The sequence below is a fragment of the Quercus robur genome, chromosome 2, assembly GCF_932294415.1.
Source record: "Quercus robur chromosome 2, dhQueRobu3.1, whole genome shotgun sequence".
NCBI lineage: Eukaryota > Viridiplantae > Streptophyta > Magnoliopsida > Fagales > Fagaceae > Quercus > Quercus robur.
Genome location: NC_065535.1, coordinates 33240241 through 33312329, shown reverse-complemented (window position 1 = coordinate 33312329; position 72089 = coordinate 33240241). Strand labels below are relative to the sequence as shown.

The 72089-nt window shown below is 35.5% G+C and overlaps 4 protein-coding genes and 1 long non-coding RNA gene across 7 annotated transcripts in view; 2 read left to right on the top strand and 3 right to left on the bottom strand.

Moving 5' to 3' along the window:
- Positions 1-20489: 20489 nt before the first annotated feature.
- On the bottom strand, positions 20490-22637 carry LOC126713417 (probable membrane-associated kinase regulator 2). 2 transcript variants are annotated; one of them, XM_050413170.1, is made up of 2 exons: positions 21012-22637; positions 20490-20922 (listed from the first exon to the last, which is right to left on the bottom strand). In XM_050413170.1, exons 1-2 carry the CDS (start codon positions 22318-22320, stop codon positions 20909-20911), a joined length of 1323 nt encoding a protein of 440 aa, XP_050269127.1. In that variant the 5' UTR covers positions 22321-22637; the 3' UTR covers positions 20490-20908. The 2 variants fall into 2 exon arrangements, with proteins under 2 accessions (XP_050269127.1, XP_050269126.1); XM_050413169.1 differs by having other exon boundaries at positions 20490-20905; positions 21012-22634.
- Positions 22638-40736: 18099 nt separating this feature from the next.
- On the top strand, positions 40737-48103 carry LOC126713416 (uncharacterized). Its single transcript, XR_007651341.1, has 2 exons — positions 40737-40998; positions 46651-48103. It is a non-coding gene; the product is annotated as an uncharacterized LOC126713416 (long non-coding RNA).
- A 1023-nt stretch (positions 48104-49126) lies between these two features.
- Positions 49127-51615, top strand: LOC126713415 (reticulon-like protein B1). Its single transcript, XM_050413168.1, has 5 exons — positions 49127-49714; positions 50323-50503; positions 50592-50733; positions 50964-51033; positions 51122-51615. The coding sequence occupies exons 1-5, from the start codon at positions 49402-49404 to the stop codon at positions 51289-51291; spliced, it is 876 nt and encodes a 291-aa protein (XP_050269125.1). The 5' UTR covers positions 49127-49401; the 3' UTR covers positions 51292-51615.
- A 593-nt stretch (positions 51616-52208) lies between these two features.
- LOC126697843 (uncharacterized) lies at positions 52209-52721 on the bottom strand. Its single transcript, XM_050394974.1, has one exon. It carries the CDS (start codon positions 52719-52721, stop codon positions 52209-52211), a length of 513 nt encoding a protein of 170 aa, XP_050250931.1.
- An 18826-nt stretch (positions 52722-71547) lies between these two features.
- Positions 71548-72089, bottom strand: part of LOC126713413 (uncharacterized) — an 8957-nt gene continuing 8415 nt past the window's right edge. For both annotated transcript variants that reach the window (XM_050413166.1, XM_050413167.1), the window contains exon 16: positions 71548-72089. This exon is cut by the window's right edge and continues 25 nt beyond it. In XM_050413166.1, coding sequence (XP_050269123.1) covers positions 72001-72089 — 89 coding nt within the window. In that variant the 3' untranslated portion in view covers positions 71548-72000.

The window sequence follows — 72089 nt, the reverse complement described above, 5'->3', positions numbered from 1 at the left end:
ATATACACCACTATAAGTTTTTTTTTAAAAACCTTCTCCCATTTCCCGTTTGTGTAAAAAAAATACTTAATATTCTCAATAAATAAATAAACTTAAGATTCCCTGATTTGATACCATAATAAATTATTGGTGGTCTAAAAAATTTAATTACCAATTCCTCCAAAAGATTAATTATAACACACATTACTTCTTATCTAAAAAACCTTATTAGATTAAGCAACTACTTAACCAATTGTGACGCACCACCTTTCTGAAACTTAATTGTATTTCAAGCAAACATCTATATCACCAACTGTGAGTCACAACAACCTTTTGATTTTTGTATGACACTAAAGTCATGTTTTAGGGCCAAAAAAACATTTCAAAATGCAGACTCAGGCCAAACCCATTAATTTGATTTTGTCTGCTACTTGGTAAAGTTTCCCATGAATAGTAAAAGTGTTAAATTTCTACGACCCTCAAATTTGAAATTTCAATTTTCAACAGCCCTCAAGTGGACACAAGACCTTGGCTATGATGAAATTTCATGGCATGTGTGCGAGAAAAAAAAAATTTAAATAAATAAGGGCTTAAGTTTCCCTTAGTGGAACTGACTTTGACTCCCATGTTTCACGCTGGAAATGTTGGTTTGCTCAATGTTTATAGTATCGGTCAGAAAAGGTAACTTGTGTTGTGAGTTCCTAAATGGCATGATTTGTGACAATAATATGAACTATAAGTTGACTTTTGTTACTAAGACTGCTAATTTTCTATCTTACTAATTGCTGAATTTTCTATGTTTCCAGAATTTCAGATCTTGTTAACTTATCATGAAAAAAATAACCAATAAGAAATCAATTGAATGATTAGAAAACAGGGAAGAAAGAATCTCGTTATGATAAAATTTTGAACAGAGAAACCACAAGTTATTTTTAACAGGTATAGTGAGATATGGAGATCTAAGAAAAGAGATATTCCATCTTTATTATGGAATCAAATGAGGTCATTTGATTTTAACAATTCATTTAGAAAAAGGATTTCTAGAATGATTGATAGTACCCAAGTCAAAAATTTTCGGCCTGGTAAGGATGGAGACGTTCCCTTTGAATCAAATGTGATAGTTGATAAACGTAAGAATTGAGCAATCGGCTTTTGGCTTTTGGCAAAAGGTTGAACCAACTGAATTGATGGTTGATTAGTTGATTATTACTTTTGATTATTTGTTCAAAGTTTTTAGTCATTAGGAGTTTAATGGACTTGTATCACCAAAAAAAAAAAAAGGAGTTTAATGGACCATTATCAGGATCCATGAAATACTGGCAAGGCTATTCACAGGCCGGGCTTTGTAGATTTTGGGTCACAATTATTGACATTACCCCCTCATGGGCTAACTTTAAGCTTTAGTAAGTCCCTCATGATCATCTAACAATTAGCCCATGACTGGGTATTATTTGTGATCCCATGGCCTGCTAAACCTTGTACTCTCAATAAGTCTGCAATTAATTCTTTAAAATATGAACATCTCATAACATCTATAAAAATAAATAAATAAATAAATAAAAATTAAAAACATTCTCATGCTTTTTTTTTTCTTTTTAGGTCCGGTTAAGAAATTCCCAATTAAAGATGATTTACCTAATGTACATTAAAAATTAGATTAAAACAAAAATGTCAGACTAATCAACTATCACACAAAACCCAGAATAACTTTCACCCACAATGCAAAGAATTAGCCTCTCAAATTATTTTTTAACTTAGAAGTCCATGCCAAATTCTCCATGCACCATCCTAAATCAAAGATGCAATCAAGTCATGTGGTCTGTACAAGAGTTTTTCTTGTATGTGTCTTACCTCTTCCCTCTAGCTTCTAGCAAGCATATATTTACAATCAATTTGAACAAGTATTTGCTCATCATTTAATTTAAAAATTACTTAGCTTGGATCCAATGCTCCAATGCACTGAACCTATCAGCATGATGATACATTACAAGCCCAATACTTTAGAGCATTGATACTTTAGAGCATTGAATCCAAGCTAAGGACTTGGCTTGGATCCAGTGCCAATACACTAGACCTATAAGGATGGTAATACATGACAGGTCCAATGCTTTAGAGCATTGAATTCAGGCTTTACCCATTTAAAAAATACCACGTAAGAATCTACCTTCAATATTCCTATAAACTTATTTTCAACATTTGCACATTTGTACGCATGGGAAAACAATTATCAATTTGCAGCAAATTATTGGGGGTTCCAATTAGGGAGGTGATACGAACTCTTAATGAGATGTAAATTCACGCGGCATATAGATGAAGCAAGATTGAAGGCTTTAATTGCTTGATGAGACATTAAAATTTGAGGTAGTCCAAAAGATTAAGATGAAATGAAAAGTCTCTGAAATCCTGCTTGAATTGATCATTGAAGTCAACAATTTGCAGTTTTATGTTAACCTGCTTGAATTGGATAAGGCATATCAACACCAATAATAGAGCCAATCAATTATCCTGAGACGAGAGAATGGATGTCAAGACAATCTTCCCTAGGTTTACAATTAGAAGGGTAGGATTTTTTTTTTTTTTTGCTAACCCCACTTCCCTTCTAACATTAGTATTGGATTAACCAACCAATTAGTACAATAAAACTTACCTAAAAAATACTAAACCAACCATATTGGAGTAGTAAGACACTAGTGGAAATGCATGTTAGCTACAGTGCTCATCCAAGCAAGTATGGTAGCATAGCCATGCATTGTTTTAAACTCTCTCTCTCTCTCTCTCTCTCTCTCTCTCTCTCTCTGTTGTTGATTTGAGCGTCAATGATTTGTGTGATGAGAACTACATTAGGGAAAGCCAAGCAGGTTGTGTGGGTGATAGTGCTGGAGACGACTTGGGCAAGAGAGAAATCGGTGGTAGTGTGGTGCTAACTAGTGTTGCAGTGCAGACTTGCCTTGTGCAATAAAGGAAGAGAGAAATATATTCAAAAGAAGAGTATTTTTTTATTTTAAAAAAAAAAAAAAACAATCAAGAAAATAATTATTGAGTTGGATATGGGATGTATTTGAAAATGAATAAAAGAATGTCTTTGAGTTAAGAGCTGCCCAAAAGTTTTCCTAGATCATTGTGATACTCTTATATGATTGATTAATGTATATTTATCATATAAGAAAGTTGAATACCATTTTCTCCACACACACACACACACACAAAAAAAAAGATGAATACCAAAAAGATAGCAGGATAAAATTTATCATATTCTACCAATTTAATTCTTGTTTTTAGTTTATCAATCCCAATTAGAAACTTCAAAATCAAACGCTTAGGTCTGGACAAAAGGAAAATACTTGGCTAAAAAAATATATATTTTTTGAGTTTAAAATGAATAAATTATAAATGTGATGAATCTTCATGTTGAAGTGTCAGATTGCATGTTTCCTCAAAAAAAAATGTAAGATTGCATGAAACCAAACTCTTCAAAAACCAGATTTTGTGCATAAGTATAAAAGTTATGCCAAGTGAAAATTCGAATTTAAATTAATAATTTTTTTCTCTCCCCATATGAATCCAAATGTTGAACATAAAGATTAATCCCTTTTGTAGTGGTACTTTGGTTATGTAATATAATATAAGCCTATTTTAAAAACTCTATATACTACTTTCGTGTTCGTGTGTTTTAATAAGTATTACTATTTTCTCAACAACAACAAAAAAAAAAAAAAAAAAATGTTGAATAGATACATTCCAATCTCTTCCTCCTCCCTCGAAAATGAATTCAGACTCTCTCTCAATTAAATGGGGGAAAAAATATTAAAGAGAATCTGGATCTTAAACACCCCATCCATAAAAATAAAGTAGAATCTATATGATCAACATTGGGAAGAACTTTTCATAAAAAGGTGGAAATTCAGTTTTTCAACATTCAAATTCACACTGGAATGAGAAAAACAATTAATTAATTTGAATCAAAATATTGAAAATTCCATATTCCACTTGTCACCACTTTTAGACGCACAGGTGGAGTCAAGGGGGAACAGGAGGCAATTGCCCCCAACCTCTCCCAAAATTCTTTTAGCGTCTGATTCTTATATTACTTTGTCCCGCCCTAGTAAATTTTTGGACAAATTTTCTATTACAACCAATTAGTAGTTTAGCAATCGGCACTTTTAAAACCCACAACTTCAATAACCACACAAATAATACAACTTTAATGCCAAAAATAAGAAAAGTATGTTAGGTTCTAAAAGTTTAGAATGATTGGCAAACCATGAGTACAAACTTGTCTAGGTATAGATCTTAGAGTCTATAGAGTTTATAAGACAATACTCAAGGTGTTACAATTCAGAACACAAGAATATACAAGCTGTAGAAAGAAGAATTCTAATTCAATGAAATCCGACCGATCGAAAATTAGATCCGACCAATCGAAAATTAGATCCGACCGATCGAAGATCGCAGACATGAGATTTCTACAGAATTCTATTTCAGCCTAGACTCTGCTTAAACATTTTGGGTTTCAAGTGAAACACTTCTAGTATATAAAAGAAAACCCAAGCTACGTTTTCAGAGCTTTTTGAGAGACTTTGGAGGTGCTCTTGTGAGATCTAAAAGGTATTGTACTTTCCTCTTTCAAAGTTACTACCAAAAATCATTCTCATATCATTAGATCCGGTAGATCTGAAGTTGATGCAACAAGATCAATAACTGCTGATGATCTAAACCTTCAAGGGTGGTCTTAGAGTCATAAACTGGAGAGTTTGTGTTGCTAAACTTTTGAGTAGGATCTCAAAATCACAAGCAAGGATGCTTGTGTTGCTGTAAATCTGAAAAGAAAAGGAGTTCATGAATTCGGAGCTTGCACGTGGTCATGTCAGTAAGTTACTATTGGAGGTAGCAATAGATTTAGGATTATATCTGATTGTATAAATTTCAATTCTCTTATAGTGGATTTACTTTACCTTAAGGATAGTTAGGTCAAATCCTCTCAAGGTTTTTACCTTGAAACAGTTCATTTCATCAATTTTCCTGGGTCATCATATCGTGGTGTTATTTACTTTCCATTATTTTGCATGATATGATTTATTTGTGTTTAACCTAGATCTGAATAATTAATCTAAGTAATCAGTTGGTTAATATATTAGGTTAAACAATCTGATTTAAGGGATCTAAACATAATAAAACAAGTGGTATCAGAGCTTTTGACTTTATCTAACCTAGCAAAATAAGCCTTTTCTTTATGGTTCCTCTTGAAATGAGAAATATAAACTTTTTTAGCTTTAGGCTTAAGAGAAACAGAAACAGATTTGTCAACAACAGTAGATTTGGTACTAGTCAAATTTTCAAGTTTAGCTTTAGACTCAACTAACTCTTGTTCCAAACTTTTCATATTCTCATCTTTAGAGGAAAGTTGATTTCTCAAAAATTCATTCTTTTTATTTGATTTATTCAATCTCACAATCAATCCCTCTTTTTCAAGATTAGCCAATTTTAACTCTTCCATGAATATCTTAGCAATTTTCACAGATTTAGTTAATTCCCTACGAAAAGTTTCACATGCATCAAAAAGATCAACAGAAACATTAGTGTCCTTTTTATTCAAATCATCACAATATGAGCAAACAAGCATCTAATACCACGTGTTTGTTCGTTTAGACCCCTAAAACCAAATTGTTTAACCTATTATATTAACCAAGTAATTACTTAGATTAATTATTCAGATCTAGGTTAAACACATAAATCATATTATGCAAAGCAGTGGAAAATAAATAACAACACGATATGATGACCCAGGAAAACCGATTAAACGAATCGTTTCAAGGTAAAAATCTAGAGAGGATTTGACCTAATTATCCTCAAGGTAAAACAAATCCACTATAAGAGAATTAAAGTTTTTACAATCACATTTAATCCTAAATCTATTGCTACCTCATGTAGTAACTTACTAACACAACCACGTGCAAGCTCCGAATCCAATGACTCCTTCTCTTCTTGGATTTACACCAACACAAGCTGCCTTACTTGTGACTTTGAGATCCAATTCAAAGGTTTCAGATCACCATCAGTAATGATCTTGATGCAGCAACTATGTTCTACCAATACTTGATTGTAGTTCTTGCTCCAATAAATTCTTGTATAGTTAGAAGGTACAAAACCTCTCAAATCTCACAAAGAGCAACACATAAGTCTTTTCAAAAGTTAGAAAAACGTAGTTAGGGTTTCCCTTTTATATGTAAAGAAGTTTAGATGAAACCCTAAAAAACGTTTTCGATAGCTTGGGCCTGTTTGAAAATTCTGCAGAAAAACTAGACCTACAATTTTTGATCGGTTAAGTCTAATTCTCGATCGGTTAAGTAAGGCAAAACCACACTTCCTTTTTCTGCAATCAACTGGACTTGAACCTTAAAACAACCACTTTTAAGCATTGCCTAATACATGAACTATACATGTTTTGTTCTCAGTTTGCCAACATAATAAAAACATGATTCTAAACATTTATATATATATATATATATATATATATATATATATATATATATATATATATTTTTTTTTTTTTTTTTTTTTGTGGGAGGGGTAAGATTCGAGTACGGAATAGAACTTGTGGGCCAAATCCTAACCCAACACACAAATGAGAATCCAAGGAGGAAGGACAAAGGGGTCGACTCCCTGAGGAGCCCGATGAACGAGCTTACCTCAGGAAGCGTTAAGCAGGCCACTTGCGCTAAAGGACAAGATACAAAGGAAGACGGTAGAGACATACAAGTAAAGAAGAAGGGAAATATCCAGGTAAAGTAGCCATCACCTCCACATTCAATGCACTGCACCAACTTAGCTAGCCGCTGTAGACACCACATTTTGTACCATTTACGACTCAAGCCCCCATTCCCCAATGATGCTGAATTCTAAGACCCAAGGTTGGTTTAGGGCCCAATCAGATATTAAATTGACTTGAGAAATGTTAAAATGAAAAATATAACTTTTATTGAGCAAATAAATCTATTTTTGGAAAAATAAAACCAAGGAAACCCTCGCTATGCGCATGCAAGAATCAGCCTACACACGCAGCTTTCTACATGCATATGTAGGCCCGATCTTGCGCACGCATAGCGAATTCCAAAAACTATACAAAGCAAGTTATCTGCATTAATTTTGAGGTTTGGAATGAATCCCACATCATCTGGGAGTCGTTCCAAACCCCTATTTTCACACTATAAGTAGCCTTACACAATACATTTTCAAAAGACACAGAAATCCTACGGGAAAACACTAAGATTCACTAGAAATAGTGAATCAAAAAGGGGGTTTTTCATAAAACATCTTCAAGTCAATTTTCTTTTGATTAAGGCATTTTTTGGCCTTGATCTTTGAATTTAAGATTATTAATCACTTTCTTATTGGTTTGTGAATAAATTTGATTGAGGGGAACAGTCAAAAATCAAGCTTGAAGAGCTTTTCTTTGAGGTATTAGTTTCAAACCTTTCTTTTTCTTTTCTTTTATTTTTGTCTCTTTAATCTTGTTGTTTATCCTGTTTTCTTGTTATGAAATGCTTTAACATGTTTATCTAGCTTAGGTTTATGTGTCATATGTTTTAAGTGCATTTAGATTGTTAGAACTTCCACTTTTAGGTTCTGCCCAATTTTTGTGTTTTTAGGGTCTTCTGGGCAAGAACTTGCATATGCATAATCTTGCCTATGGACGCAGGCTTGATCATGCGCATGCAGGTTTGTTCACGTGTGCGCATGAACTTGCCTAAAAACCCTAATTTTATTTTATTTATTTTGCTTCTGCTTTCACATGTTTATTTTGTTTAGCTTTTTTTTCCATGTTTTCACACTTTCAAAGTCTATGTTATGTTTAATTTCTTGGTTTGTCTCAAATGTTAGAATTAGGGTTTTATGGTTTCAATGCTATGAACATATATTCACATGCTCATGCTTAATGCCATAAGTACTGAGTTGCTGCAAGGTAAATAAAGGTAAGTCATGCATTTGTAATGTTCATGCATTTGTGGTTTGATCTTGCTTTGATGATAGAGATGAATATGCGTGTTTGGATGAGTTATGCTTAATCACATGTTTGCTTGGATCTTTTCTTATGTTTTTGTTTCTGCCTTGGTTTAATGTTACATGTTGTTGCCTTGAATATGATATGATACCATGCTAGATGAATGCTAGGATGATGTGATGAGATGTATGTTAGAGTATGCTATGATGTAATGTGATTTGTGGTGAAGCATGCTTAGATGTATGATTAGGGTTTCTAATGTGATGAATGCTAGATGATGCCATATTAGATGTATGGTAGGCTTTGTTTGTGAGCATGGTAGATGTATGGTTAGGGATGTTTGATGTCATGATTGATTGTTAGATGTATGTTAGTGTGTGTGTGTGTGTGTTAGATACAAATGTTGAGTGTGCCTTTACTAGGGTTAAGAAATATGACACAATGATGGGAAGTCAACCTTAGGGTTAGGCAGTTTTTGGTGCCTAACACCTTCCCAAAACCGTACCTTAACTCCGAACCCATATTTCTGGTAATAAGATCAAAAGGTCCTTCCTCGAGAGGACGCTATATATATAGTTCCTAGACCATTTCAAAAACTAGGTGGCAACTCCTTCAACCAACCCCCCCCCCCCCACTTGCGTCCATAGCCACATTAATGAAGAAATGACCCCTGAATAGTAACCTCATAGCACACTCTACCACCTCCAGCAAAGCCCTAATGGGACAAGCATCCAAAGGAAGCCCCTTTGCTGTACAAGTGGAGGGTTAGGATGCAATTCGATTAACTATATAAGGAAAGGAAACCCCTCCAAATAAGGGGATGAAAGATTGAAAGAGAACATATAAATTGTGTAGCACAATCCTATATTTGAGACTTGAACAATTCATGAACAACTGCTCTTCGGCCAAGCCTGAGGAAGGGTTAATTCTAAAAATTAGTTCTTCTTCTTTGAATTGTCTAAATTTTATCATACACCTAAACTTGAAATCATACTAGCACACTAAAGTTGGCCTCAGAAACCCATACTCTAACAAATTAATTGTTTTGGGCCTTCTAAACTTAACCCCACTATTCTAGGTAGGTCTAGCCTGTTTTGGCCCTTATATATATATATATATATATATATATATATATATATATATAGAGAGAGAGAGAGAGAGAGAGAGAGAGAGAGAGAGAGAGAGAGAGAGAGAGAGAGAGAGAGAGAGAGAGAGAGGTTCAAGTTACACCATTTGTAGACCGTGGATTTGTAATTGATCTAATGGTTAAAAAAACAATATTAAATGCTAATTGACTTACACCTCATTCACTTAATTAATAGAAATTTTGTTTCTCTCTCCTTATTTATTATTAAAAACCTTTTACATATATTCCTTTTATTGTCAATGACTTTACAAATATATTTGCAATACTTTTCTTTTCTTTTTCTTTTTTTGTTTCTTGTTGAGTTCATACTACTTTTTTTTTTCTTTCTTCTTTTAAGCCAGTTATACTCTTACGCTCTGTTTGTTTCAGCATTAACGTTTTCTAGAAAATGATTCATTTTTTAGAGAGCATTTTCTGGAAAACTATCTCATTTTTCGGTGTTTGGTAACAATCTTGAAAATGGGCTTGAGAATATTTTCTGTTGTTTGGTATCTACTGTTTTTATAACATTTCTTGTATAATTTAAAACATTTATAATATGTGTATTGTGTAAACCCACCTAATGTAATCACTTTAAATAAATAAATAAACAAACCAAGAATGAATTTGGTTTTCAAATTAAAATTTTGTCAACGAATACAATCTAAATAAGCTATCCAATTTTCATTATCTCAAATACTAATCTTGCTCATGTATATGAACAGTAACGTACATAATATATATAAACCATACTTCTCATAATTCAAAATAATCATTATAACCTTAAGTTCCATTTTAAATAGTTCAAAATGACACATAGGCCAAATAGTTTTACTGGTAAACTAATCCAGTACAAATAGATTGATAAATATACCAAAAATTGATATAGAACCGTTGACCAATCTGTGAGGAGAAAAAAAAAAAAACCTTATTAAATAACAGTGTTATAAAGGGGAGAAGAAATAGGGAGAAAAAAGAGAAGAGAGGCAGATACAGAGAGAAATCTATGGGAAGAGAAGAGGGGGTAATAGTGAGGGTGTGAGAAGAGAAAAAATAAAAGGAGGAGAAGAAGTGAGAGAGTTTATTGTGAGAAAGGCTAAATGAGCAAAAAAAAAAATTTTTTTTTTTAAGTCAGAAGAAGATAATATTTATAGGAGCTATATAGTGTGTGAGAGATAGATTGTTTTCCAAAAACAAATTTTGGAAAACAACTTATAGAAAATAAGCCTTATTTTTATAAGAGTTTTTCATTGACTAAAGATAGTTTTTCGTTGACCAATATTTTTTTATGCTACCAGACACTAAAAATGTGGAAAACTATCTTTATAGAAGGTTTTCCAACGAAACAAACAGAGCGTTATAGTCTTATCAATTGTGAATATATATCTTGTCTCCTTAAAAATAAATAAATGGCTAAGTGTTGTTTAATGACTAACCAAGCTTGTAATTTTTTTATCTAAGATAGAATTTAATCTTCACAGAGACAATGCGAGACCAAGGTACTCTGTACTTCCCTCAGCAGTTTTTAATCTAATGATTGACCAAGCTTGTAATTTATCCGATGCCACTAGTGCTAATCTAATTTCTGTTAGATTTTTTGTCCCTTCAAAAGATGTGTCTATCATAACTTTGTATTTTTCTCATTCACAGGCAGTAATACAATCTATGATGATAATCAATGTGTCCAATGTTGGTATTGTCCTAAACGATCGTTTGGTTCATCGAGCTTGGATCACCTACGATGGTCCACGTCGTTGGATGGACATTCGTTTAGGATCAAAAGATGAAGATTACCCAACAAAACCAATATTCTCTGAGCAACTTGATCTCTCACCGTTTCTCAATGAATACATGTTCATAGGATTTTCAGCTTCCACAGGCATTTTGACTCAAATCCACAACGTCTTGTCATGGAATTTGTAAGGTTGAATTTATTCAACCATCTAATTGGCTTTACTCCGTGTCAAATTTGCTTGTATTTCAGCATTTAGTAACTTTGTATTTAGGTGGGCTTGTTGTAAGGGTAGTGAGTGAGATAGAGTGAAGTTTGCTCAAGAGTGTGCAAGAAAACAGAGACTCGTGGTTGCAAGCCGCCAGACGCAGTACACGTGCCAAGCATGCCGGAAGGTGAACAGTCATGCTAGCTGGAGCACTACAGGACAAAACAGGACAACTGGCCATACGGTTATCTCGCGACTGGATCTCGCGACTTAGTCAAGTCACGAGGTCAAGCCGCGAGCCACCTCTGTTTTGTAAAACCTGACATTTCACATTCCTCTCTCTCTCCAGTATAAATACCCCTTTTACCCACGAATGTAAGAGAGCTTCCAGAGAGAATTTTGAGAGAGAAACCCTAAAGAAAAACAAGATTGATTCACCCACAATCTATACATTAGAGTCTCTTCAAATTCCTCAACTCTCTTCCTCTCCATTGTCAAATCCTTGAGAGGCATTTTATCAAACCTTGTTCTCACCATAATCATCACTATGAGAAAGTTGTTTGGATTTCTGGGAAGCAGTTAGGAAGGAACCAATCTTTATTGGTTGATGCTACGGTCTAGTAGCGGAATCCGAGAAGCTAGAAAAGAAAAAGGTTCGGCGCAACCTCGTTGGAGCAAGAAGCTTGGAGGGCTTAGGTGCACTGGGTAGATTAGGCTTGGAGGGTCCATGTATCCCAACTATATTTTCTAGTGGATTGTTTACCGCTTGGAGGGCGGCGGAGAGGTTTTACGCCGAGGGTTTCGGTTTCCTCTTCGATAACACATCGCGTGTTGTCTTTGTGTTTGCATCTTCCTTCCCTTTTATCTTTGTTGTTTATTAACTGCTGTGGGTTGTGTTTTTAATTTGGCTTAGATAATCTTTCCAATTCCATATTATAGCTTATGTTAAGTTTCTGCACACTAGTTGTTTGACATAATGCTTGAATTGGTTAAGTTGTAATTTGGGGGTCTAAACGTTCAAAAGTGTTTATACACATATTTGAACTTTCAGAATTTCACGTCCACAAGCCAAGCAATTCTTCATATTCCTTCAATAGAAACATGTGAGAGCAAGATCATTGTCGAGGATGGTTCTGGGACTAGGAAAGCTCATGCAGAACCACCAAGCAGCTTCTTGATTTTTGTGGCTGTGGTAGCATAGAGAGAGAGAGTCAGATGTAACACTTTTTTTGGGTTTAAAGATAGGTATAAAATATAATAAATGAGGGATAATTAATGATATCCTAATCAAAATATTAACATTAATGAAGGTCTTTTTTTATTGTTAGATCTATTTAAATCCAATGGTTTTAAAAAGGTGTAACTCTAAAGAATTACATCAGGTGTAACTTGAACCCATTTCATATATATATATATATATATATATATATATATATATATATATATATATATATATATATATAAATATATAAACAAAGACATAATATGAAATTTGACATAGACACTTTTTTTTTTTTTATGAGAGACACAATAATTACTTTATCTCTTATAACAATTAAAATTCAATTTTCGCATGTCACTGTAGTTTTTAAGTTCAAATCAAAATCATATACCAAACTTAGTTTAAAATTTCTCATAGCAACCCAACTCCAAGTAACATGTCCATATTTTAAAATTATGTCTTATCTTCTCATGAGATCTCAAAATCCCTAATGCATCCATCATTCCGTTAATCTTTTTCATCAATCTCTTGACCCTTTCACGATTTCAAACATTGGGAGATCAATCGATGATGGTTGCTTAGTTAAATACATAGAGAAAGAATTATTTAAGACTATCGAATATTTATTTTTTTAAAGTCATGAAATGACTTCAAAATATGAAAAATCGTTGAAGGCAACTGAGTAAATTGGATATGAAAAGTAAATTATAGTTTACGTTTTTATTACTTTTTTTAGCACACATCTATATTACATCTTATATAGCGATTACATCATATTGTATATATATATATATATATATATATATATATATATATATATGTAAGTACTGGGTTTGGAAGCCCAAGCCTACTTAGATTAGTAGTGCCTTGCACTTCAACCCAAGCCCAGACAATAAAATTATTTTAGCGTAGAGATGGGAAGGAAATTACAATAGAATGGTTAGCTAAGCTTAGAGCTAATGATGTGGTTCACAGTCAAGGAAGAATGAATCAAGCAATTGATGAAAAAAAGTGCTCCTTGGTCACTTCCGAGGAAAAGTTCTTATATATGTTTTACTTTAGTTTTGTCAGGCAATACACTATTCACTTTTCTATCTCTCTCCCTATTTGTTTTTTCGATCCCCTCTCATGTAGAGCTTCTTTCCCTTTATATATCCTCCTTCTTAGCATCCTGGCCCTCCACTTGTACACCCCAAACCTCTTCCCTGGATACTTGTCCCATCAAGGTTCTGCTAAAGGTGGTAGAAGGGGTTGCTAGCTGTGAAGACACTGTTCAAAGGTCAATTCTTCATTAATGCAGTTGATAAGGTTGTTGCAGAGCATTCAATGTGGAGGTGGAAGGTATACCCTTTCAGGAAGCTTCCTCCCACCATGCTGATCCTTTCCTAGAATGCTATTTCTCCCACTCGGGCACTCATCAGATTCTAGACACCTTCCCAATCTTTTTCTCAGGTAGACCAACTCCTCGGGTTAGATGCGCTTTACAAATGAGTGGGTGCAAGATATTCCACTCCTTATTCTCCTCAATCCTCGGACACCCCACAATATATATTATTAATATATGCTAATATTCTTTTAATTAAATTTTGCTTCCATGTTTGTCTCTTAATTTTGTCCATTCTAAATTAAAATCCTGATTCCGATATTGTTTAGACATATATATGTGATCTAATTCTTGAAGACCAAATTGTCATATAATCCGATTTTTAAACATTCAGATTCCTTGCATGTATAATTTGTCATCTTCAAATCCCAAAATCTTAACCCTTTTTCGTGTGTGTGTTTTTTTTTTTTTTTACCATGACCAATTATGTCTTAATCTTTCACGGAGATTTGACTGTCTATCCCATGGTAAAGAAATTATGCCGGTTTTTACCCCCAGCATGCAGTCTTTTGATGGGATATTTGTCTCTCAAGATAGTCACAATAGCCATGATTGTCTCAAACATGCTCCCTAACAAGATCCCTTGGAACTTTTAAACGGCAAAGATAGTCTTCGTTCATGAATTCAATTTAGGTACTTTGGTTAATGCTTATTGCTTAATGCATGGCTTTGAAGTAGAATATAAAATGCTATTTTTGGGTCCGACAATGACACTCATTAAAGCGATTTCAGGTTCTACATACAGGAAATTCAGCCGCTAGTTTCTACTCATCCAGCTAAAAATTTCACCAAAGCAATTGTGATTTGTGAATGCTCGTCCCCTAGGACTAAGCTGCAGAAGTAACTTATCGGTGAATACAAATTCTTTACACCAATTTGTGTGGTTTACTTTATACTTTATACTTCATCAATCAAAACCTGATATTTATTTCTTTACTTTTTATATAAATTAACTAATTTTTATACATGTAAAAAAAAAAAATACAAAGAATTTGTATTTTTGATTTATTGATGTGCCCTTATTGTTTTGGTAATGTCTTAATTTAATTTAGTGCAATATCAATTTCACATAAGTCTATTATTTATCCTTTTTATTTTTATAAACTATCACTAATTTTTTTTAAAGTATCATATGATTCTTAATATTAGTATCACCCTCTCCATCCAATATTATTTGACTATCCATAAATTAAACCTAACTTTTTTTTATGGGAACATCACTTATTGTTTATCTCTTGTATTAAATAAATAATTTAAAAGCACACACACAGAACTTTTCTAAAATTGATCTTAAATTTTTTTTTTTTTTTTTTTTTACATTTTAAAAATACAGCTTTTAAGTCTAATTTTAAAACTAGCGTTCACTCATTTTAGCAAGTAAATATCTTTCTTGAGACATTCACCAAAGGGAAGATGAACAGGTAATGTGGAAAAGAAAAATTATTACTCACGATGTCCCTGTCCTCATTATAACAATTTTATAGTATTTCCGAAAACATAAGGACAGACCTTTTCTGTTGATGTTTCCGATTAGTCACGAGTGCGATAGTGCCTTCTGCTAATTGGAATCATTAACAGGTTGAGTATATATATATGATCAAACAGAAGAAGGAAATTTACCCTAGTTTAATCACATGATGGAATCTGCAATGTGAAACTAAATAATGAACCAAGAAAAAAAAAATGTTCAACGAAAAAGTATCATCAATTACATTATGTAAGTGCACCTAGCTAACAGCCTACTCTCCCACAAAAGCCGGCTTCTTCAGTGAATCTCATACACAGAGTTCACTCTTATGTGTGACGGAGGCACGATAATCATCAATTATATTATTAATTAATTGCTGTGAACTCGTCGATCTTACGCCACATAAACGCAATGTGTAACACAGTAATACCACACGTGTACCACCTCAACCATGATAAAACTGTCATCTTAGACACGACACATTTATTGAAACCTTGACCAGAACCCCTGAACTAATTCATCACACGAAGAAATTAAACTAATTGACACGCGGTAGTTGCACATGCATGCATAGAACTGTATATATAATATATAGTTCTAAACAACCGCTTCACATGCCGGAAAAAATGGAGAACAGTTTGTGAAAGATGTCCTTATGTCCGTGATTACGAGACTGCCACAAAGACACATGGTGGTCCACAATAAATTAATATCCTTAAAGGCCGTGGGATGGATCATACCTTATCTTCTCTACAGTCAAATTATAAATTAGAACTTGAGGTCTAAATGCTATAGAGATGGGAGTGTTTAAGGGAGGTCACTAATTGAAATTCTTTCAATTTTATATATAAGTCATATTAATATGTGTTCTTAGGGCAATTATCAATAAACTATTTTAGGAAAATTTTGACACAACTTTTATGAGAAATAGAAAAACTTATCAAAAAAAATTAATTGTTTTTTTATTCATAAAAACTTTCTTAAAAAAAATCACTAATAAATGCCACATTCATTAACATTTTCTTTATATATATATATATATATATATATATATATTAATTACACACAAACTGTTTTTTTCTTTTTTTTTAATTATGTATTACACACAAATTGTTAATGCTGGAAAATTGAATTATTTCGATCATGGAGGAATCGCTAGTTTTTTATACCAATCATTATGAGCTCATTTTCCCAATTAATAAACAAGAAAAAAAAAAAAAAAATCAAGGGTGGACTTTAATCCACTTATTATTGTGTTGTGTGTTAACGAGAGAAATCAGTGTGATTGACTTTTGTAATTTGTTCATCTCGTATGCGTTTTTACCTAATTTCACTAATTGAAATCGAGTGGTTCCAAGAAATTAATGGCTTGCCAAACGTCCAAACCTTGCTTGGATTATGTTTCTTTCCTTAACTCTCTTTGGTTAAAATTTTCAACGAGCTTAATTAGTGCGCACCCCATTTGGAGTTAGCCTTTACTGACTTTACTGTTACAATGTCGGATGTAACGTCTCCAATGGCCTTACTAGAAACGACTATTTGTTACAACTTCTGAGCTTAATCGGCAAAACGTTTTTTTTTTTTTTTTTTTTTTCAAATGCTACTAAATAAATATCTCCCCCTCCCCTCTGCCTCAAACTGTGCCACCCAAAAGAAGGTACTATTCGACCAAACTCACCTGGTGATAAAAACCAAAAAGATTGTCCTACAATGCAATTCAGTAAAAAATAAAGAGACAATGGAGGGAAAACAAGGAGTAAAGAATTTATGTAGTTTCACACCGTGTTACATATGTAATTAAGTTTTACACCGTTTCTACATCCATAAGGTCACCACTAATATTTTTCATATTTAAAATATAATAATAATAAGGGTAAATTGTAAATTACATCCCTAAAGTTTAGAAGTGTTTGGATTTTACATCCTAAAATTTCAGAATTTAGATTTTACTCCTTGAACTTTGGGAGTGTTTAGATTTGTTGATACCCATTTTCACGACACATTTCGTACAAGCCCGATTTAAGCAAGCCCAACTTTCTTGTGAGCTCAATTCATGTATTATATTATATTTTATTCTTTTAAGCATGGCCCAAGCCCATGCAACTTATAGGGAAATTGAGGAAGTGTGGTTTGGAGAGTATGGGTCAGTTCCTTTCAAACCTTTTGCATGAGCCCAGCCCATGCGTGCTACCAAGTGGGCAAGGGACACTGGTAGCACCTCAAGCTCATGGAGGAGGTCTTGTATCCAAAATTTCCACCCCAAAACAGCTTTTATGCTCTAGATGACTGTGGTCCAAAGTTTTTATCTGAACCCTTTTTTTCCTTTAAAAATGGTTGGCTCTCATTGGCCAACTTTAGCTGCTAGCTCTCATCTAGTTGAGCCTCCCAATGGTCTGAAACAACTGAAAATGAGGAGCCAACGAGGGTTTAGTCAAGCATTTCCCTTAATGATGATAAAAGTAATCCTTCCTTTTATCCAAACAAAAGCAAACCTGAAAATTGCTACTTGCTTAACACCTTGGGGTCCAAAACCTTTTCTATTGACCAAAAACCAGTCACTAAGAGCACCCCAAACTCAATATAAATTCCACAATCAGATTCAAAACTAGGGGAGCAACACCCAAGCTTAAGACAAGAGTCTTTCTTCAACTAAAAAACAACCAAGCCACGTTCTACCAAAGGACCTGAAACTTCAGAGCAAAAACCCATTTAACTAGCCAACAATCTCACAATTCCGAAATTTGGGGGTGGAAATATGGGTACAGGAGAACCTTATCTCTCTTCCTCACGACCTCCCTCAATTTCCTCTTCTGTGTGACTATGGGTCGAAGTTTCAAACCTGTTAAACCACGTTTTCCCTATAGACCTGAAACTTCAGAGAAAAAACCCATTGAGCCAAGAGACATTCTCACAATTCTGAACCTTAGGGGTGGAAATATGGGTATAGGGAAACTTTTCCTCTCTTCCTCACGACCTTCCTCAATTTCTTCTTTTGTGTGACTGTGGGTCGAAGTTTCAGACCTGTTATGTTTTTATGTTTTTTTCTACACTTTCATTATTAGCATTTTGATTTTCTCTTGTCAAAGCACCATTAGCCTTTTGTTTATTATACATTTGGAATTTTGGGCTTGATTCTCCACAAATAAACACTTCTAAAGAACCCAAGGGGAGATTTAGGCCTTTCTCACATTTTCGGCCCTTGTCGCAAAAGCGTCCCTGACAAGATTTTACACCCTAACGCTTTAGAATTTGAATTTTATCACCTAAATTTTAGGAGTATTTAGATTTTACACCCCTAAAAGTTTTGGAGTGTTTGAATTTTACATTCTCAAGTTTCAGAATTTGGGATGTAAAATCCAAACACTCCAAACTTTAAAAGGATAAAATCAAAATTCTGAAACATTAAGGTGTAAAATCCAAACACCCCTAAACTTCAGGAGGTAAATTCCAAAATTTGAAACTTCAGAGTGTAAAATCCAAACACCTCCAAACTTTAAAAGGGTAAAATCAAAATTCTAAAACGTTAGGATGTAAAATCCAAACACCCCCAAACTTCAAGAGGTAAATTCCAAAATTTGAAACTTCAAAGTGTAAAATCCAAACACCTTCAAACTTTAAGAGTGCAATTTGCAATTTATCCTAATAATAATAAATTTACCATGTATATATACCACCCTCAATTAATATCCTAATCTCTTCCACTATGCTTTGTTGCACTATGAATCGTTCACTCTACTCATTTTATTCTAAGGAACATCATTTTTAACTTGTAGCTCAATTAATACATCTTGTAAACATCAGCAACTCTAATCCCCTTAACCCTATATACCCGTTTGGTTTCGGCGTTTACTGTATTTCAGCGTTTGCGTTTTGGGCATAGGACCACGCTACAGTTGCACGCAGTAAAGGTGTCTTTCTTCTTCTTCTTTTTTTCTTTTTTTTAGTCGTTAACGTTGACTTTTTCTGTGAACAGTGCACCCGTGTGCTGTTCATTTTCAGCAACTGTTTCATTAAAAATGGATCACATAGTACTATTTACACATTTAAATATTATTTTGCTACAGTGTTTTCATTTTCAACAAAAATAAGCTCAATCCAAACAGACCCTATATATTCTATTCTACCTATCAAATTTATTAAAATTAAAATTAAAAATAAAAACCATCTCTTAACACCTTACCATCCTTAATTTCAAAATGAATTATGCTTTCTTACTGAATATAAAAGGCTTTAATTTTAAAATGAATTACGTTGACATAAAGTTAATCAAACTAGGAAAGTTGATTAACAAATTATTGAGGACTCTATCAAAGGAGAGTGGAGCGGAATCTCCATCAATTTCTCTGCAACGTTCAACTCGAAGGTTAAGAAAAAGAGATTCAAAAAATAAAAAATAAAAAAATAATAATAATTAAAAAAAAAAAAAAGAAGAAGGTTAAGAAAAAGAGAATGGGCTGGGCTTTGAGCGCTGGGAGTGCTGAAAAATGAAATGGCACAGAGTTATGAAAAACAAATGGGAAATGGGAATCCCATAACTGCCCAAAACGACAAAAGCATTTTACACACTGTAAACAGACACTACATCAAAAAAATATTATTAAAAATCGACAGTCAAAAAAGAGAGAAGAATAACAATATTAAAATAAGGATTTAATTTCAGTACTTGTATGGCATGCCAAGGCAAGCTAACAAAGTAGGCAGCGCTTTTGTGGGTCCTAAGCCTAAGCCATGCCACAACGAGACAGATTGAATCTCCGACGTTATTTCATTACACAGAAATTGGGTACATCGACATCAATGACTTCGTGATTCCCAATGAATATGAGAGAGAGATATAGAGAAAAGAGATTGTGTGTATTCAAGTAGTAAGAGAAAGTGAGTTATTTTTGCCGTGAGATAGACAGAGAAATTGATAGAGATTCCGCTCCACTCTGATCTGACCACTCTTTTACTCTGCTCTCTCTCTCTCTCTCTCTCTCTTCCTTTAACAAAAAAGATTTTTCTTTTTCACTGTTTAGGTCCCTACTTTTACCACTTCTCTGACCACTAAAGACACCATTTATTATGTGATTTATCCCTTAGACCCGCATACCCATGATTAATACATCAACCTCAACAACAACATCAACAAAATAAATCATCCACTCCATCATGCATTAAGGGATTAACCCACATTATTATATTCATAATCATAATGATAAAAACTCTGAACCCTATTCACATTTAGGTGATTAGTGGTGTCTAAAGGCCATGGTCAAGTAATGGATTAACTAATAAGCATTTAACCCACAAATAACAATAAACCCATTAAAAAAAAAAAAAAAAAAACAACAATAAACAAAACCCATTAACACTGAAGTGATACTAGGTGTTCTCACAGAAATGGTCCAACTTGTTCTACTGATTACAAAGTTATATATATAAATAAATACAAAGATTTGATTCTACTTTCACTTTCAAGAAAAGATGAGCTTTACACATATACTCACCGGTCATCTTCACTAAACATGAGAGTGAGACAACTCTTTTTTTCCTGCCCCTATTTTTTTTTCCATCTTAAAAACATTTACAAAATACAAAGCGAACACATCACTGATATAAGTGATTATATAATTTTATAACACTAATTTCCTAGTCCTTCCTAATGATTTCAAAGATCAAAATCATCATAACCCTTGATTCAAATACGACCATCTTTCCCTTCCTTCGAAGACTTTCTTGCCAATTCTGATGATTTCTCATGCAGTGGGTCGCTCACAGATCGTGACAGCAGAGAAGACTCCGAATCTATTAAACAAAAAAGACTAAAAAATTTTAATTAAAAATAAATAAATTGGACTCCGAATATTGTAAAATAATTAAAATTTTTCACGAGGGGATTTGATAAAATTACCTCTAGAGGCATTGAAAGAACGCTTGCAATGCAGAATGGCACTTTGGATTCCATCTTGCTGCTGCAACAGCGAATCATCTCTTCTCTTTGAAGCCGCCGCAGTTCCAATCGGCGCCGCCGCCACAGCGGAAGAAGCCGATCGGCTCTTCCCCAAATGCTTACACACAACTCTTAACCCAGTTGGAATATTCCCCAGTTTCTGATGAGTCTTCACATTGTTGTTATTATTGTTAGCTGAACTCTCAGAACCCTCCGGCTCAGCCGCTTGGCTCTTCTCAGCTGCCGGAGCCGCCGTTTTCTGCAAAATCGGCTTAGCTCCGGCAGCGGCGCCACCTAGGCTTAACTGCCCAGAAAATCTCAGCTTCTCACCGTACCTTCGAGAAACCCGAACGTAAAGAGGCTTAACCTTCTTTAAGTACTTTTGCATTACCTCTTTTGAAAACTTTTTCTCCTCAGAAACTGTAGAAGAAGAAGAAGAAGAAGAAGAAGAACCCAACTCCTCCGTGTTCTGTTTCTGTGTTTTGTTAACAGAAGCGCTTTTCGAACTGTCTCTAGTAAACAAAGACATTATCGGAACTTCCTCCACCTTAAATTTCACAGTAAAAGACTTATTCTTAGTACTCTGCTTTGGCTCTTCCTTTTGTTTTTGTTGTTGTTGTTGCTGTTGTTGTTCGGGTTCTTTTTTGTCTTCTTTGGGTGAAGTTGGGTTTGGGAGTTTGGATTTTTTGAGACCCAACATGAAGACACGGAACTTGGTAGCTGATTTCAAAAGCTTAACAGGGAATTGAGGTTTCGAGTTGGGTTCGGATTCGGAGGGGTTGAAGACGAGCGAAGATGGCTCAATGGGCACGAGTCTACCCTTGAAGAAAAGATCATCAGAAGGAGAAAGAGACAAGTTTGGGTCCGCGCGGTCAACATTGCTGGACCCAGAACCAGACCCAGATGAGAGCGTGAATTTAAACTCTCTCTCATCCCCACCACCATCGTCAAACTCGTCGTCTTCTTCTTCATCATCATCTTCATCTTCATCTTCTTCTAGCACTTCTACTTCGCTTTCGTTCTCGTTCTCGTTCTCGTTCTCTTTGCCTTGGTTTTCCTCCTCTTCTTCGTCAGGAACAGTGAACTCCAAGTCGAAGAAGGGTCCATCATCGTCGTTGTCTTCGTTCTCGTCGTCTGTTTGAGAAACGGCGGTGACAATCGTGGTGGTTCCGGCGGTGCGCGTGTTGACACCGGAGTCTCCAACGCCAGTAACGTTAACACCACCACCACCACTGCCTCGCCAGTACTTGAGTAAGCTGAAAGCTTCCATGGTTGGGAGAGCCAGTATACAGAAATGGGAAATGGAATATTATCAGAGGCTGCTTTTTGAAAAGGGGTTGAGAGAGAGGAATAGTGAAAGTGAAGGTGAGAAAAAGGAGGTCGGTTTGCAGTACTGGTAGTACTGAAATAAGGGTGACAATGTAAACAGAGGGTAAGCTTTTTAGCAGAGAGAGAGAGAGAGAGAGAGAGAGAAGGGTAGAGTAGGGTATAGGGGGTTTGGTTATTGCTTTTATTTTTGTCGATTTTAGAGAAGTGGTTGCAGCGCGGTCATGTGAGACCGGTCGTGGCGTCAGATATAGAGGCAGAGATAGTCAGAGTAATAAGAGAGGGAAGAATACACAGTGTATATCTGTATATTCACTCTTTACTCTACGCCATATTGCTTATTTACCGTTTTACTTTCAATTTTTCTTTTCTTTTTTTTAATACTAAGTATTTTAATCTCCCTATACGATTCATTCTTTACTCTACGCCATATTGCTTATTTACCATTTTACTTTCAATTTTTTTCTTTTTTTTTTTAATACTAAGTATTTTTACACATACATACTAAAAAAGATAAAAAGGTCTTAAAAAAATTGACAGTGGTATATATCCAAAAGAGTCAAACTCCTAGATACAAAGCATAAGTTTTAAACCTCTTAAACTCACACTCATTTTCCAACGTAGGATTTACCCACTGTAAATCTCTTAAACTCACACTCATTTTCCAACGTAGGATTTACCCACTATTTTTTCTTTTAAAAATACTAAGTATTTTAACACATACACATACAGGAAGAGGGAAGAAAGCCTTAAAGCAACTGACAGTTGTGTATATCCAAAAGAGCTTAACTCTTAGATACACAGCACAGGTTTTAAACCTCTTAAACTCACACTCATTTTCTAATGTGGGATTTACCTACTGTTTTTTTTTTTTTTTTTCTCATTCTATTTGTTAAATTTTTTTTCCAAAATGTGTGAGAATTTTTTTTAAAAGTAATAGTGTAATAAAATTAAGTAAATCACAAATAAATGAAATAGAATGGAACGAAATGAAATTAGAATTTAGATCGGTTCAATTCGGTTGGTGTAACCAAGAGAGAGGGGGACCATGAGTCGAATAAGAGCACTAGCATTCGGGTTTCTAACCCAGTCTCTATTTTACCATCTAGAAAGTTATTTTATCTATTATACTAACTCATTTTACAATACACCATACATCCTAATTTTTATACTTTAACCACTTCAGTTAAATATTCTTTATTTATCTTTTTTTTTTCTTTCTCTCTCATTTTTTTCTATACAAGAACCACCACAAATCCTAAAAATTAAAAATTATTAAAAAAAAAAAAAAAAAAAAAAAAAAAACCACAAATCTACTAACACCATCACCATCACCACCAGCAACCCACAAAAACTCACAATCCACCACCAACATTCAAAAAAAAAAAAATCTACAACCCACGGTCTCCACCACCAACACCAACCCACCACCATTGCGCTACACACCTGATACCACCACCACCACCAGCAACCCACAAAAACTCATAATCCACCATCAACATTCAACACCAAAAAAAAAAAAAAACCAGCAACCCACGGTCTCCACCACTTTGAGCACAACCCAAACCCATAGCAACCCAAATCCATGGTGAACACACCCACTATTAGAAAAATACATGTTTGTATCGCTTACAAAACATATACAATGGAAAATTAATGGATCTACTTCATTCGCAATTGATAACATGTACTATGTAAATTTTAGAATTCAAGAATAAGATAGTATACCTTGGTATGGTGAATTTCAAAACCAAAAATCAGAAGTTCTTGAGAACACTTTCAATCTTTACTCCAATTCCACTAATTCCCAAGAAGTGTGGTCTCTCAATCAGTTATATGAATTTGTTCATGGGAGAATTAAAGAGTGTCTAACACTCAGATACAAACCATTTCATGTCTCCCCTTAAAATTCTATATGTTTCTTTCCTTATAACTGATTATCTAATTGGGTTAGTCTTTTGGGCCTATCTAATTGGACTCTAATATGTGGCTTAGAGTGAGACCAAAAGAGAACAAATAAGACACTAGCTACAATGGGCCTTGAGTTTTTCTGTCAACTCTTGACAAGTCAAGAGTTACAATTAATTATATTTAATACCACTATATAAATATAATTGCACTCTAAGCCTTATTAATAAATTATATCCCAAAACTTTATTGTACATGCAATTCCTTCATAAAATATTCGTAATAATACAAAGTCATGAATATAGACTGCCACTTTGTAAATTACTACATCTTAATCCTTGAGTACCCGGTTTAATCATTTAAGTTATTCATCATATATTTATAAAATCCAATTGCATAAATATATACTTTAGTAACTATTTACTAAAGTAATTAGGCCTAACATTCTGAATAGCAATCTCATTAAGCTTATCTCAATGGAATATTTTGTATCTTTGTTAAGAGACAATGAATTTCATCTTGAGAATATATGTTCCATCAATACTAAATGTGGCTGCCCAACATACTGAGGTTTTGACCGTAACTTTAGATCTCACTCCTGATATATCAAAACAACCTACATTTCATGATTAGATCCATTATTCTCTCAAGATTAAGAGTTCATGTAAATAAAAGTTGTAAAATTTATTATTCATTTGATCGTCGTTAGAAGAATAATAAATCTCATAGTGGTCCAGTTCAATATGTTTTAATTCTTAAAACATATCAACATATCAATTAAAAGTCTCCACTTCCATGATCAAGACAAATCATCTTAGTTGATATGTTATAATCTTCGTAGATGAAATGCCCAATTTCATCACTGACTACGAACTAAAATTTTGAGTTTACAAAGAACTTGTGATTTATATCTTCTGTAACTTTTCACATAAATCACATACTATACATCTCATGGACTATATGATAATGTCCAAAAAATCATGTTACCATCATTTTAGATAATAATAAAGTAACTTTATTAATTACAACATTAAGTCATACATAATGTCATGCATAATAACATACATAGTATCATACAATAGGATTTTAGGGCACTAATCCTAACACCCACGACAAATCCATGACAAGCAAATGGCGAGCACACCTACGACAAACCCACGATGAGCAAACGACGGGCACACCCATGGCAACAAACAGCGAGCACACCTATAGCAAACCCATGGCAACAAATGGAGAGCACACCCACGACAGCAAACGGCAAGCACACCTACGGCAAACCCACAACAACAAACGGCGAGAAAACCCACAGTAAACCCACACCACTCAAATCACAAGACCCGATTTACAACCCCTTCAATCCACCGCCAAAAAATTGAGAGAGAGTGTGTCTAATAAAAAATAGAGAAGAACGAAGACAGAGAGAAGAATGAGTGAAGAGTCAAATGAAGTGGCAGAAAAGAAGAAAAGAATAAAAGAAAAGAGGGAGTGGAGTGGAGAGAGTAAATATTATTATTTTATTTATACATACTAATTACAATAAGTTCTAAAAACCCATACTTACTGTAGCTAGGATGGAAAAAAAATATAAGTTTACATACTCGGATGTGGGGGGTTTTTAAGGCTTTAGTGGGTAAAATAGCAACTGGGGGGTTTTCACAGCCCCCCCTCCCCCCCCCCCCCCCCCCCCCCAAATGCTAATGCTTTAAGTGAAAATAATGGTGGTGTGATCTGATTAATAGATTAGTTTGATTAAATTTTCAATTATATTAACTAACACTATAAGCCTTGAGCAAATTAAATCAACACAAATATCATATCACACTAGTACAAAACACAAACATCAACAAATAAAAAATCATAATTAACCATGCATGTAGATTAATTCAAAATCAAAGAGAATTTCAAAGACGGATTCAACAAGTTACAATATTTTTTTATTGGCGTTTGAATGGTGAAGAGAATCAAAGTGAGAGAGATGGTGAAAAACGGTGTGGGTAAAGGAAATCGGCAATATGAGCAACAATGAATAGCAACATGAGCATTGACATAAAAAGAAAGATAGAGGGATGAAGCGACTAAATTGATTAGAAAGGGATAGAAACTTGTTTCTTAGATCAAGGTTCAAATTGCTCAGTCCGATGCATAAATTTTTTTTAATAGCATTAAATGAAATATATTTTATCACATCTTATGTGTTTGAAAGTTTATAAAATGAGTGTAACTAAAACATTATACAATTTCACCGATATACCTTTCAACTTTTTGTTTTTTTTTTTTTTTTTTAATATAGATTAAATTACTATTTCATCTCCATTTCATGAATGTTTCATTTGGAGAATTCATACATGAATAGAATGAATAAATTAGAAAGGAAATGAGGAAATGTGTAGAATGAGTATAATGAATGTAACTTGTGTGGGCTAAAAATGTTTACCCTGAGAGGCATGGGCCTTTGCTACAACAACTAATTTATAAAGATTAGTTAAGGACTAGAACCAAGTTATGAAAAAATCTTAATTGCATAACAACAGAGAAATGACTACAACAATAGAAAGGCAGGAATCAATATAATTTATGACCTTCCTTAGGAGGTTCAAGGAGGATGGATTACAAAAAACTCATGTCTAACTTTATATCTCCTAGGTTAAAGCTTAACACTTCTCTCCCTCTAGCTCTTTCGCTTTTTCTCCTTTTTTTTTTTTTTTTGGATCCCTTGTGCATGGGGGATCTATTCCTATTTATACTTGTGGAGGTCCCTTTTTCATTGCCCTATAGGGTGGATGTGGATCAGGTGAGTATACTTGTTCCATCTCTCATTACCCCATTCTTTTGAGGTAAAGATGAGTGGAAGGCATGTTGTTTGACACTATTTTGGTGTTTCATTCATCCATAAATGCAATACTGCTGGTAGGTGAAAAACATTTAATGTGGAGGAGATGGTTGCTTCCCTAAGAAGCCTTCTTCTTCTTGACCTTGGGTTCAATTATTGCCTGACCTAGACTATCGCCTACTGATATTCAGGGGATTTTAACGGGTGCTGAATATGTTACTGAGGATGGTATACTGCTCGGATATTTCCTGAGGAATGGATGTCCTCAGGCAGTTCTTATCAGAATTGGGAGTGGCGGCTCATACTTGTTCTTTTTGTCCTAATCTTTAGGAATGTGGCTTGGGGTATGTTTTGTCTAGGCCTATTCTGTTTGGTTTAGGCCTTATCTCTTATCCTTACCTTAGTGGGCCCTTTTGGGCTTAGGACCATTTGTTTTCGCAGTTGGATTTTCTCTCCCACAAAACTAATCTATCTTATTTGGATATTTAAAAAGAAATGAATAGAAAGAAATGAAAAAAAAAAAAAAAATTTGACTTTGTTTGAGATTTTGGAAGGAACATAAATGAATCATTTTATAACAATATTACTCTTAATACCTTATTTATACAATGCACCTCGTTGTTGTTATTGCTGTTATTAGTAATATATTATTAAAGGAAATTACATAAAAAGGGTAAAAGTTCTATCATATTTTAGATTATGTTCTAGGTTTTTAATTTTGTTAATTAATGAAAGTCCTAAAGTTTTGAAACCGTTTCAATTTCAATACCATATTCATCCCCATTTTTCATTTATGTACATTATTCTAGGAAATAGTGGAGTAGAGAAAAGCGGGAAAGTGTTTATAAAAATTTTATGTTTCACTCGACTAATCAATTGTGATTTATTGGTAATCAGTTTCTTACTTTACTTTAAGCCAAACTTTTTCTCTCTATCATTGTTGTACAGATTGATTTATAAATAAAATTAAGTAAAACACAGAGTTTAATAAATGGCTTTGTAAAGGGTGAAACAAACAATCCGGCCCAATCTAGATGAGAACGGGCTAGAAGGCCTGGTAAAACTAATTTGTAGAGGTGGATTGTCAAGGTTAACCCTTCAAGCCTTGGTAGCTTTGGTTTGGTAATTTAAAGAAAGAAAAATTGGCTATGACAACAATTTTTTGTAGAGAATAATAACAAGGAAATAGAGATTCTTATTCAAGTCCTTCCTCAAACTGGTTAAGGAGCAATAGCTCTTAGGATACACACTTCTCGGTTTCACAGTTCTCAATTTCTCTCTCTCTCTCTCTCTATTTCTTTCGTTCTTTCCTCCTAGTTTTTTTGATCCACCTTCCATGAGGATCTTCCATCCTATATATAGCTACTTGGATTGCATTCCAGCCTTCCACTTGGATGGTCGTTGATCCTTCCTTAGATACTTGTCCCATCGCTATTTTGTTGGTAGTGGTAGAGTAGGTTGCATGTTGTAGGGGCACTCTTCAAGGGTCATTATGCCATTAATATGGTAGGCTAAGTTAGTATAGTGTGTTAAATGGGGAGGTGATAGGTGTTTTATTTGGAAGCTTCCTCCTTCCCTTGCTTCAACACCACTACTTCCTTCCTCAGCCTTTAACCTTATGGCCTTGGTGGTTTGTCTCCAATCTCCCGAGAAGTGTTTGCTTTGGGTGGACCACCTTCCTCAGTTTCACTGATTGGACTATCCTGATTGTACTAGGCCTGATCTGATGAATAGTTTGACCCAATTACTCCCCTGGTTGAATCCATTTGACAATCCTATTTCTTTGGGCTTCCCCCTCCCATAGGCTTTATGCTTTTATACTATGTTATTGCCAAGAATAACAAAGACAAAGGACTTAGAATTAAACAATATCATAAATTTGAGACTTTAATTATCAAAATTAAAAACTTGGGATCTAACCTGAAATATGATATAAAATTTGGGCATGTTATTGTTGCTTTTGTTGTTATTAGAGTAAGAGATACCTAGATGTGAGAAGGCATATATGTGAAATGGATGAAGCAAGACAATATTAAGAGATGTGAATTACATGAAATTTGAAAAGGGAAATGTTAAGGGCATTGGTTTAGGAACGATTTTTAGAAATATTTTATTAGAAAAATGATAAAATGATAAATATTGTTAACAACTTTTATATTTCCCATGAAAGTAGTGTCAAAACTTTCATATTATGATTTATTAACAATTCTCCTAATGACATTTGTTAACATGACCTATTTGTAAAACATAAAAGGGCATTCTAGGGAATTTTGGTCAAAATTTCATTAAATTACGTTCCAATCCGTACAATCCCTTTAAATGTTGGCTATGAAAAATTAGGATTTCAAGAGAACTTGGAAGAATGACTAATGGTCTCTCGTATTCATATCTATTCCATTCTCTCACATACTCAATATGTCCAACATGAGAATAACTTTTAATTCTATTTTGCTTAAACTTTTTAAATAAGGGAATGAAGAATGGATATACCTAAAAAGGTTTTTTTATATATAATTTTTTTATCATTCCATTCATTTCTACCTCTTATCCTTCCTAAACAAGTTGTAACTGAACAAGCACTTCTCTTGTTTTTTATGAAAAAATAAAATAAAAATTTAGAAGGGAACAAGTTGATAGAGAATGGAATGAGCATTCTCTTACAACCATTCCATTTCTTTTACTGAACTTCAAAAGGAATATATGAAATATCTCTTAGAGATCAATTTTATTCCATTTGTTTCCCACATTCTGATGGGGAAATAAGTTGGGCAATATACCTTGAAAAAGACAAGACTTCAAACAATTTTACATTTTCTTATAGGATAAAAAATAAGCTAAACCAAATAAATAAAGAGCCTCCATCTTATTTTATGTCGTGGAGGTTTTTTTATTAAAAAAAAAAAAAAACTTTACTTTTCTCTAGATACTATTTATTTTTTATATATAAATTAAGAAAATGAAAATAAGCTCAATAAAACAATAGTTGAGTCTTAAGAAATTTATACATAAGTAGTTATTGTAAGCTCAAACAAACACTTTGTCCTTTATTTTTTTTTTTTTTAAAAAACCACTTTGTACGGTAGATTTTGGATTTTCTCATCCTGTCCAATTGTTTGAGCCAGTGAAACTCTAGTTGCTCAATGATAATAAGCTCACATAACCGAGCTTGTTATAATATATATATATTAGTCAATAAAACGTTTAACATAATAATTTTTTCAAAACTTTAATTTATTTTTTGTTTAAATATGAAATTTAAAAGTTAAGGTAATTATTAATAATTATTTATTATGATTGTATTTATATACAAAACTACATACATATGAAATACATATTCAAATTTTATAAAAAATTTGGAACGTTGAACGTATGTTTATATTCAAATTTTATTAAAATATATATTGTAAGAATGATAGACCCAGTTGTGTGTGTGTATATATATATATATATATATATATATATATATATATATATATATTGGGCTGGGGCCCAGTTTGAGGACTCCTAGTAATCCGAGGACGAGTAAACGTTACTATAAAAGTTCGCATTAGTGAATAAAGAAAGGAGTTTGGTCATGATGGTTCAGAAAGGTGGTCCAAGGAAGAATGCCTCCTCGGTTGAGCAAAGCAGAGGTCAAAAGGTATGGTCTACCATCCAAAGCAACGTTCCCGAAGATTCTATTGATAAAGATATACATCATGAAAGCATAGGATAAAGGGAAGTTATGAAATATCTAAGAAAAAGCTACTACCACCGTATTGAATACTCTGCAGCTAACTCTATGGCCGCATTAATGTGAAAATGATACGTGAACAGTAATTTTCAGGCTTACAGCTATTCTTAGAGACTTCAGGAAGGTGTTGATGGGACAGGAATCAATGCCGGCAACCTGGTTTACATGTAGAGGGTGGAGATGGAGGAAGGAAGATAATATAAAAGAGAAAGAATACCCTGAGAAAGGGGGATCAGAGGAGGGATAGAAAAACACTACAGCCACAAAAATTGGACTTGTAATCAAATAAAAAAGAGATATATACAAGAACACATCTTCTCGGATTATGCCGATGACGATTTTCTTTGGATAAAGCTAGTTTATCTTTACTTTCTGGTCATCTGGACTCACTATAATTGTTATCCGACTTATTAGAGTCTAGTTTTCTGACCCATTCTCTACCAATTCATTGTATTAGACTCTTTGACCCTAGATCCCACAACGTTTTGAGCTTGAGAACCAAATTGTGCCCTTACATATATCAACAAAACAATGCTAGTTGATTGACCTACCCAAAAAAAAAAAAAAAATGCCATTTGATTGATAATTTGATATTAATTGTATTTTTTGATTCTGTTGTTGTCATGTTTGATTTTTTAACTTTTGTTGTCATGTTTCAATTGCATAAGCTTTAGATTTCACCATAGTTCTATAGTTATAAGTTGTAACTAGACCAAGGAGATCACATCATCACAGGGAGTCTAGGAAATTTCCTGGAAGGGGAGCTAAAAGTATTATAAAAAAAAAAAGTTGGACTAAACCGTGCATTAAAGATTTTAAAGAGCACATAAAGTTTTTACCAAAAAAAAAAAGAGCACATAAAGCATCCAAGCTCTTGATTCTCAAAAAAAAAAAAAAAAAAAAAAAAAAAAAAAAAGAGACAAAGAAAGCATGCAAGCTCTTAAATTTTGAAGCCGAGGTTTGGGTGTATTCTGTTTCTGTATACCGTAGACTATAGTAGAGGCCTCTGGGTTCTGTTTCTGTTATTATCAAATAATAATAAGAAAAGAAAAGAAAAAAAGGACTAGTTATTTATAAATTAAAAAAAAAAATTTGAAAAGAAGAGGAAAAGAACTAGTTACCAGCTATTGCTGCAACTGAACCTAATTGGGTGAAAGTCCAGTGTAAAAGTAACGTGGCACACATGCAGAGGTGGGGGGACCCAAATCCATTTTGGACGTGTCTCACTTTAGTTGTAAAGCTTTGACCTCTTATCAGTATTCAACTCAATTTTGGTGAACTCTCAGCCGTTAGATCTCAAGTTGTTTTCACCCCGACGAACAAAAGAAAAGTTTCATACATGAGGGATAAAGACTGATCGATAATAAGAACTTTGAAGTTAGAGCAACTTTCCTCTCGTAGGAATATGGTAATTGATTGCAACCGTCTGATATGTGGACCTTCCTTGTGATGAATGACATTATTATATCTTTGCCAAGTACTTTTAAAAGGGTCCCCCAGGAAAGTGACAAACTCACTCCAAAATTTTTAATGGGCCTAACCACCTGTGCGTACCTCTTAGTCCATGTGTTCTTTGGCCTTATTAATAAATATGAACATAGCTCTTAAATTGAAAGGAGTTGATTCTCAAAATAAATAAAAATGAAAGGAATTAAGCGGGAATTGTAATTTTATACCAACAATCCGGGGTGGTTGGCTGGGGGCCGCGGCATTATCTGTGATCATGATTCCGTTGCTTGGATTGGTGGATTTTTCTTCAAGAATTAGTATAACCATTTGCGTAATGGATTTCTCATGTGTCAACATCTTCATTTAACACTTATAGAGATATTCTCAAAAAAAAAAAAAAAAAAAAAAAACACTTATAGAGATAGAATTAAATGCTGAAGTTATTGTTGATTTGATAGCTTATCCTAATTACTCTAACATTGCTGTTTCATATATTGTAGATGACTGCAAATTTTTGGTTTCCCAACTTTTCTAAGTTAACATTAATCATTGTTTTCGTGAAGTTAATAAATGTGCTGATGAGTTTAACTAGGATGGGTGTCAATCAATCTAGTGATTTTATGTTGTCTATGTATATATGATTGTCCGCTTGTGGACTTGTTAGCTGTTTTTTATTCATATTTAAATGGTTTGTTGTTATTCAAGCATTGCCCTGAGCCTTATGTAGTTCTTTAGTAATTTTTATTAATGCATTCCCTATTCTACACACAAAAAAAAAAAAAAAAAAAAAAAAAAAAAAAATTGTATACCAACATACTCAATTTCAAAATAGCTTGAAGTTTGGTTTCAAAAAAAAAATAGCTTGAAGTTTTCAATTGTGAATAATAGACAAAAAGTGATAGAATCAATGTAAAAAGTAATAAGCAAAAAATGCCAACTATTTACAATAGGTTACTTTAACATAATGCAAAATTGGGTGTGTACCTAAATTTATTGACGGTATACCCTATGTTTCTTACTCAATAGTCAACACTATTCACTAGACACATTTGGGATTCTTTTTTCTGGCGTGGGTACATTGTCTTGTGCATGCACAAACCCAAAATTAGTAAAAGCACAAAGCGTTGAAGGATCCTCCTCGATCTGAACTGAACTTGGGAGCTGAACAGATCTGGCCATTCTTATATAAAACCATGAAAATCTTGTCATGTCTGGAACTTGAGGGCTTAAAAATGGGGATGGAATCTCAAATTTGGATTTTATAGGTCGTGTATAGTTTTCCTACCACAAGAAATATCCTAACCCTAGCCTTTAGTCCATAGCCCTATTTGGAGAAAGATGTTGTACCGAGAAAATACACTAAAATATGTAAAAAGATGTATAGTAATAATATAAAATATGTATTTCATTCTGTTGTGAAAAGAAAGAGATACTAAGAAAAATCATTATAAATATATAGTTAAAGCTTCATTGCGCCGAGATGTACAAAAGTTGAGAGAGATTTACGCCAACTTTTCCAAAGGTTAGTAATCTTTCAAGTTTCAAAAGTTAGTCAAAGGACCTACAGTTGGAGAAGGTGCCTGAACTTCAGCTATCAAGTGGCAATTGCTGTCGTCTAGGATTGCAACTATAAAGTTCACGTTAAAGTTCCTTCTTTGTTTTTGAATAGAAAATTTGTGCTTAATTTTATGTTAAACTAATATTGTTATTGCTGTTGTTTTTAGTAATTCAGAGGAGTAATTGCAATACTAATTGGAATATTCCTGTTGGTTCCTCCAATAATTCATATTTTGTTTTCATTTTGTTTTTTTTTTTTTAATCTATTTTTTTTTGAATTTGAGAACATAAAACATTGGGTACCCAAATTGGCACTTGATTCTTGCATATGATTTCAGTTTTTTTTTTTTTTTTTTTATAATGAAAATGCTACTAAACTTATTTTTGTTTTCATATTCTATTATTCTGTTTTTATTCTCAAATTTTTTAGGCATTGAAAACAAAAATGAGATCAAAAAATAAGAGAAGTAATCCATAACATTTTTACAACAAATCATAGATAGTAAGTTAATATTAATGCGTGAATATGAAAAAAAAAAAATACCAATCAAATATGATGTCTGGATAAACGAGAAGGATATAGTAATATACATTACTTCCTTTCATTCAATGGTTGCAAAGCCTCGCAAACTAAATACTATGCTTATTAATTCTCTGGGCGCACCACAAATAGTTTTTAAAGAAATTCTTGTGTAGTTCTTTAATTTATCCTCGTTGATTTGATTGTAACTTTGTAATCAATCTCTTTAATTGGTGACCGTGTTTTAATGCTTTATACATTCTCGTCACTAGAACAACAAATATTAAGGGCAAATAAACACTGACAGCGATGCCATTATTGATTTATTGTCACTCTATTTACTGTAAAATAAAATCATGCGAGTAAATTTATGTGGGCGAGACTAGCACATGACTTTATCTATAGTTCATAAATTATTAATCTAAACTTAATTTAAATTAACCACCACACATCTTTGGTGCGATAGTGACTCTATAAGTATAAGTGCTTGTGGGGTGTGGGGGTAAGGGTTAGGGTCCAAGTCTCTAAGTACCTGTTTGGATTCAACTTAATCCTGCGTCTACGTTTTGCAACAACGTTTTCAATCCTTTTTTTTTTGTCTGCGCGTGAACAATGATTTTACTGTATAGGAGACAAAAACACTGTTCATGCACTATTATATACTGTTCATGCATGTTCACGCACTGTTCATGAATCCCACGACACTATTTACATATTTAAAAATTATTTTGTTACAGTGTTTTCAGTTTTCAGTTTCAGCAACAATAAGTTCAATCCAAGCGGACCCTAAGAGGGAGTTTCAAACACATATACACTTAGATTAGGCTAAAGTAGAATTTTATCTTGTATATATAAAAAAAAAAAAAAAAAAAAAAAAAAAAAAAAAAAAAAAAAAACTTAATTTAAATTGGCTTAAAAAATTAAATTTACTCTAATTATTGATTAGGTATCTAAAACTATCTTAGCAACAATATGCTAAGAGAAATCTCTTTGTATTGTTACTACATAATTGCTTCATTCTATTTGTATTATCAATACTAGCCTAATTTCAAGCATGTAGCACGTGATCAAAGGTTTTTTTTTTTTTTTTTTTTTTTTTTTTTTTTTTTGGGTTTAATGTGAAAATTTTATATTCATCCCGATTTGAAGTTTGGGTGTTGTCTAATGATGTTATGCATTTGCTAACTGCTAATATAGTTAAGAGAATGATGAAGCTAGCACAAAAAAATGAACACCAAAACTATTATTTTGTATGTGAGTGGAGAGAAGTTCCCTTTCACACACTTAAGTTTTTTTTTTTTTTTTTTTTTTAATAACTCACTTTTATGTTGCATCCACACATACATTTATTATGAATTCCATCACTCATAGAAAACAACCTACTTTAAATACTCTATTCATGTGATCAAAGTATATAAAATGCCCTTTGTAGCTCAATGGGCACCATCCAAGGTTTAGGTCCCTCCACCCTCAACTATTAAAGTATAAATAAAAATATCAATCAATGTTTTAGATAATATTTCTTGTGAAATATTGGAGGAAATTATAAACTTTTGAACATGCGCATAACTAGTGCGATAAGGCTAAGGGTTGTCAATGGGTCAGTTTGGGCCAAGTCGGCCCATGGGCACAATGGGTTGCGCATAGTGGGCTTAACTAGATAACGGGCCGAGTCGGGTTGAGCCAAAAGAGAAAACTCCAGCCCATGGGCAATGCCATTTTGTCTTGAGCGAGCTAGACTACCAGGTTGAGTCTAATGGGCTACCCATGCGCTTGTGTTAGGATCTTATTTTATTATTTTTATAAAGAAAGAATCAATTGTTTCTAAGAGTATAATCAATCTATTTTTTTTAATGGAAAGAATCAAAGAATTTAATACTTAATTAAAAAAAAATTTATGGTCAAATCTATTTAATTTTTGTTTTGTTGATGGAAACCTATTTAAAATTGTCATATGGTTAATTCAAAGTTGCTAAACTACTAGGAATATATATATATATATATATATATATATATATATATATATATATATATATTTAGTAAACTAAATTAATATAATCACTTTAAGTATCTTAATGGTTTAGGGAGTTCTCTTAAGAAATTCCTCTATAATATCTCAAGATCAATCCTTCATACTTATTCTATATATTTTTGTTATGAATTTTGAGTTATTGAGCTGGGCAACTGGTTGGGCCAATAGGCTATGCTACTGGGCTAGCTCACCAGGTGCTCATAGGCATAAAAACTAGCCCACATCCTGGGTTACTAGGCTAGTGGGTTACCCATGGGCCTCAATAACAACGGGTCAGGCCACCCAATGGACCATTGGGCTTTGGGTTCGGGTCTTGGGCCATGGGTTATTTGGTGACCCTTAGATGAGGCTAGTCTATATATATATATATATATATATATATATACACATATAGGCAAAACTCAGAAAAAGTCAAATTATGTGCCATGTATCCTATTTATCTATTTATTTTTTTGCCAAGTGAATTATTGAGTGTAAAAATCGAAGAGTCTAAATCCAATTAAATTCTAAATTAAATTTCAATTGGAGTCCAATTTTGCTCCATGTGTCCATCTAATTTTTTAATTTTTGTGGCAAATGAATTTGATAGGAGTGCTCTGGTGTAGTGGGTCTTGCTGGTGCGTGGAGTGCTGATGACTGGTGCTTGGAGTGCTGATGTCTAGTGCATGGAGTGCTGATGTGACCAAGGGTTGCTCCGTTGGGATCAGAGGTGACTGCTACCATGTATATGGGTTTAAGTCATTGTGTAGTTAGTTAAGGGGTAGTTGTAATTGGTAGTATTCAGTTAGTTACAGCTATTAAGGGATGGGGTGGTTGGTTAGTTAGTAATAGCAGTTATAGGAAATGGCAAGGCATCACCAATTCTGTTAGGCGGGTATAAAAGAATGTAAGTTCAGAATATAGGAATCGATAAGAAATATAATGCAAGTTCTTGTATCCTCTCTCTTCCTAATTTCTATCTCTTCCTATCTTTTCATTTCTCACCGTCCCATTCATTCTTCAATCCCCTGTTTCTTCTTGTTTGGATAAGGTGATTCTTATCAGAATTATTGGGTGTAAAAATCAAAGAGTCTAAATCCAATTAAATTATAAATCATTAACACACACACACACACATATATATATATATATATATATAAAATATGAGAAACCATTATATATTTTAGAAATCTATGGTTTAAAAATGGTGTATACCATGTATAATTTTAACATTTTATTTTAAAAAAAAAGTATAACTTAATTAAAACGTGTAATTGTGATTGTTTTTAATTATACCAGTGCATATGCACGGAGATACATACTAGTAGTTAATAATTCATTTACATAAAGAAAGAGAAGTTCCCTTTCACACACTTAAGTTTTTTTTTTAATAAATCACACAAGTATATGGTTTCATGTTACATATACACATATATATATTACGAATTTCATCACTCGTACAAAACAACCTACTTTGGATACCCTTTCATGTGATCAAAACATAAAAAATACCTTGTAGTCCAATGAGCACCATCCAAGGTTCAAGTCCCTATATTGGAGGAAATTAAAAATCTCCAAAGACGCACATAGCAAGTGCAAATAAGGTTAGTATTATGTTATGTAAAAAAAAGTTAGGAGCACAAAATTTATTACGATTTTTATTTTATAATCTATTGAAATGATCGACTATGAGTAGTGAAGAATCATGACCCTCTATCATGGCATTAAAAGGTTATATATATAGAAAGATTGTATTTTTTATAATAATGTTGATAATTTCAAATAATTAATCCCAAAGGGTTGGTATAATTGTTCTTTAAGGCCTCATGAAATTTATGACATCCTAAGTTTAAAATTTTCTAATATGAAGTGCCTCCTGTAATCTAGTTAATGCGGGATGAGTCAAGTGCTTGTGCAGGCAAGAGAAAAAAGAAAATAGATACCTCCAAATAGTTATGAATTCAAAGATTCAAATATGTAGGGTAGAAATATCAACATCCATGAGAAAATTGTTTAAATTCATGAGAAGGGTTCTTGAAAAAGGGATCCGGACATTCTTCAACAAATTATGTACTTTGTATCATTAGAAGATAGCATGGCCAATAATCTTATTCAATATCTATTGAAATTCTTGCGAGAATTTATATTAAAGGTGTTGTACTTATTGAATAAGTTTAATGAAAGTAAAATTTTCTTTCCTGCTTGTGTGAAAACGTTAGGTAGCTATCATGACGATATTAGGTAATCATGCATTCCCTCTCACTCGGTGCTCTTCATTCTTGCACTAAATTTATGAGGTCAGAGGAAGTGGATATGCAGCAAAAGTAAAGCTAAGAGTACAAGATGATTGGTTGAGTGTTAGTTGCCACAGCTAACCATCGGTCCTTGGTCGAAATGCCCAAACGTAGTGCCAATAATGCCACTTTTTTTTAAGGAACAATAATGCCACATTTTCTAAGTGACAAATAACCCTTTTTCTTCATAATTGCTAAGATATTATGACTCCGGAATTGTTTGTCTTGCTTAGACAAAGTGGATACATGTTTGGTCCAAACCCTACTTAAAATAATGTGCAACGAAACGATACACTCATATAGAATCATAGATCTTGTATAAAAGAATTTTGTTTCATCTTATAAAACTACTAAGAAAATCATGATGGCAATCACAACTTTGGAATATTTTATGCCACTCTCTTACTTTTTGAGGGTAATGGTTGGCCCATCATTTTCTTTTTCTCTTTCTTTTTGATTTTTTGTTGTTGACAACGAGAGTCTTTTTATCCAATTTCTCTGTTTTCAGTTTGGTATGCAATGATATTTATTTGTGATGTTTGGATCCGCAATGCGGCTATGGAATTCTTTTTTAGTACCTTTTATTAGGTGGTTGCTCTGTTGGCCCCCCTTGTGGTCACTTATTGGCTAGCCTATAACAATTTGGACCAAGTGAGTGAGCCATATAAATATTGTGGAGTCATATCTTGGACTCTACCAATCCCTCACGCGAGCAAAGTGATTGGCTAGTGTCATTCTTAGGATTTGTTTTGTATCCAATACTAAACTTCATCAATTGGGAGGTTTACAATTGAAATTGGAAGTGGAAGACAATATAATTCTAATTTTTGAATCTAAGTACAATTAAGGTAACTGGTATAGAAGTTTTTCCGGTTCTAATGATGATTAAATCGTCACAAACCAAACCATAAATGAGACATATTTAGTATTAGTAAACTACCTTGGGGACCCAAGAAAATGACAAACCAACCTCTGAATCCTAAATTGGGCCCAACAACCATCACTACTCAATGTAGCACCTTCAATTAGATAGCAATAAATGGTCCCGACTCCCAAATCACAATCACATCTAGTCTCAAAACAGAGAAAGCCCACTCCTTCTTTATTAGCTTCCTCATGTGTCCCACAAGACCCAATCCAAATGTCTCTTAACTTAGTATTTAGTATTATTATTATATCATAACTCAGTCTCAGGTCCAGGCCTTTTCTTTTTGGTCCTAAATCAGCTTGCCCCTTTTTTTTCAAGTAGCATTTAATGGCTCATTGCTTAGTGGGTCACAAAGAAAAACTCAAAATATAGGCGATTTTGGCCCATTAGCATTTATTTTTAAAATATTTAGGCTCGAAACACTGTTTGGGAAATATATAGCAATATACCACTTTTTTAGGTACTCGAGCTTGGCAAGCTCGAGTACCATGTTTTTTTAATCCACTATTGCCCCATATTCAAGGAGCCCTATAGTGGCGTTTTTAAGCCCTATAGTGACGTTTTCGGGCCCTATAGCGGCGTTTTCCTGCAAAATTTTTTTTATAAGTTCCATAACAGGTTCAAGGGGCCCTATAGTGGCGTTTTTAAGCCCTATAGTGACGTTTTCGGGCCCTATAGCGGCGTTTTCCTGCAAAATTTTTTTGTAAGTCCCCATAACAGGTTCAAGGGGCCCTATAGTGGCGTTTTTAAGCCCTATAGTGACGTTTTTGGTCCCTATAGCGGCGTTTCCCTGCAAAATTTTTTTATAAGTTCCCATAACTGGTTCAATGGGCCCTATAGTGGCGTTTTTTGGCCCGAAAACGTCACTATAGGGCTTAAAAACGCCACTATAGGGTTCCTTGAATATGGGGCGATAGTGGATTAAAAAAACATGGTACTCGAGCTTGCCAAGCTCGAGTACCTAAAAAGTGATATATTGCTATATATTTCCGAAACAGTGTTTTGGCCTAAATATTTTAAAAATGAATGCTAATGGGCCAAAATCGCCCAAAATATAATTAGCATTTAATGGCTCGGCCCATAGTACCCACCCAACGCATATTCGACCAAATGTTCTGTTTTACCAAACTGGCATTTAGCTCGGGAATAGCCGCCATAAGTTGAATGACTTAAACGCCCTTATTAAAAGCAGTTCAAAGCCACGGAATGGGAATTGTGACAATTCAACATGGTTATAGTTGTCAATAAAACAATCTAAGATGCTTTGATCCTCGTCCTTTTAGTTGTTGTAGTCGTTGAAAGTTGAAAGTTGAAAGCGTGAAGCTAATGCACAAGTCTTAGAAGAGGATCTCTATGGCCTATATCCATGCTTCTCTTTTGAGCTCCAATAAGGTAATCTAACTCAGTCCCATCAATTTTTTTCATCTTTATAGCAATTTGGTTTCTTGTTTTTGGTTCTTTTTACACAGTTGTTTCTTTGCCTTGTGCTCTTTTTGATTGCTGTGTATTTCACGTTTTATTTGTTTGTCATCTTCTGTTTAATTCGCACTTGTTGATTTAATTTTATGTACATTTTGTTCTAAATATAAGAAAAGAGACAATACACAAGAAACTGTGCTTGCCTTTTTTCTTTTTTCCTTTTTTTGTGCTTTTGGTTTATATAAAAATCTCAAAATTGCTTTCATGCTGTATGATTAACAAGGGGCAAGATTTTTATTATGTAACTAAAATGTCAATTAGTCTGAAGATTCTATGAATTTTCTTTCATCAAGATGGAATTTGTACTTGGCGAGTATGTATATATATTAGACTAGATCAGTTAACAAGTTATTTTCTTGTGAATGGTTCAAAGGACCCCCATAAGAAATTTTTTGGGGGCCTTAAAATTTGTTTATGAAATGTTTGGTTTCGCCATTTAACAATATGATAAAATCAATTCAAACAAGTTATGCACTGTAAAACAAGAATTTGCATTGTTCCCTTACACAAGGGCAACTCCTACTGAAGATGAGGGATATGTTTAATGCTGAAATTTAACTACACAGTGTTGCAACAATGATGCAGCTGAAGATCGATATTTAGGAATGGGGGAGGCATGAAAAACATTGAAAAGTACACATTAGCATTTGGATGTCATTTGCCAAAGAGCCACTCCCATGTTTAGTTGTAGCCACTTAACTTTAGTTTGAGTTCTTTTGGGTAAGAAATGTTACAACTTATTACCCCACTTTTCCTATGGTAGTATATTCTGCTTTATTTTGGGAATTAGCCTCTCCAAAAAAATTGGGCATAAGGCTGCATACCAATTAATCACCTTTGTTAGACCCTGCAAAAGTGAGAGTTTTATTCATTGGGTAAGACCTTTTTAGTATATTTTTCTTTATCCTTGTTTATTTTATTATTATTATTATTTTTGGTGAAAAGGAAAATGCATTAAAACAAACTAAGAGGAACAAAGTCTAGGGTAGGAAACACCCCAAGAATTAGCATACAGCTGGTACAAAAGAAAGGGAGGAGGTCTAGAGTACAAAACAAAATTAACATTACTAGAAGCTCCTTCCTTAGCCAAAAGATCCGCACAATGATTTCCTTTGCAGAAGATGTGGTGAATGTGTGCTTCCTCAAAAAGTTGGAGGAGTTGCCTTCAATCATAAATCATAGAGCTGCAAGGGTGAGAAGAGATAGATGCTGAATTATAGATAAGAGTGACCATGGCTTTGGTATCAGTTTCAACATAGAGTTTTTTAATGTTGAGTTGTTTTGCTAAGGTAAGACCATCGCAAAGACCCCAAAGTTCAGCTGCCATAGAGTGAGTAATTCCAATTTTTCTAGTGAAGCCCCCAATTCATGTGCCTGAATTGTCTCTAATGAGTCCACCAGCACTTGCTTTCTCGGGGTTGCTATGGAGGACAGATCCGTTAGTGTTAAGTTTGTAGTAACCCATGGGGGGGGGGGGGGGGGGGGGTGGGGGAGCCAACTAATGTTGATGCTAGAGGGGTGGGGTGAAGGTTTGGTGGCTGGCAAGGAGTAGTAGAGGTTGGTGGGGAGAGAGAGAGTTTTGTCAAGGATCTCATTGGGGGAGAAGGGGATGTTTTCCATGACAAATTTATTCCTAGCTGACCAAATGGTCCAGGCAGTGAAAGGGAAAACAAATTTCCAAGGGATGTAAGGATATTTGGAAGTAGTGTCGTTGACAACAGACATTTTCCTTATCCAGTCAAAAGCCGAGGGGGAATGGAAGTCACGGAGTGAGTGAAGAGTGCTGAGAGAAGACCATATGGGGCTGACTATTGGGCAGTCACGCAAGATGTGGAGGATGGATTCGGGTGAGTTCCTACAGAGGGGGCAGGAGGAATCGGTGAGGATCTTTCTTTGGAGAAGAAGAGCTTTTATGGAGAGGCTATCATGGCAAGCTAGCCAAAGGAAGTTTGTGATACAGGGGAGGGTGGGTAATTTCCAAAGCCATTTCCAGCAAGGATGGGAGGTGGGAAGAGAAGGTCAAGGGTGAGGAGGTAAGCAGAGTTTGAGGTGAAGATGCCATTGGAGGAAGAAAGCCAAAAGGGAGCATCGGGATGTTGGGGATGGGAGGATTTGGGGATAGCAATGATAGAATCTATAATATGCGGGGGGGAGGCTATGGATAAGGTACCAAGGTTCCAATTACCGTTAGCATCCCAAACGTCTTGAATTTTGAGGGAATCTTTGTTTTGGTAAAGAGGGCCTTGAATAACTTGGCGGAGAGGATCTAAACCTAGCCAGTTGTCAGTCCAAAAATTAATGGTGGAGCCATCCCTAACTGACCAACCAGTACTTTTGTCGCAAATGTGGTTAACCTTAGTCAGGCTGTGCCATGTTGAGGATAGTTTCTTGGTGGGAGGAAGGTGGGAAGGGTATTTGCATTTTAAAGTAATGGCCCAAGGATCAGAGTTGTTTGATCGAAGGGCCCAGGCTCTTTTGGCAAGGAGGGCTTTATTGCGAGGAAAGCTTCTTTTGATGCCAAGGCCTCCAACAGCTTTTGGGAGCGTAACAATGCTCCAGTTTTTCAAGTGCATTTTCTTATTTGAGGTTGTATCGCCCCAAAGGAAGTTTCTATTGAGCTTATCAATTTCTTTGCAAACTTTGGTAGGAAGAAGAGTGCATTGCATGATGTGGGTGGGTAGAGCAATGGTGACAAAGTTAATGAGGGTGAGACGGCCAACAAAAGAAAGACTGTTTGCTTTCCAACTAGCCAGCCTAGCACGAAGCTTATCAATGATGAAGTTGTACACCCTTTTGTTGCGTCTGCCAGTGAGGATGGGGGTGCCAAGGTAGTTGCCAAAGTCTCTTGTGGAGGAGAAACCAAACTCATTCTCAACCATCTCAATGTTGCGGGGGGAAGTGCAAGGAGAGAAGAAGATTTTGGATTTTGAGTGATTGATTTTTTGACTGGAGGCAAGGCAAAAGGTGTCAAGGACTTTCTTGATGGTATGATAGTTTTTTAAGGAGGCCGTTGCAAAGAGGATGAGATCGTCGGCGAAAAAAGGTGAGTGAAGGTAGGTCCATTTCTAGAGGCTCTGATGCCTTTCCAATTACCGAATGAAACTTCCTCTTGAATGAGCCAGGCAAGGTATTCCATGCAGAGGATGAAGACGTAAGGGGAGAGGGGATCCCCTTGTTTGATGCCTTTGGAAGGGCGGAAGGGATCTAGACGGTCACCATTGAGAAGAATTGAGAGGTTAGAAGAGGAGATGCAAGACATGATAAGCAAGATTCAATCAAGTGGGAATTTAAAGTAGATAAGGGTTTGCCTAATAAAACCCCATTCCAATCTGTCAAAAGCTTTCTACAAGTCAATTTTGACGGCCATGGTGCCCTTTTTGCTTTTTGAGGTGGTCATCGAATGTATGATTTCTTGAGTGAGAATGATATTGTTCATTTTATTCATAAAGGCACAATCTCTCTGCATAGCCACAAATGCTGTTGCAAACCTTTGATAGTTGTTTTTTACCTGGTTGAGGTCTTAGCCTTGTAAGGTACCAAGGTGGTAAAGTAAGTTGTCAGAGGCTTTTGTCCTTATTCAATCCAGATTATGTGAAGCGCAACTTGGTGAAGTGGTTGAAGTGATATGGAAACCTACAAACTCTCATAAGTATAATTGCAAATAGACATGGGAAGACATTAGATAAAAAAGGGATAAGGTGTGTTAAAATAAGGGTTAAATGATTAAATTCACCATATCCTAACATTTTAAGTTTTTGGGACAAGCGGTAATTTATCAAGTGGTCTTGAGTTCAAATCTTGATTGCTCTAACTCTCATTTGAAAATTAAAATTCTCACGTGTTGGGCCCTATTTATTAAGGAAGACTTTGTACTGACACGTGAAGGAGAGTGTTAGAATAATGGTTAATTGATTAAATTCACAATTTCTTAATAGCTTAAGCTTTTTTGACAATTAGTAATTTATCAAAGTTGGTGGAATTTGTAGGGGGTTCTCATTTTGCACCTAAGCATGCTTTCATAAGTTGGCTTGCAGTGAGAAACAGACTGACCACTAAAGAAAAGCTGGCTCAGTGGGGTTACCAAGGCAATCTTCTTTTTGTTTACTGCAGGAGTAGGGTTGGCTTGAGTCTCAGAACCATTTATTTTTTAGTGCTCTATCACTAGAAGGTTTTGGAAGGAAATTCTTAGATGTTTTATAAATTGGCAAGTGGAAGATTGGTTAGAAGAAAGTTGGGCTGTTATAAATCAGGTCGTGAAGATTCTCCAAAAAACAATTTGCAGGCTACCCTGGGCAGCTTTAGTTTACCAGGTGTGGATTGACAGGGATTTAAGGGTGCACCACATAAAAATTAGAATAAAGGTTGAAATTCTCAAGGCTATCACCTTTGGCATTAGATCTAGTTTGTTAGCTTGCATACGATTTAATAATTCTGTTATAAATGAAACTCTCTGTTGGTTGTGGAGAGTGCCTGTAACTGTTTTAGATTAGCTCTGTTGCTGGCTGGTTGTTTTTTGGTTCTCTTTGTTGTTTTGGTTCCCTGTAAGCCTTTTGGTGTTACTTGGTGTTGTTGGATAAGATTGCTCATTTATCCAAAAAAAAAAGGGCTGTAATGTCATTTCCAAATAGTGCTCTTGTATGGAATATATGAGAAACTATTTCTGTTCTTAAAACTTATTTGAAGTTTTATCGTCAGCATGCATATTGAAATGCTAATGACTCGAGAAGTGTTGTGAATGATAGGAATTTAAAATAATTTATATCCCTAGCCTACTTGAGGTTTTGAGAAATGATGATTTTAAATGATTTTAGGACATCGCCCTTATATTGGTACAAATATAAAACATGTTGTCCCATCATTTTGAGACTCTATTAGCTTTGCTAGTTTTCTTCCTCATTTTGCGTGATTTCAACTTCATGTGCTTTCCAGAGAAAAATGCTTTCCAAAAGGGGAACCATAGTTAAAATGGTAGTTGCCATCGACAGGTTATCTTAAGATCTAATTAGCTATTGCATATCAACATCTTATCTTTTCCTTTTTTTCATATTCAATTTCTAGCACTGAGTTAAACCTTTGAACCATTTCAAGTTTTGGTCCTAGACTAATAAGATTTTTCCAGTAGTTGCCAAGAACCACTTGATTATCCTAACATACACCAGCCAGCATTGTGCAACATATGCTACTTTTATGCTACATATTTTTAGTTAATGTGACACATGAAGACTATAAAACAAAAAAGCATGTAAATTTATTTGTTGTAAAAGGTCTCAAGACAAATTTTCAAAATTTGATTCCTTGTGCTTCACTTCTAAGAAACCACCGGCCAATTCCATCAGTGAGGCCTTCTCTCTTGGCATTGTCATGGTGGTTGAGTTGATGAAATGGAAAACTGACATGCCAACCAATGAAAATAAATATTATTTCATTTAATAGAGAAAGTTATCTCAAGTGCTTCCATTTAGCCTTGACCTTCATCTGTCATTTTTTCCATCATGCTTATACCTCTCCTAACTTCTTCTCATCCATTTTCTTCACCTTCTCAACTACTTTTACTCTGCCTTCTAGTTGAAGCATCTACTGGTGAGATGTAAGGTGGTAAGTTATGGAGGGATCCGATCTCATGATTTCCTGCATAGGGGCAAGATGAGGATACAACTTTGCCTGTAAGCGCAAATTGTTCCCCAATTGTATGATCGTGTTAACTTTATATAAAAGTTCTCCCCCTCTTCTTCCAGACATTTCCCTCAGCTTCCTTCTTCTATCAATATATCTGCATGCTAACTTCAAAATTAATTGATCAACCTTTTTTGTTCTGAGAACAAAAGTTGGTTAATATTTCCCTTTTCTTTTAAAGTTTAGTTTCTTCCTATTCTTGAATTTAATTTGCTGGCACCCAATCAGAGAGTAACTTAGCAAAAGATAGTTTCAGAATAATTTAGCATAAGTTATTTCTTTACAGTTTGCACTGCATTTACTATCCCTAAGTATTGCAGATCTCAAATTCTGGGTTGTTAAAAGTAGTTGCTCTGTACTTTTTGCTGTTACCTTTTATCCTACTATGGGCTAATGTTTAAATGTTGTGGTTGTACGCAAATGCATGCGTATGCTTTTAGATGAGTGCTTTTGTCACACAGCAGGATGTAGGTCCATTTAAATCTGTCAATGTTTCTGAATCTTCTTTTGAATTTAGTTTAAACATTCTAATATCCATGACTTTTTGCGGGTCTACTTATTTAAAACTTTTGAGGTTAGGAACTTTGATGCCTCTTATCTTAAAGTTGTTGTCCCTCCTTGCCCATTTTGGAGGTTTATATTTAGAACTAAAAGAAATTTGATGTCTTTGCTGGCCCACGAGAAGAAACCTCTTCTGGACTTGGCAATTAGAATTCACCAAATGGGTATGGATAGGGTTCACATCTTTTGTGCTTCCATGTGCATGTAGTCTATAGAGATGAGGCCAAGTCCCTAAGGCCTTTTAGGCTGTCACAATTGGGTGATTGGCACATTTTGTTGAAGTGTGATGCCTGTGTCTAATTCTTAGAGTAAGCATGATGATCACTAATCACTAATCACTATAATTTAATCAAAATCATGTGTCTCATATGAACAATTTGCTGCAGTGTTGGTTCTTACAGCTGTAAAAGAAAAGTACTAGTTAGGACTTAGGAGGTCCATGATAAAGTTGTGTGGTGATAATAAAGTAACTATTTTTTGGCTTTTACCAATTTAAAGGAGGAATAGATCAATGTGCAATAAAAATGTTTTGAGACAATTTAAATTGCCGACTTTCTTTTCCTCAAAAAAAAGAATTTGCCGACTTTCTTTTCCTCAAAAAATAAAAATAAAAATTGCCGACTTTCTCTGCGTACTTAGGATCTCTATTGCTACAACCCATCTAATCTCTTTCCTAATCAAGTTGGACTTTCTGGAATGACCCAGCTCATTTTTTTTTTCTTTTTTTTTTTTTTTGATAAAGCTCATTTTCTTCTTTTAGGTAACTAACCCAACTCATATATAATCAACTTTAGGAGTTTATCTATCTCAAAAAAAAAAAAAAAAAATAATAATAATAATAATTTAGGAGTTTATTCTTTTTATATTGTTTTACTTCTCTGATTGGACCCTCCCTAACGTAAATCTGTCAACATCAAGCGGGACCTATTTCAAATTATGGCACCAGGCATCACCTGATACGATAGCCCGGACTAAATTTCAACCAAGCAATAAAGGAGCTATGCCGGTCCAGAATCTCCAGATTCTATTGGTGCACTAAAAGTTTTTGTAGATACTGAAATTACAGGTGGGGTTTTGCCATAGCGAATATCTTGATTTTCTTTTTTCTTTTTTTCCAAAAAAATTTTCATAATTTTTTTCACAATTATTAATATTCATGATGGATCTATATTATATTGATCACAATTTATTATTTCAATGAGTAAAACAAAAATGAAAATTTTCTGTCTTGAACATTTTCTTTTTTAGTTAATTGGAAATTTATTTTTACTCCTTTTATCCATAGTAATTTTTAGTCATATTTTCGGTGTGATAAATATTTTTAGTATTTATTATAAATTTATAATAATATTATTTACTAGTCTTATCGCATGCAATGTGTGCATGAGTCTGGTTAGGCTAGCTCAAAAAAACAAAACTCTTGTCTCATTTTTTATTAACTAAACAGATTTACATACGCTAATCCAAACTTCAAACTTTGTAGTAACGCACACAGTAAAATATTTTGATTGCTCAATAATAAATATTATATTATAATTCATTAGTATTTGCTTAATCGCTAGGTGTATACGGCATAATCGTCCGGGCCCAGTTGCACCACGTGTCGAAATATCCAAGACTCTATTATGTCATTTGTACACCGCTGCACTACTTGTGACTTTCTCCTCCTATCCTCATTCACCCGGATTTCAAAACACATCGTTGATTGTCCTCTCGCCACGTGTTCCCTCGGAGGATCCGTCATATCAAACCGCCGTTAGCCTCGGGCCTATAAAAATGTTACTACCATTCATATCTATTTTTTCCCTAGAAAAGAAAAAAATATATAGCAAAGCCTCCAGGTTCGGATCCGGAGCTATCAACGGCCCAGATTAAATCAATCATAACGTCTTTCCCTACTTTATAGAGCGAAGACACTGATAGAGAGAGAGAAATTTTCACAGAGAGAATTTTCGTGGCTTTGTACTTAATAGTTTCGTTCTCTTCAGTTTCGAGACGTTTCGAAACGAGAAAAAGTTAGGGTTTTCAAAAAGAAACGGTAGGGTTTGCGTGAGTGTGAGAGAGAGAGAGAGAGAAATAGCTATGGCGGAGGAGCATCGTCAACACCGTGAGGAGGAAGTGAAGGTGGAGGAGAAGGAGTCGCTGTTGGAGAAGATAGCGGGGACGATCCGTGGCCACGATGATTCGTCTTCGGATTCGGAGGACGAGAAGAAGAGGGAGAAGGAGAAGGAGAAAGAGAAAGAGAGAGAGAGAGAGAAAGAGAGAGAGAGAGAGCGAGAGAAGGAAAAGATGAATATTAGCTCGCCACCACAATCGTCATCGTCGATGCAGAACAAGATTTACAGGCTCTTTGGGAGGGAAAGGCCGGTTCACAAGGTTTTCGGTGGTGGCAAACGTAGGTTCCTTTCTCGAAATTGTGCTTGAATTTGAATCGTATCTGTTTGTATATTTTGTTGATTTAAATTTCGTTTCTGGTGAAGAAATTTGGATGAGAATGCTTCAAATGCGATCTGTTTTTTTTTTATATGTCATTTTCGATTTGGATTTGTTTGGTTGCTGAGAAAGTGCAGTGGTAGTAGTAGTGGAATCTCGGAACAGGTTAGGCTGTGAACGGTTATATCAGATCCCAATTCGTCTGTTTTAGACAGCCAAACTTGGAAGTATTCCTAAATCGGTGTTGGAAATTGCATAATTTTTCTTTTAGATCTTGCTTCGATCACTTTGGATCTAGATCTGGTTTTCTCTCGGATTAGAGCTTATGGATTTGATTAATCTATATTGTGAATAAGGTTCTTAAACTTTTTTGTGGGTTATTATATGAAATAATAATCAATGAAGCTTTAATAATTATGTTTTTTTTTTTTAATTTTTTTTTTATTCTCTTGTTTTAGGTTTAATATATGATTCTAACCGCTGTTATGTGAGTTAAGAATTAGTAATTTCATTTTGAGGCGTACCGATGTTTCTAATGGGTTTGTATTTGTGATAATTTTTATGCTGCAGCTGCTGATGTTTTCTTGTGGAGGAACAAGAAGATCTCAGCGGGAGTGCTGGGCGGTGCAACTGCTATGTGGGTTCTGTTTGAATTGCTTGAATACCACCTGTTAACTCTCGTTTGCCACATCTTGATTCTGTCTCTTGCAGTTCTGTTCTTGTGGTCCAACGCAGCCGCATTTATCAACAAGTGAGGCTGCTGTCTTTGCGCTCGTTTAATTATACCAATTTTTGCATTTTTTTTAGTCGGTTCTCATTTCTTCCATTTGTTCATTTAGGAGTCGTCCACACATTCCAGAATTCCATATCCCAGAGGAGCCTGTTCTTCAGGTTGCCACTGCATTGAGGATTGAGATCAACAATGCTTTTGCTTTTCTGCGGGATATAGCATCCGGAAGAGACCTAAAGAAGTTCCTCTCTGTATGTTCATTTCCAAATTTCATGTACTTATTGATAGTTTGCATTATTAATTATCTCTTGGACAACATGAGAGTTCCTTGTAGAATTGCACTTACATTTGTTTTGTTCAAGCATATGGTTCTTAAGTTCCATATATAGCAATCTTGGTTAGAATCATATTTTTGAGCTATTATTATATCTCATCAATGGTTTTTATTGACTTATTATATTTGAATGATGTGATAAATTAGGCAATTGCTGGCTTGTGGGTTTTGTCTATTGTGGGGAACTGGTGCAACTTCTTGACCTTGTTCTACATAGGTAATGGCTAATGAGTTGCCATATGCATGAATTAGTTTTATCTTGAAAGTATTAGCTCTTAACACATCATCTCTTGACTTTGTTGCAGCATTTGTTTTGCTACACACACTGCCAGTGCTCTATGAGAAATATGAAGACCAAGTGGACTCATTTGCTGAGAAGGCACATGCTGAGTTCAACAAGCAGTATGCAGTTTTTGATGCAAAGGTTTTGAGCAAGATTCCTAGAGGACCATTGAAGGATAAGAAGAGGGACTGAAATGGCAAATATTATTGCGTTCTCAATTAGCTGACAATATCTGGTTAGCTGTCCATGATTGGCAAGAACCCTGTTTTCTTCCTCTTTTTTCTATCGTCTTCAGGCTCACAACATGGATTATTATGGGTTTTTCTTTTTCTTTCTAGTACTTGTTTTTACTACATATATGGCTAATTTAAATGGATCTGTTTGCTTTTAGCGACCTGGTAATGTGTTACTTCTATATATTGCAGACTGATTAGTGCCATGTATATTTAGTTGTAATTCTACATTTTAATGTGTTGGTTTTGTTATTTATTTAAATGTGGGTTGCTTTGCATTGTTTCCAACGGTCCTAATTATGGTTATGATTAGGTAGTGTTAAGAGGGAACAATGTTATTGGATTCACTAAGATGAGATATGTTACTTGCACCCAATAGAGCTGTCTAACCTTTTTTTTTCCTTTAAAGTAATTCGAATTGGACTCCTCTCCGTTTCACTGCCGAGATTGTCTCTGTTTTCATTTGTTGTTTTTGTTGTTTTTGTTTTGGATGATTTATCAAAAGAGAAATGTAGTGTCAAAAATATTTTCATAACAAATCTTAAGCGGTGGGTTGTTATTGGTTTTTATAAGTGGACAAAAAAGTAATTTTAAGTATTGATTCAAATTAGAACTAATAATAACTTGCAATAATAAGTGATGTGAAAATGTTGTGGATGTAGCACTTATTTTTATGTAAATGATCGATTCATCCAAAAGAATGAATGATAAGTTAAGATGTACTTGTTTCAATTAAAATAACATTTTCATAGTTTAATAGTGTTTGTTTTGCACTAAAATATTTAGTCAAAAGAAAAATATTTTCTTTATTTTTTAGATACCAAACTATAAGTCTGGGCTTTATTGAATAGAATAAAAACAACAATTCAGTGAACATCAAACAAAAGCAAGGACACTGTCATCAGGTGGACAGTTCAACCAGACCTGAGCACTCCTAAAAGCTTTTGCTTTTTTTGCAATAGCATCAGCCACACAATTACAAACTCGACTAGTATGGGCAAATACACACGCCTTGAACACCAAAGCTTGACTGCGGATGTCTTCTATGACGATACCGTAAGATGAAAGACAATCTCCTTCAAAAATCACTCTTTGTACTCTAATTTCTGCAACAAATTCGACAGCTTTACGGCACGCTAGAGCTTCCATTTCAGCAACTAAGTGAGTCAGCGACATTGGGGAAGCTAATGCACCAACAAACTCGCCTCTCCAGTCTCGAACAATGACACCGATACCAGCCAAATGCGCCTCCCTGAACACTGCAGCATCGAAGTTGACTTTATGATAGTGTAAGTTAGGTTTGGTCCAATGTTGCAATGTAGGTGGGGGTGGAATGACTAGTTCAATCTGCTGGGTTGCTAGAAAATCTTGCAGCAAGTTTCCTGCCATTATAGAATCTGGTCCGTAGCTCTCACAGGTCTACCGAAGTGAATGGCGTTTCGTCGGTTCCACAACAGTGATGCTGCAATAGAAAACACCTCCATTCTATAGTCCTCTGTAACCTGCAAAAAAAGGGAGAGTAAGTCGCTAAAACTTTGGGGACGGGGGAGATTGGCTTGGTTAAAGCAATGGGATGAATTCCAAACGGTCTCCACTTCTCTGCATGACTAGATAGCATGCAACGGGTCCTCGGACACTGATCAGATGGTATGATTTTTCTCCGGAACAGATTACTCGTAATAGGAAGAGTGTTATTACACGCCCGCCAGATGAAATGCTTAAACTTGTTAGGAACCTGAAGCCCCCATACTGCCTTCCAAAACTGTTTCTAAGCAGACCGGTTTGAAGTTTCTGCTTGGCTGTCTTCCACCCCAGAGGCCAGGAGTTTATAAGCGCTACTTGCACTAAAAACACCTGAAGGAGTACAACCCAATGCAATTTTGTTTGGAGGACAACGACGACTTAGAGGAATACCCTATATGGAAGCTGCTTTTTGCGGCAAGAAGAGTTGATTAACACGGTCAGCTCTCCACACTCCTAACTTCGGATTAATCAAAGTTTGAACCTTTGTCTCAACTGCAACAGTGGGCAAAGGGGAGATAATGGAACTCCTGGGGCTACTCGGCAACCACCTATCCTCCTTAATCTGAACATTCTGCCCATTCCCTATACGCCACACCATCCCCTTCCGAATCACATCTCTTGCACTAAGGATACTCTTCCAAGCATATGACCCCGTGTTCGAATCTTTTGCCTCCAAAATTGAGCAAGTAGGGAAAAATCTTGCTTTAAATACCCAATGACAAAGGGAATTGGGATTATTTATCATCCTCCATACTTGCTTGGCCAACAACACATCATTGAATTTTTCTATCTCCTTAAACCCTATACCACCCATATCCTTATCTTGACAAAGTTTCTTCCAATGGACCTAATGAACCTTTCTACTACCATCCCCATATCCCCACCAAAACTTATGAGTTAGAACCTCCAAATCTTTTATCAAGCCTTTAGGGAGCTTGAAACAACTCATGGTATAAGTAGGGATGGCCTGGATCACTACCTTTATAAGAACTTCTCTTCTGGCTTGAGATAAGAGTTTTTCCTTCCAACCCTGTAACTTCTTCCAAACTCTTTCCCTGATGTAGACAAAACTTTGTTTCTTTGCCCGACCAATAAGAGCTAGCAACCCCAAGTATTTCTCATACTGACGAATAGCCGGAACCCCCAATAGAGCTTGGATCCGAAACTTCACTTGGGCTTGAGTATTTGAGCTGAAAAAAATATTGGTCTTCTCTCGATTAATTTTTTGCCTTGAACCCCTCTCATATACAGCCAATACATCCAATATTCTTTGACACTCAGCTTCCGTAGCAAGGCAAAAAAGCACGCTATCATCTGCAAAAAATAAATGGGAAACCTGAGGCCCATTTCTACAAATAGCCACACCTCTGATATCATCATTAGCTTCAGCTTTTTGGAGTAAACTCTGTAAACCCAAGGCACATAATAAGAATAAGTAGGGGGATAATGGATCACCTTGGCGTAAACCTCTTGAAGGTTTGATGCTATCCACAGGCTGGCCATTTAAAAGAACCGAATAGGAGACTGTTTTCATGCATGACATTATAATTCAGATAATTTTTTCATCAAGTCCCAAGTGATGCATAATTTTCTCCAAGAATTCCCATTCAACTCTGTCGTAGGCTATGGTCATATTAAGCTTGAGAGCCATATACCCCAAATTACCGGTTGTCTTTCTTTTGAGATAATGCAAAGTTTCAAAAGCTACTAGGATATTATCAGAAATGAGACGCCCTGACAAGAAAGCACTCTGAGAATCTGGAATAGTTTGGATTAAAAACTTCTTCAAACGGTTAGCAACCACTTTAGCAATAAGTTTATAAATAACATTACAAAGGCTTATAGGTCTAAAGTCAGCCACCTTTTTCGGATCTTTAATTTTAGGGATAAGAGCAATATATGTGGTATTTAGAGATTCGAGAATGATACCTAAATTCAAAGCATTAAGTACAACCTCCGTGACATCTTTACCCACAATATGCCAAAAAGATTTATAAAAAATAGGTGACATACCATCTGGGCCCGGTGTCGTGAGTGGGGCCATCTGTTTGAGAGCTTGAAACACCTCATCTGCATGAAAATCACTAGCAACTCCCACACTATCTTCTTCTGTGACAGTGTGAAGAATACCATCGAGAATTTCCTCAAAACCCGAAGGATTTGAGGAAGTAAAAATGCCCTCAAAATACCTCTCAACCACCTTACCCATTGCTGCCTCCTCTTCAATCCAAACCCCATTCTCATCTTCTAAAACTAACCAACGCAAATCTGTGTAAAATGTTTTACACTTGAAATATTGGTAAAACATTTTACCCTTGTTGCGCTCTCTTGGTCTCAATACCCTTGCTAGTTGCCTTTCTCTCACTCTCATGCTCTTTCAGTTTCCTCTCCACAACCTAGCCCACCACCAACCCTTTTCTCCAACAAACAGACTACCGAGCAACTCATCACTGGCCACCAATGCAATCGTTGATGCCACCCATCGCCAGCCTCACCTCCATCGTGATTAGCTCTACACATCTATTCTTAAGTTTGAACTTCTTGAGCTTCTTATCTTTTCTTTTTCTTTTCTTTTTTTCCTTTTATTTTCCACCCCCATGAGCTCTATCTCCACCTTCATTAGCTCACCCACTGGTTCTTTGATTAGGTTTTTCTTTTTGTTGTTTGGGTTTACTGATTTGGGTTTTTTTTTTTTTTTTTTTTTTTTTTTTTTTTTTTTTTTTTGTGTGTGTGTGTTGTGTGGGCTTTTCGATCTCAATTTTTAGGTTGGGTTTATGAATTTTTGTTGGGTGGCTGGGACATGATGGTAGCTAGGATTGTGGGTTGTGATGAGTGGTTGGCAAGCTGTTTCTTTTTTCCTTTTCTTTTCTTCTTTGTCTCCAATATGTGGATCTGAGTGGTTGGTGGAATGGTGGTGGGTGGGTTTGTTTTGATTTGGTTGTGGTTTGGGTGGTCGATGGAATGGTGGTGGGTTGGGTTTTGCCGATTTGGTGGTGGATGTTGGGATTTGCTGGGATATGAGATTTGGAAAAAAAAAAAATCATTTTACTGTGAAACAAACACTTGAAAATGGTTTCTTGTTATTTTCAGTTACACAATTGAACACTATAAAATGAAAAAGTTTTCAGGAAAACATTTTACATGCATTTGAATATATTTTAGTTCAAAACAAATAGAGCCTTAGATACATCCATAGTAAGGTAACAGAGAATAACTTGCAATAATTCGCAAATATCTAATGTAAGAGCATTCCTATTGGGATTGCCAAATGGGATATGTAGGGATGATTTAGCATTAAAGCCTAAAAACCACCCAACACCCCGACTTGTAAAAGCTTAGAATTGCAAAAAAATTTGCAATACTGCTACTACGATGGTATTGTAGCAGTATTGTAAAAAAAAAAAAATATATATATATATTTTTTTTTTCTCACCTATAAATATTTGCCACTTTCTCTCTCTCCAGAACATTCTCGGTCTCACATCTCTCTCACAGTGGTTCATTTTTTTTTGGCATGGTTATGGGTCCGGCATTATCTGGTGGTACGGCAGTGTGGTCCTAGCGGAGTGGGTTGAGATCGGCGTGGTGGTTGATGGAGTGGGTTGAGAGCGGCGTGGGTTTTGTTGAGTGGGTAGAGATCGGCATGGGTTTTGTCGAGTGGGTCGAGATCGGCGTGGGTTTTGTCGAGTTGGTCGTGGGTTATGGTGGTGGAGATTGGCATGGTTCATGGGTTTTGATCAAGCAGTGGAGATTGGGTGGGTCGTGGTAGAGGTAAGTGAGTTTTGATTGTGTGTGGGTTCTGATAGGGTGGATTTTGATGGGGTTTTGCTATGGATTTCTGATGGCGTAAATCCGATCGGTTGGACTTTGGTTGGATTTTAGATTCCGCATGGTTGGACTTCTTTGGATTTTGGATTTGGATTCGTTGGTTTGGGTTGGTTTGGTGGTGGTATGGTGGTGGTGACTGTGGTGGGTGGTTGAGAGAGAGAGAAGAGATTAGAGAGAGAAGTGAGAATATTTTTATATTATTTTTATTTTACTATATATTATTTTAATATGTTGTATTGTAAAATAAAAGTTGAGATGTTGGGTGTATTGTTAAATGGTATGGTATAATTGATAAAGTAGTTTTTTGGAATGGTAAAATAGGATAGGATGACATTTTCACCTGTGAATGCTCTAATAAAGAACACAAATGCAAGTGTAGTTCTAGATTCCATATTGCAAATATTAACAAGGGTTTCTTTAATTAGAGCATTCATAGCAGACTCAACAAAGAGCTTGTTTTGCTAAAATATAGCAGATTTTTTTCCTCTCTCTCTCTCTCTCTCTCTCTCTCTCTCTCTCTCTCTCTCTCTCTCTCTCTCTCTCTCTCTCTCTCTCTCTCTCTCTCTCTCTCTCTCTCTCTCTCTCTCTCTCTCTCTCTCTCTCTCTCTCTCTCTATTGCAACCAAATCAGTCAAAATTGTCTTAGGTTAATTGATTTCACCATTGATGATGGCCATCTAAGTGTGGGTTGGTTGATTAGGCAGTGTGTGGGGAGTATTCAAGTTGGTTGGGTCACGAACTGGGTGGAGGTGGTGGCTGGGTCGTGATTTGGCATCTAAGCATGTGTCATTGTCGTGGATTGTTGGGTAGCATTGGTGGTGCGTCGTCGTGGTGGTCACTGTTATGGGTTTATATGGGGTTTGTTTTTGTTGAATTGTGTTTGTTTGATTTGTGGTTAGGTTGATCTGTGTTTCTTTTGTTTTGGTTTGGTTTGGTTGTTGATGTTTAGGGCCGGCCCTAGGGCTAGGCCATGGCCTAAGGCCCTTAAATATGGGGGCAGTAAAGTTTTTTTTTTTTTTTTTTTTTTTTTTTTTTTTTTTTTTTAATTAAAGAAAAAATGTGAGTTAGGTATACATTTTTTTTCCAAGCCTAAAATAGTAGAGTTATGGTAGTATATTACAAGTTTTATTACATAAGTCCTATAAATTAATATGTCACTAATCACATGAAATAATTCAATACTCATTTATTCTTTTGTTGATGTGTCACCTTATTGCCACATCAATTTGTATGCTTTTGTAATAAAATTTATAGTAAGTTTAACATTTTCTCCCAATATATATATATATATATATATATGAATTAATAGAAATACAACCTAATCTCCATTAAGTGAATGAAAAATGCTAAAATTAATACAAATTTTACGACAAAAAACTTATAAACTGATATGACAGTAATATAATCGGTGTCACTTAAATAGTATAATAAATAAATGTTTGAATAAGTATTTTTTATACAAGATAGAATTTCTACTCCAGCCTAATCTAAGTGTATATGTGTGTGAAGCTCCCTCCTAGAGACTTAAACCCCGGCCCTTGCCCCCCTACACCCCACAAGCATTTATACTTGTAGAGTGACCAACTCACCAAGGGTGTGCAGTGGTATGCTAGTTTATAAAACCTATATAGTATTTTTGAATTGGTGATATGCTAGTTTATAAAACCTATATAGTAAGAATCATTAACTCACTTTAGGTGAATTAGTCATATTAATAAGTATGAATTAATAATAGATTTGAAATTAAAAAAATATATAATAAAAAAATAAATATTATTTTAAGTGATATTTAGATGTAAAAGACCTCTTTAAAATTTTCGCCTGGCCTCAAACTATCTTGGGCCGGCCTTGTTGATGTTGTGACTTGATTGTTTGATTTGGGTATGAGGCATGGCTGTGATGGGTTTTCATTTTAATTTACCAGAGCAGGGCTATGATGGTTTGAGAAGAAATGGGTCTAATGCGGAGAAATAGTTCTTTACATCTGGTATTGAAACGGGAAGAAGGTGGAAAAAAAGTATTAATTTGGAGAGAGAGAATAATATTTAAATAAAGTAGTGTTAGAGTATTAAGTTTAAGTTTAATGTGTAAGGTGTGAACAGTAGATTAAAGTGTCAAAAGTGGAGTTTTTATGTTCAAAATAGCTAAAAAAATTTATTGCTAATGCTCTTTCAATTACAAGTCATGTGCATTAAAAAATAGCTTAACACTAGTTCATTGGTCCATTTTAATTATTAATTATTTATGCTTATTTAAATGTTGGGGTTTGAAATTTAGGATGCATATTGTAAATATCCGTTTATGGTTAAGGGAAAAATGTATATACAATACTATATATGGAGTTAAATTTAGATACAATATCTTATATGGAGTTTGTTGTGTGTGTACCTTTGTATTAGAACCATTTCCTCTCTTCCTTATGTGTGTGTGTTTGTTTCTCAACAGAACAAAAAGACTAAATTACAAACTACACCACTAAACTTCGAGTGTGTTTGGATTTTACCTCTTGAAAATTAGGAATGTTTGGATTTTATACCTTGAAAATTGGAGTTGTTTGGATTTTATGTCCTGAAATTCTATTTCATTTGCATTAGTAGCCTCTTCATCCATATTTTCCGTTAAGTGCCACATAAATTGCCACACATATTTAGTTTTTCCAATAAAATGATGCCACATTATTTTTGTAGCCTAAAAAAATAATTAGAAATGACATGGCATAAAAAAAATGACGTGCCATCATTTTATTGGATAAACTAAACACGCGTGTCAAGTTTATGTGACATTTAACGGAAAATATGAACGGAGAGATTGCTAATGCAAACGGAATAGACTTTCAAGGAGTAAAATCTAAAATTTGAAACTTTAGTGTAAAATCTAAATATTCCCAAATTCTACAGGATAAAATCTAAATTTTGAAACTTTAAGGTGTAAAATTCGAATACCCCAAAACTTAGCAAATGGTGTGTGGTCTCTTTCTTTGTTTCTTTATTTTTACTTTTGTTTTTTGTTTCCCTTGGATGTGTTAGAAAACCCATAGGAAAACCCCAAAACCCTCACCTCTTTGGCTTCTCACTCTCTCATACTTCAAAATGTTTGAAGAAATCAAGGTTTCAAAAGGTCGAAGGGTGCTGGTTGCATGCATTGTGTCATCAACTAAAGGTTTGTTGCTTTGAGAGAGAGAGAGAGAGAGAGAGAGAGAGGACAATCTTATACAATGAACAAAAACCCCATGTTTTTAAACCAATCAAAACCAGATGAAGGAGGGATACAATTAACACTTTAAGAGCATCCGCATCAGACAATAGATAATAGAAAAAGGGTATGATTTTACACATTTTATCCAAAAAAACACCCACATCAGTCATTCTAAATCACTGTTCCTTTTCAAAATTGCTTAAGTAATTGTGCATATTTACACAGTTATTGTAGTTTTCTATTTTATTTTTTTATTATTTTTTCTCTCTTATCTCTCGTTTGATTATCTGTCCTCTCTCATCCAATCTCTCTTTTCCTCTACCCTCTTTCTCATCTTACCTTCTCTTAAATCCAACAACAAATCATCAAATTCTTCAAACGTAAATCAATCTAGATCCCAAATTTATCAAACACTCTCCTCAATATATATATATATATATATATCAAACCCAAATTGCAAAAGAAGAAGAAGAAAATGTAGAAATAATAGAAGAACAAGAAGGTGTCGAAGAAGAAGAAGTAGCAACAGCAGCAGTCAATGGAAAGTCCCAAAATCACCATCCATGTAGTGGAAAAATCTACCCAAAATCACCACCAAAATTGCAAACTCAAAATCACTGCCCATAATCAAACTCAAATAGAAAAAGAAAAAGAAGAATGAGAATGAGAAGGAGAAGATGAAGATGTCGAAGAAGAAAGAAGGAGAAGGAAAAGAAAAAAGAAGAAAGAGGAAAGAAGAAGAAGGTGGAAAATAAAGAGATAGAGAGTGTCAGAGATACTTTGGAGAGTTTGGTAAGGTGGTGAGACTGATGTGAAATAATAAAAGGTGAGAATGTATTATTTAAATAAAGGAAAAAATGCAAAAATGGCCCTCTAACTTTCACATTTTTTTCATTTCAGTCCTCTAACTTTCAGTTTTGTTAATTCAGTCCTCTAACTTTCAATTTTTGTCAATTCAAGGCTCCGTTACAAATCTGTTACTACTGCTAAAACGACGTCGTTTTGCATGTTGTTGTTGTTGTTGTTGTTTTTTTTTTTTTTTTTTTTTTTTTAATTCCGAATTAAAAGAAAAATCTGGAAAAAAAAAGAATAATAAAAAAAAAAACATTAAGGAGAACGACGTCGTCGATCCCCTTCCCTGAATCAAAACTATGTTCATTAAGCTGCAAAAATATACCTGCAAAGTGGCTGGGAAAGAAGCGGAGGACAGGCGAGGAGGAGCTATGTTCAATCAAGGCAGAGCAGTGAGGTGGTTAACATGGCAAGCAAGGGCAGTGAGCAGGGGCAGCGAGGTTCCTCGCCGTTGGTGAACTCAGTCGCTCTCTCTCTCTCTCTCTCTCAAATCGGCTCACTCTCTCTCTCTCTCTCTCGGACTCAAAGCTAGAGATTTGATTCTTGAATCTTTTTTTTTTTTTTTTTTTTTTTTTTTTGATTCAGGGAAGGGGAACAACGTCGTTGTTCCCCTTAATGATTTCTTTTTTTTCCCAAATTTTTCTTTTAATTTCGAATTAAAAAAAAAAAAAAAAAAACATGCAAGACGGCGTCGTTTTGGCAGCAGTAACAGATTTGTAAAAGAGCCTTGAATTGACAAAAATTGAAAGTTAGAGGACTGAATTGACAAAACTGAAAGTTAGAGACTGAAATAAAAAAATAAAAAAATAAAAAGATGAAAGTTAAAGGGTCAATTTTGCATTTTTACCTTAAATAAAAGATGGTATAAAATAGATAAACTGATGTGGGTATTTTGTAAAAATGTATAAAATAAAATAAAAAAGTATGTTTTTTTTACAAAATTGACAAATTTTGTATTCACCGATACGGATGCTCTACATGTTAGAGAAAGACATGGAGTTTACTAAGTTATTTAATTAGACACGAAACTATTTTTTTTTTTTTTTTTAATATCTAAGGAAACAATAAGAAAGCAACTACTTGTGCCACATTCCTTCAAATTTGTGTATATTTATTTATTAAAATAAAATAAAAAAGGTCTTGGAAGATCGACTTGTGCCTCTCAAGGATTGGTACAACAACGCGGCCGCGAGTCAAAAGGTAAGTTCCGGATTTCAAATCGTTTTCGGCGGATTGGAGATTTTAAAAAAAAGTGTGTTCCCTCTGCTGATTGGTGGCCTAGATTCCGGGTCAGACACTCAAGACTCAAGACTTTTAGGGAGATTTAAAAAATTGTGAAATATCTTCTAGATTTTCAGGGAATGAATTGTGCTTGGAAAGATAAGGCATCACGGGATGAAAGCAATATTAAGGGTTCGGTTTACCTTTATTATTATTTTTAATTAGATATATATATATATATATATATATATATATATATATATATATTTAATAACAATGAGAAATAGTAGTCAGTTTTAATCTCCACTTTTTATTTACTTAATTGGTGAAGTGATAGTTTTTCATTAAAATAAAAAAAAGGATAAACTGCATATTTGGTCCCTATTCTATACACCATATTTCAATTTGGTCTCTAACTTTTTAATTGTGTCAATTTGGTCCTTAACATTTCAGTACTGTGTCAATTTAGTCTTTACTGTTAATTTTTGGATGAAAATTGATGACACGTCTAATGGCCAAAATAAAAAATTAGCTTTCATTGATGTGACAATACAATAAAATTTTATTTTGATCATTTGACATGTCATCAATTTTTATCCAAGATATAACAATATGGACATAATTGACACGACATTGAAAGGTTAGAGACCAAATTGACACAATTAAAAGATTAAGGACCAAATTGAAATATGTTGTAAAGGATATGGACCAAATATGTAGTTTACCAAAAAAAATTCAAATTAAAAAAGTACTGAAGGTAAGCTAAACCTCAACATTAAAGTTGCCCATATCCTTTTTTTTTTTGGTAGAGAAAAAAAAATATATGTGAAAGTTGTCCATGTCTGTCTTTAAATAATATGTTTTTTGAGAGTAAACAATTGGCATTAGAGTAATAACAAAACAACATCTTTGAAGTCTCGTTCTTTATATACAAAATCAATGTGAAAGATAGGGCATAGCTAGGAATGTTTGCTTAGGGGGCCGAGTTATAGTGTTGATACAATAATTATAATTCATAAATCTATTGAAAATTCCACTATTATTTTAAGCATTATAAGCCCATCATTATTCATATTATTAAAAAATTTCTTATATTTTAATTTTTTTAATGAATTATTTGGCAACTAATTTCAAATCCCAAAAAATAAACTTAAAAAAACTGACAATATACTAACTGGAATAAAAATGTAATATAGTAATATACCATCATATAACTATAGAAAAAAAAAATGAACACAACCTTAATAAACAAAGTATGGATCTGATTGCTTAAACTAATTCATTTCTAAGCCTGAAAATGGAGGGCATATTCCTCCTTGTCTCTTTGTTGTTAAGAAAAGGGGGATTTCCCTCCTTGTCTTCAGCAGTAGAAGTTGTTTGTCCCTTCTACACGAAGGAGTGTTTTTTTGTCTCTCTAGGGATATCAAGAGTATCTGTAGAGCTTGTGGGGTTTTTTTGTTGTGGGGTTGGGGAAACACTTTTCTGTTTGTTCGGTTTAGAGTTTCTACTTCATGCAAATCAATTATCTCGATCTCTGGCTTTTACAAGTCAGCCATCAACGCAGTCAAACAAACCAGATTTTTCTGATGTTCATCTGAATCCATATGCGCAAGGTACCAGAGCTGCCCAAACGGAACAAGGCTCAGGGGAGCCGCCGCTGAAGGAGGGTCCAATAAAAGTGCAATCAAGGGATATTAATGAGGTGCAGGTAACGCTAGATTCCTTGTAAGGATCACAGAGTGAGTTATTACCTAATACAGTTGGCCAATGGACAGAAAGTGAAAGCAAATCTCTGTTTTTAGAGGGTGTTGCCATGATTCCAGGAAACCCTATTCAGTGGGTTAATGCAATTAATGAGCCGCAAAGAAAAACGGATCCTGGTCCACTTAATTCCGCCCCACCATCAATGCCAAGCCCGATTTGTGTTCATTTAAAGGTTAGTCAACCAACATGTGCATACTCGGCTTGGATGGTGTGGAATCAAAGAAATAAAACCCAACTGAACTTACAAGCTGCTTCGTTTCATCAAGTGGTAGAACAGGAAAAGGAAATGTTGGCACAATACCGAGCGAATTTGCTGGTTCCAAATGTCCAGGTAATAAACAATGGCAGTGGAGAGACGAGGTGGAGATGCCCACAAGCTGAGTTGGTGAAAATAAAACAATGGCATCATGGAACGCTCTCTCTCTCGTGAGGAGAAAGAGGAACTTGTACGTAGCACAAAAAAGGTCAAGAATGTGAGCCATGCTGGTTTCGGTGAAGGGCATAGCTCTGGCTCTGCTTCACCAAACCGCGACGGTGTACCATGGAATCAAAATGCATCATTCAGAGACAAACTGTTGGGAGAAATTCCTGGGGCTTTCGCACAAGCTTTTAGCTTTGAAGATGGGATGGATGATGAGGTTGAGTCGGATGGGGAGGTTGAAACACTCCGGCAAGGCCTGTTAGCTGTTAAAATTCCTAGGGAACTCAAACAAAGAATCCGTAAGCCATGGACAAGTGCTTTTATCGTTAAAGTTTACGGTCGGAGTGTGGGGCTAAATTTCATTTAAGGAAAGTTACTGGCTCTATGGAAACCGGCAGGGAGGTTAGATTGTGTGGATTTGGGGCATGGTTTTTTCCTTACAAGGTTGTCCTTAAGTGAAGATTATGAAAATGTTTTGAGGAAAGGTCCATGGTTTGTCGGAGACCATTTTCTTTCTATTAGACCATGGGAGCCGGATTTTAAGCCTGCTTTAGCAAGTGTTTCATCCATTGCTGTTTGGATTAGATTAAATGAGCTTCCCATTGAATATTACAATGCAGAGGCGCTGCAGCTCATTGGGAAAGCTATTGGAAATGTTCTCCGTATAGATACCTTTACGGCGTCGGAAACTAGAGGTCGGTTTGCAAGGCTGTGTGTGCAAGTTGATGTGGAAAAACCTCTAGCTACTGCTATTATGATAGGGAAGCTGGAGCAACAGATTTGTTATGAAGGAATCCAAAAAATGTGTTTTGAGTGTGGCCGTTTAGGTCATAGCAAGGAGCATTGCCCTCATGTTGTCCGGCAAGGACCGTCGTACTCGGAGGCTGGAATGAAGGAGGCGGGTGAGACGTGTTTTAGCTCACGGTTTGCGCATGGTTCTGACGAAGCAAGGCGTGGGGAGGGGACCAGTGGTGTGGTGCGTGACTCTGAGCAAAGTACTGAGCAGGTGGATGTGCGGGAGGAGGTGTACGGGCCTTGGATTGTAGTAGAGCGCAGAAAAAATAGTACAAAACCGTTGAGGAGTAGTGGGACTTTGCCACGGCAAGGGAGTGTGTTAAATGCCAGAACATATGAATACGTGGAGAAGGGAGCTGCAGATCGGGCTGCTGGGATTGATGGGTCTAATAGAGAGTCTAAGAGGAAGATAACGCCCAGTTTTGTGGATAAGGCCCGTTTTGCCTCTGTGGTCCAAAACATTAGGCAGGAGGACAAGGCCCACATCCAACAAAGCCCACGTTTGATGTTGAATAGAAAAGCTTCAAGTCAGGATGTCGACCGGTCCAGTGTTTTTCCAAGTTCACAGAGACTTTCATCAGTCAAAGGAAAGAAAGGGGCAGCTCGTAAAAAATCTCAAAATGGTGACCAAGGCAGCGCCGGTGGGGCGCTCTGTCCTAACCGATCCGGTTTCAAGCAAGCTCAGGGTTGTGCCGTTTTGGTTGGAGTTGAAGGGCAAAGCGGAAAGGGTGATGAGCAGTTCAGTTTCGGTGGTGTGGGTGGCGGTGATGGTGTCTGTTTCACTGCTGGTGCGGGATCGTCGAGGGGTGACTCCGGAGAGCTGGGTTTTTGTCCTGGCCAAGTTCCGAGCAAGGCTGATGAGTTTATTGGGGATTCTTCAGTTTTCACTACTCAAGGAGATGTGGTGGATGAGCAGATCGGTATGGGAGCTAGTGTTGAGCTTAGGGAGCTGCCTTCAAGCGGAGACTCCGATTCTAATGGAGATATTCAAGCGGTTGGGAGAGGTTTGGTTTCAGTTATCTCTAGCCAATGTGCTATGGAAGATTGTGAGGCGGAGGGGATGGAGTGTGAAGCTAGAGGCGGGGTTGAGAAGTCTCAGTTTTAAAATTGCCCCTTTCTTTGTAAATAATTTTATTATGAATGTTATCATTTGGAATTGTAGAGGTGCTCTTAAGCCCTCTTTTAGGAAGCGTGTTACTGATTTGGTGCAGAAATTCAACCCATCAATTTTGGTTGTTATGGAAACCCGTATAGGGGGTGATAGAGCTAGGGAGATCACGAATTTGTTGCCGTTTGATGGAGCTTTCCATGTTGACTCCATTGGCTATGCAGGGGGTCTTTGGGTTCTGTGGAATGCTGACAGAGTTGATTTAGCCTTACTCGCAAGTACTGAGCAGGAGGTTCATGTGGAGGTAAAGGTACGTTTCACAAACACTAGCTGGTTATTATCTGCTGTGTATGCTAGTCCTAGGAATGATGAAAGACAAATTTTGTGGAATAATCTGATGAATGTGGCCGATTTACATAATATGCCTTGGGTTATAGCTGGTGATTTTAATGAACCTCTCCTTAGTGAGGATAAATTTGGGGGTAGGGGGGTGAGTGTAAATAGGTCCCTTTTGTTCAAGGAGTGTTTGGATAAATGTAATATGATGGATATTGGTTTCGCGGGTCCCCGTTTCACTTGGACAAATAGGAGGAGGGTTCAAGCTTTGATCCAAGAGAGAATTGACAGATTTTTTGTTAACCCGAACTGGTGTGTTTTGTACCCTGATGCAAAAATAACTCATCTGACTCGGTGTCACTCGGACCATTGTCCTGTGCTCCTGGAGTTGCAGCCGAGAACCCAAAATGGGAGGAGTAGGCTTTTTCGGTTCCAAACTGGCTGGATGTTGGATCCTTCCTTTTTTCCTTTAGTGCATCAGGCATGGGAAAGGAATGATGGGCTGGTGAATGCCATTAATTGTTTTACTCGGAAGGCGATGGAGTGGAATAAAAATCAATTTGGGAATATTTTCACTAGGAAAAAGAACTTGATGTCGAGGCTGAATGGTATTCAAAGATCTCTAGCTTTACGCCCATCGGAGTTTTTGGTTAATTTGGAAGATGAGCTTCTTAGGGAGCTGGACCTTGTGCTGAGACAGGAGGAGGAGTTGTGGGCTTTAAAATCTAGGGTGAATTGGATGATTCAAGGGGACCGTAATACGACCTTTTATCATGTGTCAACTTTGGTTAGGCGTAAGAGGAACCAAATCATGGCTATAAAGAATTCAGTGGGGGAGTGGATTATTGAGGAGGGGGAGATAAAAGACTTCATTAGGTGTGGCTATGATCAGATTTTCGTTTCTTCTCTATCTTCTGTTTCTAGGATGGATCCCGTTGGCTCGCAATGGCAGCCTAGACTCTCGGAGTTGGAGAAGGGAAGTATAAGTGGGGGGCCTTCTGGAGAGGAGGTAAAGGCAGCCCTTTGGTCCTTGAAGCCTTTCAAAGCTCCGGGGCCGGATGGCCTCCATGCGGGGTTCTTCCAAAACCTCTGGCATACCGTGGGCAACTCTGTGATTGAAGAGGTTCAGAAGATTTTTGCTGATAGAAGAGTTCCAGAGGTTTTGAATAGTACCCACATTGCCTTGATTCCAAAAATTCAGGGGCCGGAAACTTTGGGGAATTATAGGCCAATTAGTTTGTGCAATACAGTGTATAAGGTGGTTACTAAGATTATTGTGGCAAGGTTGCGGCCTTACCTAGACAAACTCATATCTCCTATGCAAACGGCCTTTGTGCCGGGTCGTAAAGGGACTGATAATGTTATTATTGCCCAAGAGGTGCTTCATTTCCTTGGGAAAAAGAAGGGAAAGACCGGATATATGGCTCTTAAGATAGATCTGGAAAAAGCTTATGATAAGTTAGAGTGGAGCTTTATTAGAGATATGCTGATTCGTGTTAATCTTCCTATGGACATCATAGATGTTATTATGAGTTGTGTGTCTACAGTTTCTACTTCTATTTTATTCAATGGAGAAGCTCTTGACCCAATCTTTCCCTCTAGAGGTATAAGACAAGGGGATCCGATTTCTCCGTATCTGTTTATCATCTGTATGGACTTTCTTGGGCAGCTGATTGAAGAGAAGTGTAGTGAGAAGTTATGGCAGCCAGTGAAGGCTTCTCAGAGGGGCCCTAGTTTCTCGCATCTTTTCTTTGCAGATGATCTGATTCTTTTTGCTAAAGCTGATGGGGTTAATTGTTCAACCATTAGAGATGTTTTGGATACTTTTTGTAGTATGTCTGGCCAAACGGTGAGTGAAGCTAAGTCAAGGGTTTATTTTTCTCCAAATGTGGATAGGGATACTAGAGAATCCCTTTGTGATATTTTGGGGTTTGCATCTACGCCACATCTTGGTAAGTACCTTGGTTTTCCTCTAAAGCAGCCGGGCTCCTCCTCGCATGACTATAACTTTATTTTGGATAGAGTGAAGCAAAAATTGTCCGGGTGGAAGGCAAATCTTTTATCCTTGGCGGGCCGTAGAGTTCTCATTCAGTCTTCTCTAGCTGCCATCCCGTCGTACATTATGCAGTGCGCCTATCTTCCGGGAAGGGTTCTGGAAGGATTGGATAGAGTTAATAGGAACTTCCTTTGGGGGTCTACAAACACAGCCAAGAAGATTCATTGGGTTGGTTGGGAGAAGGTGACTAAACCAAAGGAGGAAGGGGGTTTGGGGCTGCAAACAGCCAAAGGTAGGAATGTAGCCCTCTTATCCAAGCTTAACTGGAGATTTCATACGGAGGGTGAGGCTCCGTGGGCAAAGGTTTTGAAGTTGAAGTATTGCAATAACCGGAGGAGAGTAGCGATAAATGCGGACAAACTTCCTTGTTCATCTATTTGGGCTGCTATGAAGAAAGGGATGGACACTTTTAATAAAGGTTGTAGATGGTTGGTGACAAAGAATAGCTCTTTGAATATTTGGCATAACAATTGGACTAATGGGGGTTCCCTTAGAAAATTGATTCAAGGTCCTATCTCCCAAGAAGCCAATCTTTTGGAAATTAAAGATTTTATGCTTGATGTGGGGTGGGATTGGGAGAAACTAACTTTTGAATTACCAGATGAAGTTAAGGGTTTGATTTGTGCAATTCCCATCTCAACTTTAGGTGAAGGCATGGACAAGATGGTTTGGTCCGGATCACCTAATGGGTTTTTTAATGTGAAAAGCGCTTATGGGATGGCAATGGAGTCCGCCAATGTTACTGTTCTTTCTTGCAGCTGGGTTTGGAAGGCAGATGTGTTGCCAAAAATTAAAATGTTTCTTTGGTTGTGTGCCCACAATAGTATCGGTGTTAAAGTTTGCCTTGGAAGGAGAGGAGTGGTTCAAGATGAAGTGTGTCCTGTTTGCTGTAATGGGGAGGAGACTATTTTGCATGCTTTGAGGGATTGCTCCCACTTGAAACATGTGTGGAACCAGCTAGGGGTCATGGCTGCTAATCATGAGTTTTGGCATGAGAATGTGGTGGATTGGTTGTCTCTGAATGTTAGGAAACGTGGCAAAATGCATAATTCCGGTATCCCTTGGGAAATTGTTTTCCCCTTTGCTATTTGGTCCATTTGGAAGAGTAGAAATGATATTGTTTTCAATAGGAAAGGTCGGAGTCCTAACTTGGCTTTAGATATTGTGTATCAAGCTAATGAGTATGTGCATTGTGTGGCTGCCCCTAGATTGCAATCTCGTAGAGTCTTAAGGAGCATTAGGTGGGAGAGACCTGACTTTGGGTGGAGGAAGCTGAACACAGATGGGGCTTGCAGTGAGCCTCACGGCCTGGCTGGTTGTGGGGGAGTGGTTAGGAATGAGGATGGGCAGTGGGTAGCGGGTTTTAGCAAGCGCATTGGGATCACTAGTAGTTTTGCTGCTGAGATGTGGGGGCTGCGTGAGGGGCTTAAACTGTGCTGCAACTTAAACATCCGCAGTCTTGAAGTTGAGATGGATGCCAAGGCCATTGTTGATGTGCTTCAGAATACAGGTTATGTTAATAATGTTATTTCTCCTATTTTAGATGATTGTAGGCATCTAATTTCTCTTTTCCAAAACGTCCGTATTAAACATTGTTTCCGGCAAGCTAACCAATGTGCGGATGGCTTAGCTAGGATGAGTTTTAGTTTAATTGCTGATTTTCTTATTTTTGATAGTCCGCCTATGGACATTTTAGATGTTTTTGAGGGAGATCTCAGTGGGAGGTCTTTCATCAGGTCTTGTACTGAACCTTGTTTTGGTTTTTAGTTTTGTAATGTTATCGTCTTTCATCAAAAAAAAAAAAAAAAAAAAAAAAAAAAAGAAAATAAATTTTGATGGTGCTGTATTTAGTGCAAATATGTTCGGTATTGGAGTGGTGATACGAGATAGTAATGGAGCTGTTTTGGCTTCTTGCTCACAAAAAATCCCTCAAGCATACACGGCTGGAGTGATTGACGCGCTGGCAGCCCTTAAGGCATTGTCTTTTGCATTTGAGTTGGGATTTCATAGTGCTATCCTTGAAGGTGATTCTCTTGGACTGATTCAAGCTTTGAAGTCAGAGGAGCGTAGCTTATCACCCACGGGTTTATTGATTGAAGATGTGAAAATGTTTTCTAACAATTTTGTAAAATTGTTGTATTCTCACATTAAGAGAAACGGCAATAGAGTTGCTCATAGTCTGGCTAAAAATGCATTATGCATAATAGATTTTCAAGTATGGATGGAAGATGTCCCATCACATATTGTTTCGATTTTACAATTGGATGTAGTTGAATTACATTAATAAAATCCATCAGTTTCTTTCTAAAAAAAAAAAAAAAGAAGAGAGAGAGAGTATATTCTTAAAAATCTAAACACCAATACAAACTTTGATGGTTTTGTTTGACTGTGTTGAGAATATTGGGATTAGATGAGTTGATAAGAAATAAATAATGGGTTGGTAATACTATAGAGGAAAACAAGCAAAAGCACTTGTAGGCTGTAGTTTCCTTGACATGAGAATGAAGGGAGAAAAGTAAAGTTATGTTTTGAAATGGTTAATGGGTTGACATCTATGCTATTTGGAGAGAGAATTATTGATCATTGGATTAATTACAAATGTTTGGACAATTGAAAAGGCCAAATATTATTTTATTTGAGGACAAGTTTCTTTAAACTGTTGGACTAGTACAACTTTGAGGAACAAATAGGTGGGCGGTTATAATTTTTGAGTGTGCCCACTGCCCATATCATTTTACCAATTATGCTATAGTAGAAATTTTAAATTGGAGGGGGGAGGGGGGCATGTGGCTTCGCCGCTTGTGGAAGAAGTTATCAGTTCAAAAAAAGATGCGAATGCCGTGAAGCAGCATTTGTAGGCCATTTTAAGACAAAAGTTCCCTTCGGAACTAACTTTTGCTATTTTTCCATACAATATTCCAGAAATAAACCAAATAAAAGTTTGTCTCTTTTTTTGCCATATGTGATCCTTTATCATTATTAAAATTCTTTTTGATAATTTAAGAGAACTTCCCTCATATTAGTTCGACGTCACAAAGCATATTGCACAAACAATAGTGCTCGAACATATTGGATTTTAAGTCGGTGACATGGGATTTTTCCAAGTTTGTCTAAGATGCTAAATAATGCTCAAACAATTTCATAAAGATTCTCTAAAGCATAAGTATTTCCTAACAATACCGCTAAAAGAACAAAGAATAGTTTTTGTTTGGAGGCAAAGCCACAAGAATTAATAGAAGTGGCTTTTGTTCTTATTCTTAGAATCAAGCAGCACAAAGTAAACAAGCTCAATCTGAAGCATTATACACACATATCCTAAGTAAAACTAAGGTAATAATATTACACGATGGGATGGTTCCATATTTTCAATTACTAGAGATAAAGGACTAGTCAAGTGGATAAACTTCTCTTCCAATTTGTTTTCTTCCCAATCTTTTTGTTGATTGTTATCTCCTTGTTACCAAGGAGAAGAAGAACGTTGTGGTCAAAAGTTGAGGCTTATCCATCAGCATTTCTTAAATATTCATGTGCATGGTATTATTCTTACAACAATCTTCTGACCAGCTCCATTATAAGAAGTAAGTTAACTGCTGCTTCTTCCTTGAACCCCCTTCTCCATACAATTCGTTCCACTGCTTTAACTCACCCATTATAGATC

Bases quoted from the DNA above. Each gene is read 5' to 3' on its own strand.
- LOC126713417 (XM_050413169.1), bottom strand. From the start codon at position 22,320: ATGGAAGCTTTCAGCTTACTCAAGTACTGGCGAGGCAGTGGTGGTGGT. The intron at 20,906-21,011 runs GTAATTTTATCA...TTTGTTTAATAG, and splicing joins TTCTTTCAATGCCTCTAGAG to ATTCGGAGTCTTCTCTGCTG.
- LOC126713415 (XM_050413168.1), top strand. From the start codon at position 49,402: ATGGCGGAGGAGCATCGTCAACACCGTGAGGAGGAAGTGAAGGTGGAG. The intron at 49,715-50,322 runs GTAGGTTCCTTT...TTTATGCTGCAG, and splicing joins GGTTTTCGGTGGTGGCAAAC to CTGCTGATGTTTTCTTGTGG. The intron at 50,734-50,963 runs GTATGTTCATTT...GTGATAAATTAG, and splicing joins ACCTAAAGAAGTTCCTCTCT to GCAATTGCTGGCTTGTGGGT.
- LOC126697843 (XM_050394974.1), bottom strand. From the start codon at position 52,721: ATGGCAGGAAACTTGCTGCAAGATTTTCTAGCAACCCAGCAGATTGAA.